This window comes from Beta vulgaris, chromosome 5 (genome assembly GCF_026745355.1).
Source record: "Beta vulgaris subsp. vulgaris cultivar EL10 chromosome 5, EL10.2, whole genome shotgun sequence".
Lineage (NCBI taxonomy): Eukaryota > Viridiplantae > Streptophyta > Magnoliopsida > Caryophyllales > Amaranthaceae > Beta > Beta vulgaris.
The window spans coordinates 13,202,306-13,274,394 of record NC_079206.1 but is presented as its reverse complement, the minus strand read 5'-3'; the positions used below and the strand labels follow the sequence as shown (position 1 = coordinate 13,274,394).

Below are 72,089 nucleotides of genomic sequence, written 5' to 3'. Positions count from 1 at the left end.
AAGAAGATATTATATGGCAGCCCCCATCAAGTCATGTGTTTTAAGTGGAATGTTGACGCCTCGTCCAACCTTTCGGCTCGCGTTCAGCTATCGGAGGGGTCCTAAGAAATCAGAAAGGAAATTTCAGTGCCTTTTTTCCTCCCCCATTCCTTACATGGAAATAAACTGCGCTGAAATCCTCGCAATTCACAAGGCCATTATGATCTCTCTGTCGAGTGATATGTTAAAGGTGCAAAATTAATACTCGAATCTGATTCTGCAAATGCAGTCCTTTGGAGTAATGATGACAAAGGTGGGCCGTGGAATATGAATTTCCACTTGAATTTCATTAGGAACGCCCGAAAGAATGGTCTAGATATTACTATTGTGCACAGGGGGCGAGGCGCAAACTATGTCGCTGACTCTTAGCGAAGCAAGGACTCCTCCGTAGAGAAGAATTCATAGCGTGGTTATAGGCTATTCAAGCTGAAGGGGCACTCAGCAAGGTGAGGTCGTAGGCTGCCTCAAGTTTTACTTCATCAGTATGCTCATTACTCCTCGAAGCTATTCTTGTATTTCAAGTCTTTGGTTCGAGATGTATGTTTTATTTTACGTTTTATGTTTTTCTCTTAGTCTCATAATTCATGTTTTCATAAGTCTTGGAAAGACTCTCATGTATGGGACTTATATGTAACTCGGTATGGAAGGGGACTCCTCCTTATAGGGTGTGTTTTAAGCACTATTAAAAGGTCGCCCACCTAGTGGGGGAATGCCCTATTTTGAGTTTAGAGGCCTCATCCATCTTTGATCATAATAATAATACGAAAGAGAATAACTTATCAAAAAAAAAAAAAACATTAATGGTCAAATGAGTGTTTCAAATTCAAAGTCACTTGAAAAAGAAGTTTGGTTACTAAAAGAGATTGAGTTAACTACATCTATTCATTAGGTAATAGGTAGAATACTCACTTCTAATTAACAACTAAAAATTATTTATTGTTATTGAGTTAGATTTGTCTAGATTTTAAATTCAATTAAAATTGGGTAATTGATCCATTTATCAGACCAAATTTTTTACTTGGAGAGTGTTTAGTTAGCAAAAAATCATTTTCCTAAATGATTTCTTATATTCTTTGTTTGGTCTATAAAAGTTGAAAAACAAATTTAAAAATAGTGAAATACATTTTCCTTCACCTTCCTTTTATCCATCTTCCCACATTCATTTACAACTTTATATTTTTCTTTTTTTCTATAATGTTTCATGCAAGAAACTAAACAAAGAAATAATAAGCTATAATGGTACTTTCCCTTGAAAACTATTTTTTCAAGATATATTAGTCTTCCAGTGAAATTTACCTGTCCAACTGGAGCCTTACCTAGAATGCATTGATTAGTAAGCCCAAACGAGGCCATAATTTCTCATGTTTACATGGAAATCATTATATGCCTAAGGGCTAAGACTTAAGAGCATCAACCTTGATAAAAAAAGATTATCAACCTAGACTCCTAGTTGAGCGTTCACGCCAAATAAGTGCAACTTACTAACTATAGATTTATTCAAACTTCCCCAATAATAAATAAAGTACTTTTCAAGACTTTAATAGTTAAATACTACTCCCTCCATTTCACAATATAAGGCACGCACAATGTTCGAGGTCGAACTTTGACCTTTAATTACTGTCAATTTATATTGATAGAAAATTTTTAAAAATAATATTATTATAGTATTTTTTAAGACGAATCCAACGGTATAATTTTTATTTATCATATTTGAAAAATACTTGTAATCAAAGCAAATTTTCGTAAAGCGTGAATGTCTTATACTCTTATATTTTGAAACAGAAGGATTATTTATTATTGGTGTATGAAATAAAAAATTAATTACAAACTGGGGTATTTTATATAGTGAAAATATGAAAATTGCAATACATCTATAAACCTACCATAAATATTACTAACTTCAAAGTAATAGAAAAGAATTATCAACTTCAATGTTGTATTATAGCTTCATTGATGGATCTACACTACTCAGATGCACGGTATTAGAGAAGACAGAAGTAATCAAGCCTTAATCTAAATACAATGAACTCTATTAAATTAATCGCTCTCGCACAGATACAAGATCTGACAATAGTACAAGCAGCAAGCTGGAAAGAATATCAAAAAGTTGTAGAGATATGAAAGCTGCCGGTTTTACAAAAAAGTTCGCACAGATAGAACTTAGAATATGGTTTTACAAAGGTTGCAACTCATCTCATGTGTGAATGCTGCCGGTTTTCTCACTTGAAAAAGCATTTGTGCACAAAATTACAGTAATACAGGAATGATAGATTTTACAACATCTCTCCTCTGAACCCATTGCTTTAAGCTAGAATATATTCTTGGCAAGGGGTAACGAAGGCTTCAAATCAAATACATATCTTACAAAAGCCAGGTTTTTGCCAATTCGGATATATTCTTGACTAAAATGGCGCAGGTTCAGAATGACCTTGGTGCAGTTAAAATCATTCACACGCTTACATGAACAGCAAAAAACCAAAATCAGAATCCTGGGAATGAACTTGGAGAAGCTTCTTCTTTGCTAGTGACTTCAGTAGGGATATGAAAGCAATCTTCGTGATTGAGCTGGTGGTGCTAATCCGGGAATATTTCGAATGTCTTTGTTATTTGGGTTTACAATCTGCAAAACAATTTAAGTATATGTGAAGTCATATAATTTGGAAGAAATGTCTGAACATCATAATTTACATAGACTGTTGATGAAAATTATAGCAGTTGGGAGTAACAAGGATGTCCATATCCCCCTTTCCCCAAACCCACACATAAGGCACGGATGGGTATTGGCTAGATGGCGGCTGAAAAGTCTCTGGGGTCATATCCTGGAACCAAAACTGTCTACATCACTGCCCTTTGTGGCTTTCTATACACCAAAAAAGCAGCCAAACTGAGCAAGAACTTAGGCCCTGTACTTTTGGGTTGAATTGAATTGAACTAAAACTATGAGAAGAAACTAGCTGAACTGAACTGAACTGAACTAAAGTGAGCTGAACTGAAACTGTGCCCAAAAAAACAGGGCCTAAAATTAGTAACTTCGGCATTGATAATGTAGCTAAAAAAGATATCTTTCTTCTATTGGTTAGTCCGTTTGGGACTTCTGAGGGGAGAGGGAAGGGGAGCTTGTTCCCAAGAAGTGCTAGTCTCTATTTGATTTATCTACATGTGGGATCTCAGGCTCTATTACAAACCCCCCCCCCCCCCACCCTCCCGGCAATACACAAACCAAAAAAAAAGTTAATTGGTACTCAAAACCCCTTCCAATAAGTACTCATGTTAGTAACATATTGTAGCTCTCATGGTACCAATTGGAATAGTTTTGACTTGAGTACCAATATGTCCCAAATAGAGGCCTATAATCCCCTCCTTGTCTGGTTGTTCCCAGCCATATGAACAAGTGTGTGATGTGCAAAACTGAATTGCCCTGTTGTACTAACCACTGCCTTTTTTTCTCTTAACTGTTACGGCTTTACCCCCACTCAACTATTTCTCTCTCTCCGCCTCAAACCCCTCCCCATCCCCTCCGCAGCACCCCCTTTCCCTCTTCCCCCACAACCCTCTCTCAACCCCTGCTTGCTATCAGAGGAGCTTGACAAATAAGAAAAATCGGAGGGCAGACATTAGGGCCACACATGTTCAGATTACACAATAGAAAGGGGTTATAGAATGAGAAGATCTGTCCTGTGAAAGAGGTCAATTTTGCTCAGATAGCTCTCACTATTTAGGTCCATAATCTGGCCACTGCTAGCTAGGGCGTGTGTGTATATCTAAAAGTAAATATCTAATTTTATCTTCTAAAAGCTGAACAACCATATGGAGGTGAGTAATGTTCCAGTTGAAATCAAGGTTTAGGCAGACAGACTTCTTGATGTTCTCATCTTTTATCCTCAGCATCCTCTGAGTTTGAACTGGGATTTGGGAAGAGTTACAATATGCTTTCTTTCAGACTCATATGGCCCATTCCCTGAGAGTTTTTCCAAGATACTTTAAAATCCTCTAAAATTTTCACCCCATTCATTCAAAAGATCACAACTTAGGAGCTAGATATTTCACAACTCCTACACATAATGATTCAAGGTATCAGTTGGAAACAAAAAGTTGTTGGCAAACTTGTCAATGGCCAAAAATGTACACTGCAAAAATGGGAATGTGATGGGAAAGACGGCTTACAGTGCATGCTTCTCTGCTATGTCTTAACAAGATCTAAAGAACTCAGTATGCTTTAAGATTTCCTTCCAAGTACATTTTTCCCTTGTTAAAACTCAAGATTTTTCCAGATGGAGACGGTTTAACTCCACCTGTGAGTGTCACTTGTGGTATTCACAACCAGTCCCATGCCCGAATAAAGGAGGAGGGTTGCAATAGGTCTGTGGCGACCAGCATTAAAACTTAGTCACATCATATGACGTAAATCGACATAAGAATTTTGGTACTAAGGTTTTGCTGTTGTATGGAAAAGGGGATGCTGTCACCTATTTTTACTAAGAAACTGAAAGAAACCCCAGAAACGAAGGAGACTAAACAGGAAGAAGAGGGATTCACCGAAGAAGATCCGAACGAAACCAAAATCAACGAAATGGATCCATAACATAAATAGACTAAACATAATAACAGCAAGAAATATGGGATATTAGTAGCCAACCTTCACAATAATGATGGCTATGACTCCAAGCACTATAAGGAAAAGCAAAGCCATGATACATTTATCTGTAGCAACCTGTAGAAAGATGAGTGATTTATTAGCAACAAGACATTCAACATTAAGAAGTCAAAGAAAGAAGATAGGTGTCAAGGAGACCTGTCGCCCGATTTCCTTGACTAGCTTCGTAGCTTTTTTTAACGAGAAATTAATAGAGTCCAATTCGTTAACAATCCTACTCATTTGTTCAGTCTGCACACTCCCACAAGTTACAGCATTAAAAATCGCAAGTTATCTAATCAAGAAGAGATCCATATGACAGATTGAGGCTCCATTTCAACCCTGACTATGAATTCCACCAATTGACTCACCTGGGCTTTGAGAGCTGCTGCAGTTTCTGTTCCAACACCAATAGTCTCTTGAACAATCTGCCTCAAGCAAATGAAAGTGTTAATGCTTTTCATAAGGTTGGTTAAAGTTGTTCAGAAAGTCGAAGAGTGTGGACTTGTGGAGTCCCATGTATGACATATATGTAACACACACATTTTTCTGCATCTCAGTCCACTAAGATTATTCATCAATGAAAACCAACTAAATAAACTGCAGATGCAGCACATAAGATACATGTCAAAAAATATATGAGAAAGTTCTAGTTTCAGGTTCCTCATCTTCAGAAAACGCCAAGGAGGTGTGTGGTCGAAAGTTTTGGAATGGAACGGAAGGATGTGATACAGCCATCATTCCCTCATGCATTGAGATCTCCATACCTCCCTCTTAGTATAGGATTCTAAGGCCCTGTTCCATTCAACTTATTTTTGCTTATTTGAACTTATCTGAACTTACTAGTCCTAATTAAAACTTATCTGAACATATCTGAACTTATTAGACCTTATTTTGTGAGAGTGTCAGACCTTCTTTTTGCTAGTCTGAGCTCATTAGTCCTTATTAGGCTTTATCTGAACTTATTTTTTCTCATAAGGACTGAAAATAAGGTGAACATAACAGGCCCTAAATCCATAATTTTAATGAACTAAACTAGAACAGTAATGAATTTCCAATTGACACCCATGGAGTTCTCGTTCTCATTCCATTCCAATTATTCGAACCAAATCCCCCCTAAAGTTCTGCCATTATTTTTGAAGGCTGACTATGAGCAAATATCCAACACTTTGAGCTACGCTTATATTCAAACTTAAAGGGGATGTAGTGGCAAATATTGACCGCTCACTACCTTCACTTAGGAACAAGATGAACTAATAGCAAGTAAAATTGATTCCCATTCTACAAGTAGTGGTCACATAACTACCCATAAAGACATCAGTTGCTTTCTAAATCTGGAACCAAAGGCCAACTAACCTTCTTTCCTCTGTCAATGGCTTGATCAGTTTCATCCATCATTCTGTTTCCACGATCCATGAGCTGTTCATTTGTCATAGCTGCAGAATTTAGAATCCATTACCACTGAATAAACTATGTATGTATGTATTTATGTATGTATTTATGTATGTATGTATGTACGTATATATGTGTGTGTATGTGTGATACTTTACTTTGTGTGAGATGGGGGACATATCTGTGCAATGTTCTTAATCAGCAAGAACAAAGTTCCTGTTACTGCTCAGTTGCCAATTAAAAAAAAAATTAAAACCTTAATTCTTCACATGCTCACAAAAGTCATGGCAATAGAAGTTTCACATGTTACTTAGAGATGTCAGATATATTTCAAAACGAGTTCCGAGAAAAGAAATCCAAAGTATGTTGCATTCATAGTTCATACAGCTCTAACTTGGAAATCTTATCAGTAGAACAGAGAAGAGAGTATTTAAAGCATCCGCATGCCAAGAACAGTAGTCGAAGATAATGGCAGTTGCTTACTGGATGCTAACAAAACATTTTGTTCTCCTATTCCTTCGCCAGGCTCTTCAAATAGGTCAACTCGTTTATTTTCAAGGTTGGTTGCATATCTGATTACAATTATGCCAGTGTAAACCCATGTCAGATATTTAGATGACACAAACATAATAATAGAGGTTTAATAGCATCTGCACAGTATAAAGTTCATTAACCACTATGAAATTGTAAGAAGTCTGCAGTAGGAACTCAAAAAGAATAGAATTGCAAAACAACAGATAAGACTTTCCATACATGTTTGCCATGAACAGGAAATGAGATTTTTATATCCCAAAAAGTTGAAATTGGGATCATTGGAAATTCAAGTAGATTATATTTGTGGGGTATATGGAAGCAGAAGAACCAAGCATGTTGCTCATTCTATCAATAAGAATCCATGTGTTTTATTCTTTGGTGAGAAGCTTGTCTCCTGTGTGATGCACACACCCACATGATAGTGCTATAATATCAACAACTCCGTTGAGACATTATTAGTAAACCCCTCTAAAGCATCATCAGTAACCTCTCCTTCATAGTTTTATCATTCCTTGGCCAACCTTTGTTTCTGTCCATTGCATGCAGCATGATTACTCATTCATCTCAAGGTCACTTCACATCCACCAACGATGTCTTCAAAGTTCATCCACCTTTTATGTAATTTTCGCCACCTTTTGTACGATTATGAAGTTGATGAAAGTCATTGAGTGGTATATATTACAGAAAGGGTTCAGGGTTTCCCCATTCTAATTTCCCGACTTAATGACTCCATCTTATATACAAAGTAAAAAGCCCACCAACTTACTGAAAGCCTCTCTTCAGGAAACAGAGACTCAAATCAAGACCCTCACAAGCTTGATCGGCCACTATCCAGCATGATCAAATATGAGGAAGTTTCATTCTGATTATAGACATGGCTATGCATTCTTGCATCTAATACCATTAATACCAAGCTTGCTTCGTGTAGTTGGTTGGGATTCAGTGACAAGTTGAATCCTCTCAACTATGGTACTTAGGGGGTAGAGATTCCCCTTACCTTTTCCTCCTACTCTCAAGTGCCTGACCCGCAAATGCTATTATTTTGAAGTTTTGAACTTTTCAATATTGCCGTATTTTATTTCGTTAGATGGCGCTTGATTTTTCAAATGGAGCATCCTCACTTAGTGATCGGTCCGCTAGGACGGCTAGGTTCTTTCGTAAATCTCCTCATCTTTCAATCATGAGAAAATATTGTGAACCTAAATTGAAAATACATTAAATTCGGACTGGACTAGATTCGGACTCAAGAAAAAAGTTTAAGGCTAGACTAAAAAAAGTTTGGATCGGATTTTGACTCAATTTCTTGAGTCCAAAAAACTTTGGACTGGATTTGGATTTGGCAAAGTCCAATCTGCTCCAACCAACTTACACCCCTTTGAGCTAACCACAGTTTTATTATTCCCTCCGTCCTATAATAGTCTGAATACTTTCCTTTTATGTTTGTCCCAAATTAGTTTGAACACTTCCATTTTTGGCATGATCCCACTATTACTACATTATTTCTTTTACTATCTTTTGGCCGACATTCTATGTTTATCAATAAAAATTACCCAGCTTTCTCTCTCCTCCAATAAAAATATCCCACCAGCTCCGATCACATGTCATTTTAAATAAAATTACATTTGATAACCACACTAAAACTTATCACCTTATACTACGTGTTCTAAGAAGTGTTCGGATCTTCTTGGGATGGAGGGAGTACTTTTTTGTTTAGCATAACAATGTTTGATTATGACTATTCGATAATATGGGAATGGGATTTCCAATGCATTTCTACTTTGTTATAAGAGACTTCCAAAAAAAGTAAGCTACGATTACTCTTGAGTATCAGCAACTAACAAACACAAGACTTTACGTAAAAAGGTAATTTGGCCAACAAACATCATCTAACAGCCAGACGATGGCCCGAAAAAGAAAGCAGAAATGCTGGACACACAATCGGGTTACCAGGATTGGTTTAGAAATAGAAGAGGACAGCACCATTCCATTGGATTTTAAAAGCTTATTCACAAACAGGAGCTATGGTCAAATTATTTGCAATTACCCACTCTCCATATACATTTATGTGCATTGCTGCTAAGTGCTAACTAATGTCAACTGAAAAAGGCATGTAATAATAGAATGTCGCAAAAGACGCAACTTACTGCTTTTTCAAAGCAACGTATGAATTCAACTCTTTAATCTGTAGATGAACATAAAAAAACATAATTAGTGTTTTGCATATGGGGCTGCCAAAAGAAATGTATAAAGATAATAATACTAGAACAGATGATGAGGAAACTATATTCCACATCAAATATGTTTAGAGTCATACATTCATCTCAACATTATACCCTCTTCCACATTCTAAACTTCAAGGATGGTTTCACTTATTAAGCATTGTAATCTAACCAAAATACAGTAGACAAACCTATTATACCTTCAATTTGACACCAGGTTAACAATAAAAAGATTATTGCTTAAAACTACATAGTTTTTAAAATATCCAAGACCAATTCACACTTAAGCTTTAATAATGAGGAAGCATAAGTAAAGAAGTCAAACCATAGACTGTTTTCTCTCACTCATCGTCTTGTTTGTGTTCGGGTCATTCCTGCCTTCCAAATGCTTCACTTCTCGATCAAATTCTTTAATAAGCCTGAGAAATTAATAATAATGATGATAAGCCAGCAATTCCATTTAAGGAGGGAGGAGTAAGAGGCTGAGAGCCCATAAGATCACTCTTTACTTCCCTAGCATATTCATGTGAAGAGATGAAAACTTAAGATACAGAAATTTTCATGTCATCCAATTCCATAGAACTAGAATATAATAAATAAAAATGACGCTCTTGAAAGAAGAAAATGAGAAAAACCAAGGGAAAAGAGGATGAGGATTACCTTAATCCCTTAATTAATGAGAATCAGTCCCTATTCTATATATGCAGGATGTAGGCATCAAAAAGTGCAATATTGCTTGGTTCCTATGAGTGTGTAAAATATACCTAATTTGAGTCCTAGAAATGCAAATTAAAATTATACACACACAAATTCACTAGCCTGAGACTGCATTCCCTTGTACCAAGATCTTCTACAACATAACATAGATGCAAATTTATATCAACGTGTGCAAGTTTTAGCAGAAAGTTGCCAAAGAGCTCATTGAACAATGATAATTCTTCTCAAAACTTTAATATTTAATCTTAATTACCAAATTTCTAGATGCTGTTTTTGTGTTGTTGTTTAGTTAGGTTTACATAATTGCAGCTTTGTGCTCGTCATGCATAGAATCCCATCTGATCAAACTACTAATGCCATCTCTTGAATCTTAATGGTAAGGTTGAAATTTCTCTAGTTAAGCCAACAACTCTAACAGGTTTGACAAAAAGATGGTGAAAACAAGGTTGCATTATCCGAAGCGTTCATGTGACATCATGCTAATATTCCTAGAAGCTACATAAGTAGACGATATATATCACAAGCATCAATAATAAAGCCTGCTTGAGTACCTTTTACACTCCCGCATCTTATCAGTGAGCTCTTCCAGCTGCCTGCTCTGTCTAGTTGAATCCTTGATCTTCTCCAACTTCTGGAACCCATTTCTATTTCAAATAAGAGAAAAAACATGAAATGATTGCTCACTGCTAATTATATCCATATATGGAGAAAGCAACCTGGTGGTTGTAGCAATTAGACAATGAACAGAAGAAACATAGCCACAGACACCGCACAAGATTTAATGGTCATTTCCCTTTGTTTTGATGCTTATTTAGATTTTAGAATTTAGACCACCACAAGCATAAGCAATTTATCAGTTAATAATATTTTAATACACCTTCATCGAGTGCATCTTATATGCAAGAACAAACCCTTATATGCAGTTGAAAGGGGCGCCTTACTTCAGAGTACTGATTCTAATTTTTAATATTCACAGGAAAGGAAGACCAAAAAGTTCATATACTTAAGTACCAGCTCATGCGCAACAAATCTTTAGGTATTTAGCTTCCCAAGCCAATATTTCTGAATTACAACAGACCAACTTGTATCAATTGACATGGTCAATACGGTCCAATTACAAAATACTATATGTGGCCCAATATGACAAATACCAGAATATGCCAACGTCAACCACAACCCTTTAAGCGAAACGGCAATTAAGTACGATTTGGTGATGCACTGCAGCACTACCGTTGCTGAACCACAATCCAGGATTCTAGCTCTAGGATGATATTTAGGAGGTGAGTATGAAATGCAACCGCCTTGATAAGAAGCTAAGCAGATCCTTGATTTTCTTATTTTTAGCTCTAAGATGATGTCTAGGAGGTTAATATGAAAAGCAACTAAAATACACAATAGAAACGCAATCCAAGAGAAAATTGTCACTGGACTCACTATCCTCACATGATTTTACCAATTGAGTTAATTGACATAATGACATCCACCATTCAACTTCAATAAATTAAGCAATTTTCCCCTAGAAGAGTTGGCAAGAAATGCCTTGGAAAATCCAATCCCCCTAAATAACAAAAAGCAACTTTATCTCCATATTTTACAGCAAAAGTTTTCATATTAAAAGAAGCTAAGTTCAAAAGGTGTAAACTATAGGAAATCTAATGAAAGGCTACATTGTTCGAATTATAAGTAATTGCAGACTTGCAACACACAAGCTACAGTGAACAGTGATTATATTACACAGCACTCCACAATATCAAGCAATTGCAACTTATAAGCACAGAAAATGTCAAATTAACCTCCAACGCTCCAATTAGCTTAATTAAACACTAATAAGAGCATGAACAATTCAAAATTAAGGTCATTTTATCAGCTTAATTAAGAATTAGGAAGAACTGAACTACGCAACACAAAAAAAAGGCGTAAATCTTACGATAATGCTCGAAATATATCACTAATTTGTCCATCAATTTCGCCGAGCTCCTCGCTGATCGCCGATAACGACATTATTGTCGAATTCTCAAAATGTCAACTCGTTGCTTCTCTTTCTCTCTCTTGTTGCGTTGTTTTTCGAATCAAACAATGAATAAATGCTCAGCAAAATGCAAATTATGCACGATTAAGAATCAGAGAAAAAAATCGTTAAACTATGAAAATCTTAGCTTCGAAAATTGAAAACAATGAGTAAAAAGATATGGAATTTGATTGTAATTCCACCAAATTTAAAAGTAATTTAGGATCTGAACAATGTAGATCAAAATGTGGTTTCGAAGATCTAATCGCCGAGTTTTTGAGAAAAAAGGACAAAAATTTTGAAATCGGAGGTGATTTTTTTCTCTCTCCTGTTTTCCTCTGGTAATATTTCTGTTTTTTCATTAATAATTTTACTTGTTCTTGGTTACATAATTGTGGATTTCTTTTTTCTGTTTGGAGCGAGGATTGGGCCGCTTAAAATTTAAACCGCTGAAAGTGCCGTAGTGTAAACTGTAAACGAAGGGTTCATCATTGAACTTCTCAACTTAAGATGTCAATTCATATTATCGGTCAGGTTTCAGGTTAAACAACGTGGGATCATGTGTGTTCAAGTCTGATCATGTTCGGGTCATACATTCTCGCATATCAAGTGCATGTTGGGTCGACTAGGTCGAGTCACGTTCAAGTTATCGTAAAAGCCAAATCATTTTTAGATGGGTCTATGGGCGTGTTCGGCAACAGTAACTGTGGTGATAGCTTTTAGCTGTGAGAGTAGTTGTTAGTTGTGCTGATAGCTGTTAGTGGTTGGTGTGTAGCTGTTAGCTGTTAGCTGTCCAGGTAGCGAGGTAATATATTGATGTTCGGTAAAAAAAGTTGTCAAAGTAGTTGTTTAAGAATAAATAGTTAAAAAAATTCAAATAAAACTTTAACATATAATTTATACACCACTAAAAGCTACCCAAAAGCTACAAATTGTAGCTTTTGACAAACACTACTAAAACACTATTTGTACCGCTAAACACTACTTACACCACTACTTTGCCAAACACTCTTATTTTTTCTAATTAGTGTTTTGACCTAGTCAAGACACTAAAAGCTACTTAAAAAGCTTGTGGCGAACACGCCCTATATCAAGTTAGGACGTCCCATGAACAGATTTTAGATTTATTTATACAAGTCATTGTTGTATGCTTTGGTTGGATATTGTTTGGATTGAATTCAGTTTAAGGCATGGGTTCTTTTATTAAAAAAAAAATATTACACTAAATTAAATTTGTTGTCTTTAATCTTTTTTTTTTTTTTTTTTTTGATTTTCTCTTGTTTCTCCTGGTGAAAAGCAAAACAGCAAAGTTGACATTGAAGTTTAATATCAGCATAAGTTGGAGAGAGTGCAAGTATATATAATGCCTTATAAAAGAAAGTTCAATCCGACTTGTGTGGATCCAGTTCACACTAAAAATAGTGTGGACCAGGCCCACGCACGTGACCCATTAAACATTATTAAACTTTTAATTACCAAAAATGCGCGATTTTCTCTCTCTTCAATACTTCCAAAATCCGCCACTTTCTCTCTCTTCAATATTTCCAAAAACCATAGATTCTATCGCTATTAAATTTCTGCAAATTATTGTTTCTCTCCATTGAAATTACCTACAAACTAAATCGATTCTTCAACAATTTCCTTTTGAATTGAACAATTGCGAAAAATTCATGGAAAATTCAGGTTTAATTGATCAAATAGATCTCAATCAGAGTATTGAACCATATAGTATAGACAATCTATATCACTCGACGACGACGAACAACATTGAAGCAATCGACGACGAAAATCATCACAATTCAATCCAAAATGAGCATCAAGATTCACTGATAATAGATCTCAATAATACACCAACTGTTGAAGGTAACAACATCCAAATCAATAGTTTCATTTCCTTAATTAAGCAAAAGAGTAACACTATAACTTTATGTAGGTAATGTGGTTCTGTTTCATGATGAGATAGAAAACCAATATCCTACTTCATTTGTTTCAAGTGATGAATCTAATTCAGCTGTCATTTCAGGTAAGTACTTACACTATATTAAAAATAGATACACTATATGATACAGAGATACACTATATCATACAGAGATACACTATATTCTATAGGAACACAATAGGAAATATAGAAGTTATTTACTTACATGCATTACAGAAACATACACTATATCATTTTGTTATACACTATATCATTTTATTATACACTATATCATTGTAACATACACTATATCATTTAAACATACACTATATCATTTTAACACACTATATCATATTAATATACAGTATGTCATTTTAACATACATTATATGATTTTATTATACACTATATCACTTTGACATACACTATATCATTTACACATACACTATATCATTTTAACATACACTATATCATATTAATATACACTATATCATTTTAACATACACTATATCATTTTAATATACACTATATCACTATAACATAAACTATATCATTGTAACATACACTATATCACTGAAACATACACTATATCATTATAACATACACTATATCATTTTAACATACACTATATCACTATAATATACACTATATCATTCTAACATACACTATATCATTGTAACATACACTATATCATTTTGTTATACACTATTATCATTTTATTATACACTATATCATTGTAACATACACTATATCATTGTAACATACACTATATCATTCTAACATACACTATATCAATAAATACACTATATAATCTATACATACACTATATCATTTAAACATACAATATATATCATTGTAACATACACTATATCATTGTAACATACACTATATCACTGAAACATAAACTATATCATATTAATATACACTATATCATTTTAACATACACTATATCACTATATCACTGAAACATACACTATATCACTATAACATACACTATATCACTGAAACATACACTATATCATTATAACATACACTATATCATTTTAACATACACTATATCACTATAACATACACTATATCATTGTAACATACACTATATTACTGAAACATAAACTATATCACTATAACATATATTATCAATATACACTATATCATTTTAACATACACTATATGATTTTAACATACACTATATCATATCAATATACACTATATTAGAACAGAAGCACATACACTATATCATTCAAAACTACACTATATCAAAAATTCCAACACTATACCAATCTAAAAAACAATATATGAAATAGAACACAATAATTCATATATACATAACAGAAAAAAACATTAACCAACTTCATATATATATTTAGCATTCATCAATTAATTACAAAACATTTGTCACTAATATGACATAACAATGTCATTATTTAGTGACAAATAATAATAGTTTAAAGATTCTTCATCTTCCAAAAAAGGAGTTGCTTACATTAATAACAGTCCCAGCTAAAAAAAACACAAAAAAACACCTGGCCCTAATCCCCTAACTAACTCTAATTAATGCTTTATTCTTCACCAAATAAAATTGGGAACCCATCACAGTAAGCCCACCACTCACCACTAATGTGAGCCCAAAAATCAACACCATCATCAAAAATTATGGACTTGAGAGCCCAGGCCTTCATGGAGGTGTCCTCCCACTCAGGCGTCCAATGAACTGAATCCCTTATTTTCCACAACTTCCTCCATGTTTTACAGATATTCATCACATCTTCAGAATACCAACATGATACTTTAGAGAACACATGAAAGGCCATAATTTGTTCCATACCCAACAGTTCGTGGGCATCTTCTAAACCATACCTTGCAATGGTCCTCCACTCTCTGCACACACTTTCCACAAACTCTCTGTCCTTTGGGTCAGAAAGTCGAGGGAAAATATGGAAACGTAGAATCTCATGCATTGAGAGGACTGGATGAAGTTGATCAAGTGAAGCCATTTAACCTTCGAAAAAATACAAAAAATCAGCATAAAACAAATATCAAACCAACACTACACTACCCCTTCTTTTACCCTCTGTTTTACACCTTCTTTTAATTTTAACTTGTTGAGTTTAACTTCATCATTTCAAAGGAAACCTAAACTATACTTGTTTACTAACAATTAATAACAATTCGCTAAAGAAATTAAAATAATTATGACAAAAACCTAAACTGTATGATAACCCAAAAAAAAATTCACATAAAATTTAACATAAACAACAAAAAAAGAGAATTATGAATGTACCTTGCTAAAGTAAGAAAATGAGTTCAAAAATCTCTTTCAAATGCCTTAAAAATCGCTTTCAAATCGCCTTGCTTAGTATGGTGGGTTTCTTAGTAGAAATAGCTGAGAAGAAATGAAAGGGTGCCATTCTTTTTAAATGAAGTGACTGCAGCTCAGGAAATCATCAGAAGATTATGCACGGTACCCAACACAAGTAATTATACCTTTTTGTTAATAAACCATAGCTTAACTACAGTTGGCTTAGTTTTATTTAACTATGGCCATACTAATAAAACGTTACGTACATAAAGTTCTAAAATACCAAATTTTAAGTCACTATATTATAAATAAAACCTTACGTACACTATATCATACATAAATAAACTATATAAAATATAAATACACTATATCACATACACTATAAGGTTCATACACTATATTAATAGATAGTTACATTATATTTAATACACTATATAATATATACATACACTATATAATATCCATATACACTATATCATTTTATTGAAATCATAGCCAAAAACACTATATAAAAATGCACATTATTGTAATATACACTATATCACATTTACATACACTATATCATTTTAATATACACTATATCATTTTTTAACATACACTATATCATTATAACATACACTATATCACTTTAACATACACTATATCATATCAATATACACTATATCGTTTTAACAATACACTATATCACTGTAACATACACTATATCATTTCAAGATACACTATATCACTTTAGCATACACTATATCACTTTAGTATAAACTATATCACTTTAACATACACTATATCACTGTAACATACACTATATCACTGTAACATACACTATATCACTGTAACATACACTATATCACTGTAACATACACTATATCACTATAACATACACTATATCATATCAATATACACTATATCATTTTAACACACACTATATCACTTAAATATACACTATATCACTGTAACATACACTATATCATTATAACATACACTATATCAGTATAACATACACTATATCACTTAAACATATACTATATCACTTTAACATACAATATATTACTGTAACATACACTATATCATTTTATTATACACTATATCATTTTAACATACACTATATCATTTCAAGATACACTATATCACTTTAGCATACACTATATCACTGTAACATACACTATATCATTTTATTATACACTATATCATTTTAACATACACTATATCAGTATAACATACACTATATCAGTATAACATACACTATTCACTTAAACATACACTATATCACTTTAACATACAATATAATAAAAGTGACAAAAATAACTTCATTCTTTTATAACAGGTTCAATTGGCCAATCACTGAATAAACATGAAATTGGAGGAGTTTTACTTGGTCAAGTAAGATCAACATTGGATGATATACATGAGCTCTATTGTCAGCATGCTGCTATAGTAGGATTCAGTGTTAGAAAATCCAAAAACAGAAAAAAAGAAGGGACATCAGTTGTGCATCAAAAGTATTATGTCTGCTCTGCTCAAGGAAAAAGAAATACCAAAATCAAAGAAAAACAGGTAGAGAATAATACAGATATAATAATACAAGACAGCAAATCAAAGAAACAAAGGACACGAAGAGTTATGATCACAAGAACTGAATGTCCTGCACTGATTAGAGCAAAGATGAACACTGAAGGACATTATGAAATTGTGCAGCATGTTATAAAACACAATCATCCACTTACTAGAGAACCATTAAATTACCTTCATAGATCTGAGCGTCAGATGAGTGATCCAAAGAAACAAACCATAGAAGCTATGCAAGAGTGTGGGCTGAGGCCGATAGATTCATTCCGATATATGAGTACAGAAGCAGGTGGTGAAGATGTATTGGGTCATTCCATGAAGGACCACTTCAACTGCTGTTATAAACTCAAAATAAAACCAATTGAGGGAAAGGATTCACAAAAAGTTGTTGATAACCTTTATGAGCAGATGCAAACAGATAGTAACTTCTTCTTTAGAGTAAGATTGAATGATGAAGGAAAGGTTTGCTGCTTGTTTTGGAGAGACTCTATGATGCTTGAGGACTATACAATCTTTGGAGATGTTATGGTTTTTGATACTACATATAGGACAAACAAGTATAATCTTATTTGTGCACCATTTGTAGGAATTAATAACCATTGGAAAAACACAATGTTTGCATGTGCATTTCTTGCCGATGAGACAATACCTTCATTTGAATGGCTTTTTGAAACATTCAAGAAGTCAATGAAAGGTAAATGTCCAATAACTATATTCAGTGACCAAGATGCAGCAATTGCAGGAGCAATAAAAAAGGTACTCATGTTTATGTGACATTTGCACAACTTCTGTTATGTACTATTGAAAGAGCAAAGACTAACTAAATAAACTCATTGACAGGCTTTCCCAACATCAAGACACATGCTATGTTTATGGCATTTGAGTCAAAATGCAAATCAACAATTTGGATTGATGAAAGCTGATAAGGAATTCAAGAACATTTTTCACAAGTGTCTCAGTGGTTGCATTACAACAACAGAATTTGAACAAACTTGGACCACAATGACAACAAAATACAAACTAGAAGATGATCGCTGGTTCAACAGATTGTATAGTTTGAAAGAAGTGTACATCATTTAGCAAAGACTTCTTCTCTGCTGGAATACTATCTTCACAGAGAAGTGAAAGCGCAAACCATGCTATTGGGTTTAAAGCAAGCAAAACCACTAGCTTAAGTGACTTCTTTTCAATATTCCAACAGACAGTAATAAGTGGAGAAGACAGGAAGAAAGGGATGATTTTGACTGTACAAAAGGAATACCAAAATCAGATCTCTGCATGAGTCCACTATTAAAACATGCTGCTTTAGTGTACACACATACTCTTTTCAGAGATTTTGAGGATGAATTCAAACATGCAATGGCAAGTTCAATTGAACTAGTTGGTACACAAGGGAACACTCTGACATACAGAGTTTTCCTCAATGGCATTGATGGTTCTTCTCAACAAGTCTCATTCAATTACCCAGAGATGACAATTGAGTGTGGATGCAGAAATTTTCAAGAATCAGGTTGGTTGTGCTTTCATGCCATAAGAGTTCTACACTTACATTCTGTCCAAAAAATTCCAGAGAAATACATATCATCAAGGTGGACAAGATTTGCAAAAAAAGAAGTTTGGAGAAATTTGATAATCAATTGAGAGAAAAAGGAGAAATAAACAGCTTCACACCATGGAGGCTGCACATGATAAGGAGGTATGTAAACACGCTATACAATATATCATTTTAATATACACTATATCATTTTATTATACACTATATCATTTTAACATACACTATATCATTCTAACATACACTATATCATTTTAACATACACTATATCATTTTAACATACACTATATCATTTAAACATACACTATATCATTTTAACATACACTATATCACTGTAACATACACTATATCACTGTAACATACACTATATCATTGCAACATACACTATATGATAACAACATACACTATAAGATATCAACATACACTATGTCACTATAACATACACTATATCATTTTAACATACACTATATTACATAGAAATACAGTATATGTTTCTCTATATACTAACACATTAATTTCATAAGGTACTATAACCTCATATTAAAGAGCCACAGAATAGAACCAGCTAGAGCAGTGATAGAGGAAAGTTTCAAGAAAACAAATTCAAGAGTTGAAGAATTAATAAAGATAGAAGAAGCAAAAGCATCAGCAGAAAAAGCTAAAGCTCATGTGAAAGCATTACAAGAAGCAGCTGCAGCATTACAAGCTAATGAGAATCAATAGAACAACGCAGAAGAATCACCACCAATACCAACAGTCTTGGATCCAGATAGAGCAGTCACAAAAGGAAGAGACAATAAGCGAATAAAGGGACACTATGATTTATACAAGAAGGCCTCAAAAAAAGGGAAAAAAAGACACAAGGAGTTTGGAAGTATAACTCCTAAAGAACATCTGTTCTAAAATACTTTACCAAGAGAACTATAAAATGTTTTCAATCATTTGATATATTTATGAATTATACTGTAACATACACTATATCATTTTAACAAACACTATATGATTATAACACACACTATATCACTTTAACATAGACCATATCACTGTAACATACACTATATCACTGTAACATACACTATATCACTGTAACATACACTATATCATTTTAACATACACTATATCACTGTAACATACACTATATCATTTTAATATACACTATATCATTTTAATATACAATATATCATTTTAACATACACTATATGACTTTAACATACACTATATCGTTATAAGATACACTATATCATTTTAACACACTGTATCACTTTAACATACACTATATCATTTTAACATACACTATATCACTGTAACATACACTATATCATATCATTATACACTATATCATTGTAACATACACTATATCACTATAACATACACTATATCATATCAATATACACTATATCATATTAATATACACTATATCACTGAAACATTCACTATATCACTATATCACTGTAACATACACTATATCATTTTGACATACACTATATCATTTTAACATACACTATCATTCTAAGATACACTATATCATTGTAACATACACTATATCATTCTAACATACACTATATCATTTTAACATACACTATATCATTTTCACCTACAGTATCATATAGAATGATATGTATAAAATAACACTGTATATAAAAATATACACTATATCATGTAGAATAACATTATATCATTGAAAACCATACTATATCACTACAAACTACTGTTAGATTACTAACACTATTTCTAAAATCATTCAAGACTACATAATTACATTGTTTGTAAACCTATTATGTCAACACCAACCTAGTACTAGTTAGTAACATTGTTTGTAAAATTAGTGAAATACATCAATATAGTTTTACTTTCCTAATTTGACAGTTATCTTTTTCTTTGATGCCTTCTTCTTCTTTGCATCCTCAACTTGTTTCTTCTTCTTCTCCTCTTGCATTGCATTTCTCAACTCCTGTTCTATCCTCTCACTCTCTTCAGCTTTCTTCTTTCTATTGTTTTCAATTAAAGCAACAGTCTCTGATCTCTTGATCTGAATGATATCACGTTTTCCACAAGCTGACTTCTATTCTTATTCAGATCAGAAAAAATCATGCAACCACACAAAGAGACTCTTGTTGCTTTCCTAATATTCTCCTGAAAATAAATTAAATAAGTAAGAAACAATATATAAGAAAAAGATTAGATAACTCACTAAAAAATAATTATATTAAACTTACATCATTCAAATATGGGCATTCAAACTCTTCAGAGCCTTCAAAAAGTAGCATAAGGACAAGTATGTACACACCACAATCCAAATCATATGCACCTTTTTTCCAGCTTCCTTTCAATTCTGTCATACTCCATAAACCCATATCATCACCTTGAGATTGTGGGATTTTATAACATTGGAAAAGACTTGAAACTCCATCAGCAATGATTGAACTGAGAGTCTCCATCATTTTCTTATATTTTTCATCATCATCCCAAATAGGGGTGAAAGTTCGGTATGCGGTTTGGATTAGGGCCTAATCCAATCCGATCCGAATAAAATTTGGATTTCAAATTTTCAATCCGAATCCAAACCAATTAGGGTTTGAATCCGATCCAATCCAATCCGAAATTTCATACTCTAGATTGGATCCGATCCGAAAATCCAATTTTTTTAAAACTTTAATTTTTCGATGAAATAGATTAAGCACAACAACAGCCTAGTAGATTTAGGAAATGAGGAATTAAGTGCAGTTAGTGCTTTAGGGGAAGGATTGAAGCTCTATGTGTATTGGACAATGGAGTAGGTTTTTTTATAATAAAAAATCAGTTAAGCACTTAAGCCCAATCTAGATACATAATACAAGGCATATTATTATTTGGTTGTATTGGATTTTTGGATCCAATTACCCTCAATCCAATCCAATCCGAAAATCCAATTTTTCAAAAATTCTCAATCCGAATCCAATCCGAACACAGTTCGAATCCGATCCGAATTACTAATTTGGATTGGATTGGATTGGATTTTGGATTTTATCCGAATAACTTTCACCCCTAATCCCAAATCTTATTATCAACATAGAAAACAGTCCTTTTCTTTGTGTCCAGCACAAACAGGACAAAATGATTACCTCCTTTCACCAAAACAGGGAAAAAAACCTACAAAATTAAAACAAGTATAAACTACACTATATCATATACAAACATACACTATATCTTTTTAATATACACTATATCATATCAATATACACTATATCATTTAAACATACACTATATCATATCAATATACACTATATCATTTTAACATACACTATATCATATCAATGTACACTATATCATTTTAACATACACTATATCATATCAACATACACTATATCATTTTGACATACACTATATCACTGTAACATACACTATATCATTGTAACATACACTATATCATAATTTCAAAAACAGAATTTGTCTCACCAATTCAACAGTAGCATCCAATTTTTTTATGTTATTCAACTCTTGAATTTGAAACTTCCAGCATGAGATCAAATCATCAATGCGTTTAGCATCATTTTCATCTTCAAACACATTGAATAATGCAGCCTGCAACATAAGAAGTCATATTATGATGAATAATGCATGCAAAGATAAACAAATAAACAACATAAAAATATATTACAATAAAGTTCTTATACTCTGAGAAGAAGTAAAGTAAAACTTTTTTCGAGGACAGGGTTCATTAATATTCAACATTCTTGACCAATTGTCTAAAACTGATTCGAACATCTCAGTCTCAGTACCAATCGTCCAAATCTCACTCCTAGGTATAGAGAAGAAGACTTCATCCAGCTTAAAGATCTCTTCACTGCAACAAGCAACACAAATTGTAAGAATATTTTCAATAAAAACAATACATTAAACAAATTTCAGTTAATAATTTACCTCCCATCTAAAGGATGTTGATTTTTAGAACAGTAATCAACAACCTCCCTTAAAAATATTGGAAGATCTTGCATCACATGTTCAAAATCTTTCATCATCTTAGAAAGATGAGTGAATGGACCCCCAACTGCATATTCATCCAGCCTTAGAGTTGACTTGGCTGGACCCCTAGACAAAGCATTCTGGAAAGCAGTCCATGTATTTTCCTCAATAATTATATTTTCAGCTGCCTCATTAAAAACGCTATTCACAACATTGTTGATCACATCATTAGTTCTCTGAGTCACCTGAGTGACTACAAAGCTAGGGAATGCAGTAGTAGAAGGATTAGACACTTCTTCCCAACCAGTTGGCAAATCCTTCATAACTTCTGCAATTGATACAATCTCATCAAAGTACTTCTGATAAATTGAACTTGACAATATTTTGTCCAAATCATCTTGGGAAGGATTTTCAGAAGGAGGATCGCCAACCATATGAGAGGCCTTCCAACTCTTCAACGCATCTATATGGCAATGAGAGACAACATCCAAATCCCTCTTCCACAGCAACCACATAGCATGAAGCTTTCGTCAAAATCATAGCCAAAAACAATATATCAAAACGCACATTATTGTAACATACACTATATTATTGTAACATACACTATATCATTTTAATATACACTATATCATTTCACCATACACTATATCATTTTAACATATATACACTATATCATTTTAACATATATACACTATATCATTTTAACATACACTATATTACTTTAACATACACTATATCATTTTAACATACACTATATCATTTCAATATACACTATATCATTTCTATATACACTATATCACTTAAACATACACTATATCATTCTAACATACACTATATCATTATAACATACACTATATCACTTAGAGATACACTATATCATTGTAAAATACACTATATCACTGTAACATACACTATATCATATCAATATACACTATATCATTTTAACATACACTATATCACTTTAACATACACTATATCACTGTAACATACACTATATCACTCTAACATACACTATATCATTTGAACATACACTATATCATTGTAACATATACTATATCATTGTAACATACACTATGCCATTTTAACATACACTATATCTTTTTAACATACACTATATCATTTTAACACACACTATATCATTTTAACATATACTATATCATATCAATATACACTATATCATTTTAACATACACTATATGATATTAACATACACTATATCATACCAATATACACTATATCACATATAACCAGGCTATATCAGTCAAAACTCTACTATATCAGAAAATTGAACTTACATCTCTAGCTTGAGCAGTTATTTCTTCATCAGTCTAACTTCCTGGCGGAAGCTCAAACTGAATATAATGCTTGCCCTTCACCTTCCTCTTGGGCGCAGCCTTGTTTGTTGCATCACCACCACTACTTCCACCACTTCCTGTATCATCACTCAATACAGGACGTGGTACATACTGAACTTCAATTTTCCTTTGAACCGGCTTCATCCGGTTGAAATCAATTTGTCCATCTTCAGTGAAGTAAAACTTTGCACTGATTGGATAAGTTTCATCGAGTAAACCACTCCCAAACTTATCACAAAGTACTTCACGACGAACTCTCTTTGAAATTGACTCATTATCCCAAAGAGCCAACAGAGGGAGTTGAGTTGGAGGCACCCCATCACCTATTTGTAGGTGATGGAAGTAAATCAACTACAACAATATTATACAACCACTATAATGCGCACGGCCAGCTTTAGACCACATCGAGTTCTTGAACAGAACATTTGCATACATCAATCTACCCAAAATACACTAGTACAGAAAAGGTGATTTGCGTCGGATGTGAGGCGCCTATTTGCGTCGGACATGGGTCCGACGCCAAAGGCCTCGACGCAGATAGCCCAGACATGATCTGCGTCGTACGTTAAACGACGCAGATATAGTAGCTATTTGCGTCGCACTGTGTATACGGTGCGACGCAAATTCCATTGTGTGAAAAATAAAAAAACGCAGTACTAAATGCTTTAGTACTGCGTAGGAGAAAAAAGAAACGAGCCAAAAATTAAACAAATCGCCAAATATCATTTCTGATTTAGAAGTTACCAGATCTAACATACAACAAAGATGATAATTAAACGCCAAAAATTAAACGAAAAAATCGCCAAAGGAACATTGCAAATATTATCGGATCTAACATATATACAACAAAACAAATCGCCAAATATCATTTCTGATTTAGAATTTACCTAAACAAATCGCCAAAAACTAGACAAATATCAAAAATTAAAAAATCGGATCCAACATACAACAAAACACGAAATTAAAAAACTAAACCTACAATATATACAAAACAAATTACATTGTAAAAAATTTAAAACTGAATCTAAAAAGGAACATTGCAACGGTTCGATGTATTCGAGGGAGACGACTTCGAGAAGAACCACTCCCAGATCTGAAAATTATAGAGTAAATTCTAAATCAGAAAATAAACTCTAAAAATGCCAAAAAGTAAACAAACAAAATCGATATAAAAAACAAAAATAAAAACGAAAGAATAGAGTTTTTAATTTTCATTTGCATGAACTAAATTTTTAGTTTTTCAGATCTGAATATGAAAAACGAATTTTCAGATTTGAAAACGAACAAGAAAATCAGATCTAAAAATGAAAAAACATATCAGATTTAAACATTGAAACAACTTCGAACCTGTCAAAGCTGAAATCGTTCGCTGAAATTGTCCAATATAATGAGAATTTGAGAAGGAATGTCGCCAATATGATGTGATGCAAATGGGATGAAATAATCCGTTCAAGTCCGAATTTGAGAAGGAATGTGAGAGTTTGAAGCGGCGGAGTCTTTGAGGAGAGAGAGAGTTTCTGAGAATGAGAATTGAAGAGAGAGAGAGTTACTGAGAATGAGAATTGAAGAGAGAGAGTTTCTGAGAATGAGAATTGAAGAGAGAGAGTGTGAGGCGCGGCTGAGAATGAGAGAGAATGTGAGGCGCGGCTGAGAATGAGAATTGAAGAGAGAGAGTGTGAGGCGCTAGGGTTTATGGAATAAAAAGGGTAGGTAGTGGCCTCGTGGCTTATGTGCGTCGCACATTAAATAGGTGCGATGCAAATTAGGTATTTTGCAACGCACTTATAAGACGTGCGACGCAAATGGGCCATGTTGTGCGTCGCACTCCTCCCACGTGCGACGCAAATTCCAACTGTGCGTCGCTTCCGTGTCTAAGCGACGCAAATTAGGGGACGCAAATCGTCTATTTTGTACTAGTGATATATTTACACCAATTGTAATAAGGAATTTTCTGAACCTCATGTACAGCTAGAACAAGTCGCAAATCAAGCGTGTTATTTGCAACTGGAGCTAAAAAAGAGGAAAAGGCAAATAAAACATAAAGCTTTTTAAACACCTCCCCACCATCCACTAACTTCTTTAGCTCAGAATATACAGCACTCAAACCAATCTGACCTTTCTCCCGATCAACTTTAAAATACTCCCTCCAACTTGCTTTTAAATCAAAATGCGGATTATCCGCATTAGGTCCCCTAGAGACATCCAGCACATCCTGTCCTTCGACCATAGGGAACTGAAAGACATCATAAACATCATATTGATTCACTTTGAACTCTTTCCCATAACCCACCTTAAACATCCCCGAACCACCATCGAACCTATCCACCAACCATGCACTCAAAGCATTGTTAGTCCTCGTAATCTTCAAATGCAACAAAGAACCAAAACCTATTTCAGTAACAGCTTTTTTCTGCTCAGAAGTAAAAGCTTCATTCAACTCACAAAGCCTTTTACCACAACAATTAGTTCTGAATGGGTTTAATGTATTTTCTTGAGCAACACTGGATATTTTCTTCTTCTTCATAGATAGCAAGGTTTGATTCAGACTTGAATCTCTTACCCTCTTCATGACTTTTGGTACTTCTCTTATTACTATCATTTTACCAACATTAGTTCCTTCACTAACACCAGGATCACTTCTTCTATCCTGCTCTCCAATGTGCTCTGCAATAAATAATTGTAACATACACTATATCATTATAACATACACTATATCATTTTAACATACACTATATCATTATGACATACACTATAGCATTTTAACATACACTATATCATTATACCATACACTATATCACTTTAACAAACACTATATCACTGAAACATACACTATATCACTGAAACATAAACTATATCACTATAACATACACTATATCATATCAAAATACACTATATCACTTAAACATACACTATATCATTGTAACATACACTATATCACTTAAACATACACTATATCACTATAACATAGACTATATCACTGAAACATACACTATATCACTATAACATACACTATATCACTGAAACATACACTATATCATTTAAGCATACACTATATCATTTTAACATACACTATATCATTCTAACATACACTATATCATTATGACATACACTATAGCATTTTAACATACACTATATCATTATACCATACACTATATCATTTTAACAAACACTATATCACTGGAACATACACTATATCACTGAAACATAAACTATATCACTATAACATACACTATATCATATCAAAATACACTATATCACTTAAACATACACTATATCATTGTAACATACACTATATCACTTAAACATACACTATATCACTATAACATAGACTATATCACTGAAACATACACTATATCACTATAACATACAATATATCACTGAAACATACACTATATCATTTAAGCATACACTATATCATTTTAACATACACTATATCATTCTAACATCACTATATCAGAGATAACATACAATATATCACTGAAACATACACTATATCATTGTAACATACACTATATCACTATAACATACACTATATCATATCAATATACACTATATCATTTTAACATATATACACTATATCACTCAAACATACACTATATCACTGAAACATACACTATATCACTGAAACATACACTATATCGTTGTAACGTACACTATATCACTTAAACATACACTATATCATTGTAGCATACACTACATCACTTTAACATACACTATATCATTTTGACATACAATATATCACTTTAACATACACTATATAATATCAAAAACACATAATCTGATGTCAATATACACTGTCAAAGAACTATCACAACAACACTATCATTTCAAAATACACTATAAAATATTAATTTAAAAATAAACCTAAAAAAAAGCATAACTCCAAAATTGAACAAAAATCAACAGAAATTTATCATCCAAACAATTAAAATCGCACAAAAAATCAACGATGAGTAATTGAACTACAAAACATCAAAACTACAAAAATTATAAGAAATTATAGTAAAAACTAAAATCAACAACATAATTACCATCAGTGTGAGAAGTTCCAGTAACCTCCGGAACTTTTGCACCAGTAACCTCCGAAACTTTTGCACCATCGCCAAGACCAAGCGATGAACGCAAACCTCTACGTTTTGCAGCATTTCGGTTACCAAGAGTCTTCTTTCCCATCGCTAAATTCAAATTTTACCAGAACTCAAAATGAAAAAATTATGGCAGAGAGAGATTACACAAAACTGAACTTTAAGAGAGAGAAACTGAAGAACTTAGGGCAGAAGTTAGTGGGAGGAGGTTATGACAAGAGAAAAGATGAAACAAGACAGTTTCTGAACAAATCTGAGGAGAGAGAAAATATTAGAAGATATACGCGCCAAAAACTGAAAAGGCAATAAACTCACGTGATATGGATCAGGTGCACAGTAAGTTAGTGTGCACCGGGTTCATATTAGTTTTTTTAAAGAAAGTTTTCACATGAGAACTTCTTACAGCTGCAATCATATATGTCGGACATCAACCATTTGGACTAATAAATGTCTAGGCTAATGAAATAGGAGTATGATTTTTTTTTTTTTGCACCATTTGGACATGCACGTGATAATATCAAGCCAAGAGTTTAGGATTTAAAATTTTAAAAATTATTATTTGAGCCTAATCTTGTTAGCACTGTGCACACATGTAGAGACATGAAGCCAATGTCTATCTTGACATACTTTCTCCTTTTCGTAAAATTTTAAAATTATTAATGTAATACCCGACCCATCTGAAATTAAGTATATCGTCACAATGCGCATCCAGTGCTAACAATTGTCATCAATAACCAACACAAGTTCTTCCGACGCATTTTATCCTCACTTATGCGCACCCCAAGAAACTTCACATGAGGTCACCCATCCCTGAACTACTCCTAACCAAGCACGCTTAAATGTGGAGTAACTAAGGAAATGAGCTTCCTAAAAGAAAGATGCATCTTGATGGAATGAGTAGCTTGTTAAATCCCTTTAAAACAATCATGCGTGGTATTACTATTACAATTACCATCATTGAAAATTTGAGTCAGGTCGAAACAAGTCGTCTGGAATCAATTTGCTATCGGGTCTGGATGATTTTTGGGTGTTCGTGTCAAGTTTGGGTCTTAGATGCCATGTTAGATCGGTCACAGGTTTGAATTCGATCCTGGTATCCATAGTTGGGACAATATATGATCTTGTCGGGTACTAATCAAGTCTACTTGATCTCATGTCGGGTCTCGATCAGGTATGGGAAATGAGGACTTACTCTCTTGGGTCGAACCAGGTTCAAGTCAAGCCGGTATCATGTTGGGTTGCAAGTCGGGCCGTTTTTGACACCTTTATCCCAACCCCCAAGTATCCTGCGCAATCAAAATATCTTAGTCCTTGTTCTGTGGGGAATAGTTTCAGTTCAGTTTAGCTCAGCACGGTTCACTTTAGTTAGTTTCATCTTACAATTTCAGTTCAGTTCAATTCATCTCAATTCAAATCAACTTTTTTATTTTTTTGAGGGGTACGATTCAAATTAGTTCATTTCAATTCAACCCAAAAGAATATGGTTTTAAAGTTAAATTGTCAATCTGATTGTTTTTTTATGCTAATTGTGCTTAAAAGTTAACATTCCTTTAGAGTTGGAGAAAGAGAAAGGAAAGTACATGTATAAACCCTTAAAGTGTCTCTAAGTGAGTTAGATATTATAACATTGAGGTAAAATACTAACATGTAACTTAGTGTTAAGTCCAATAATATGTTCATATTATCCCCTTTGTCCTAAATTATTTGCCATATCTTTTGTTTTGGGTTGTCTTTAATTATTTGCCACATATGTTTTTTGATAATATTTTCTCTAATTATTTTTCTCTATAGTTAAACCCTACATCTATTCACCCACTAAATTAGATCTAATTATTTTTTTGGCAACCTTTGTTGTATACGCCTTGCGTCTCATTTTGATTGACAAAATTTCCTTTCTAGGAAGTCCTGAAACAGTTGTCAAGTTTTCATTATTAAACAACAAAACCATTTATAGTGCCACTAAACTCAATTTTTATTGGTCAAAAGTATTATATAAAATGGAAAACATAACACTAAATGATATTCCCTTATTCTTTTTATATTCTCAAAGTATGACAAACTAAAATTGGACGGAAATAGTATATTTATTTTTTTAGAAATTTGTGCCATAATTGTTTGTGGAAAACGGCAAATGATTTAGAGCTCATGGGGTACGTAACTCTATATATCTCCCATTCTCTCCTACTACTAATACACCAAGTAAACATACTACTAAGGCCCCTATTCATCATTATTCTAATACAATTGACCCTATTCTTTTACTCGTAAGTGAGAATACAGTCCCGGATCAACAAACCTCTCTGAATCCATATTCTGATCACAGTCTTATAAATGACCTAATATCACTTTCTTGTCTTCTAGGTAAATCTTTTGGAGACCTTATTCCCTCATCTGTTGTCATAGCTAAACTCCGTTTCGAGTGGAGTGGACTCAAGGGTCACATTACCTTTGTTGACATGGGTAATGGGTGGCTTATGTTTAAATTTTCAAATAATGAAGACAAAAGTTTTATTTGGGATCATAGACCATGGTATGTTCAAGGTCTTGTTATTGCTCTTTTTGGTTGGAAAACTACTTTTCATCCGTTTACCTTTCAAATTCACTCTTTGGCTATTTAGGTACGCCTTAATCTGCTCCAAATGGAGTTCTGGTCTTCACCTTATTTGATTATTTTGCTTGCTCCTATAGGTCCCCTTATCCAAATAGATGATCAAAAGGGATAAAAACTATGCTTTGGCTGGGAGGCACCTTTCCCGCCGCGGCAACCATTGTCGTCTTGTCTTCTTTGGATATTTTCCGTATTCTAGGGAAGATACTGAGCTACACTAGCTCAACAAGGTTCAATGTGAGAAGAAGACTGGCTCCTCGGGTCAGGGTAGTATAAATTCGAGACGCAAGAAATTAGAAAAAGGCTTCTCACACTCAAGCTCGTTATGGCCAAGTATGTGTCAATGTCCAAGTTATGAAAACGATACCAGCCTACCAGGGTCTGTAGTTATTAATATCCAAGGTTAAAATCATGAAATCTTCCTCACCTATGAAGGCATGTTAGAAGTTTGTTCTCTTTGTGGCTCGAAAAATCACACTCTAGATAGTAGCCCTCAAAAGACTGACCACACCTTCCACCTTCTAGTGGATAGACTCAAAGCTAGCTCCATTAACTTCCACCAGTCTACTCCAATGCCACCTAAGGAAGCAGAGTCTAGCAGAAGATGGATAAAAGTCATCCCAAAACGTAAGGGTCGTGCCTCAGCCACCTTTGAATAAACAAAGATGAAAGACCCAAGTTCTAAGACCTCTCAACCAAAACCTAAACAACCTGACCATCTCCTCTGACCCCTACCACAACATATAAGAATGATTCTACCTCTAAGCCAAAGCTATATGCTCCAAAATCTCTTGAGCTTATGACCAACATTCCATATGTTCATGCTACCACCACTCTTGAGTCTTGATCCCCTGTAAACTACTGAAACAATCGAAAAAGTTGATCCTGAGTTTGTAGAAGCACTACAAACATCCTGCCATTCAGGCTCCTACATTCCCTCATGTAATTAATGAATATGGATCTAATATGGGTCAAATCAACCCTTCCTCATTGGAAGCTGCCCTTGCGCATGATTAATCTAATGTAGACAAGCTATTTATTAATGCATTGGGTCATGGGAAGGAAATATCAATATCCTTGAAGTCTTCAAAATGACGCCGCACTGAAGATAAGGTTGATTTTGGCATGTCCGAAGCAGATAAAAAAGTGAACACCAATTATGCCTGTTTAACTTTTGCTTATCTTCTCTGGCATTATACTACTACTACTAACATATAAAATAATGTATCTCAATACTACTATCCTGCTATTAAAATATGCAGTCCTACTATAGTAGCTAATGTATGTGTATCACATGTTGCAAACTTAATGAGAATGCTACATTTTGGTTACTACTTCATGGAAAAGTTTGGACTTCTAAATTCTAATGACCTCTTTTTGGACATGATAAGTCCTCTATTTCTACTAGTTAATTGGCCTACTTAGCTCAAATTTTATTATATTGTACTGCCATTATCTATTGTTAACCACCTCTGGACTAATCATTTCTACTGTAGGTCTGATAGCACATGTACGGAACTCATGTATGCTCTACTCCTTTATGCCAAGGTGGATAACATCAGTGGTAGCAAGTCTATTTACATTAAGATAAATCAAACATTAAAAAAGGATTGTATTAGTTCTACAATGACAACTAATGGCATAATATATTATATGGTAAAATTTCAAAAAATTGTTACATATTTTACTATGAATAAATTATGTGAATTGCCTTTTGAGTTTAGGGACTAGTACCCAGAGGTTTCCATATCATGTAATTAATTTATGCATTCTATTCTGATTCTCGGGACCCGCTGATAGTCTTGCCCAACATCATATGATGCTGGCCCGGACATTTAATGTCTTAGCCTGCTTAAAGTACTTTATTTACATTATGAAAATCATTAGTTGGAATATCCAAGGTGCTAAAAACATAATGCCTATAGTGAGTTACTTTATCTCGCTCGGAAATTCAAACCTGATATTTTCTTTATTTTTGAAATAACTAGTCCTAAAATTAATCGAAATATTATTTCAAAAATATTAGGTTTTGATGAAATTATTATTATTGATCCAAATGGTCATTATGACGGTATGTGGATTTTGTGGAACTATAATACTTTCTCGATCACTCCTCAATGTACTTTTCGCTTGCAAATTTTGTGGTACAAGACAAGAATAACTTAGCATCTTTTTGGTTAATAGGTTTGTATGCCCCAAAACAAAATAATGAGAATTAAAGGTTATTTTTGGAATGATCTTGCCTCATTTTTTAGCACCTTGCAAATGCCTTGGTGCTTTATTGGTGATTTTGATGAACTGTTGCATATATCAGACAAGAACGGAGGCAACCTGGGTTCCACTAATCGCTGTTAGATTTATCCGGATTTGTCTTTGCATGTAATGTGCAGGATATTGTAAGTCCCCCTAGCTCCTTTTCTTGGAAAAAGGATATAATAATCAATAATTATGAAAAGCTTCATCGTTATCCTACTCATGGGCAACTCTTCATCTTAATGCTACTCTTCAATATGATACATTTACATGCTCAAATCATGCTCCTATTATTTTGTTATCAACTCAGGTCACACAACATAAGCCCCGTAGATTTTGGTTTCAAAAATGCTTGGGCCAATGATCTGTATACCAGAAAACTTGTACAACGAAAATGGAAACAACAACACTCTCGCTCGCATTTTTACAATATTTTTCAAAACCTTCAATATGTGAAACGAGATTTGAAAACTTGGTCCAAGAATAAATTTGGTCATATGCAACTAAAATTAGACCAAAATCATAGCCAATTAGTAAATGTCCAGAATCAACTGATATTATTGTATCCTAATAATCCTCATATTGAACAACATTTAGCTCGCCTTATAAGACAACGAGAAAGATTGTTGTCCTTTAACCAAAGATATTGGGGAAAGTTTTCTCGCAAATAATGGATGACAAAAGGCGATCGTAATACATCCTTTTCTCACTAAAAGATCATCTCCAAATTAAAACGTCAACAAATTCTAAATATAAGGAATTCTATGAAGCAATGGCACAGTTGATTCCCCATCTGAAATTAGCATGGCATTCCAAGCTGAATTTCAAGAACGTTTTAGCTCTACATTTTAGTCTAATTGAACCATTATAACCCCATGCATATCTTCGGTTATGACAGATGAAGATAATACACAACTAACTACTCCAATTTTTGATGAGGAGATTTGTAAAGCTCTTTTTAGTATTGACCCTTCAAACACTAGTGGAAAAAACCTTATATGTCACTTAATATCTGGTGCAATTTTTGTCAAACCTCATCCGAAAATCAACAAAAAAAATGAGAGGGAAATTTGGCAAATAGAATATGTGCGGTCCTTAAAAAACCGCATCAGATTTTAAATCTAATGCGGTTTTTGGAAATCTGATGCGATTCCTAGGACAGCATCAGATTTTTTTTATTTTTTCTAAAATAAAAAATGAAACTCCAGCCCAATTCACATGGCCCATCGCTCATTTTCCTTATCACCCAAGCCCAGTCCATTTACTTAACCCCAAACCCTAAAAACGCCTCTCCACTCACAAACCCTAACACCTCTCTCTCTCCCTCCCTCCCATGCTCAGCGTCTCTCTCTAAACCTAACAACCCTCTCTCTCTCCCCTCCCCCTCCCATGCTCAGCGCCTCTCTCTCTCATCACGGCGCCTACCCCCCTCTCCTTTCCCCCTCTCATCAACTCCCTCATAAAAAATTCGTCAACTTCTTTGAATCAAACATTGAATGAAAACGATTTTTTTTAGATATCAAAATCGAAATCGACTGTCGTTTTTATCATCAAATCCCATCAAAAATCCGTTAATTCGATCTCCATCGCTCATCTCCGTCGCTCCTCCCTCGTCTGTACTTCGCTCGTCAAAAAATCGTCACCACCGTCGCTCGTCAACACCGTCGTTTTCATCAGCAACAACATCAAAAATTCGACATCAACAATTTCCAGACCTGGGTTTATTTTTCCGTTTTTAATTTTCGTTTTTGTAATTAGCTTAGTTTAAAGTTTATAATTTCAATTCTGAATTTTTATTTTCATTGTTATTTTCAGTTTTAGTTTTATTTTATAATTTTCAGTTTTAGTTTTATTTTCGATTGTTTTAGTTTTATTTTATTATTTCATTTTTTTTTGTATTTTATTACTGGATTTTGTTTTTTTTGTTGATAGTTTATTTGGTAAATAACTTGTATAATGTATTTGTTTATATTATTGTATAATAAATTTCTGGGTTGGATAATGTTTTGGTTACTTGCTGGATTTTGTGTTGTAAATACTTACAATGACCTGATGCTGCATACAAAGCACTATTTGCTTTGTATGCAGTATTTTTTTTAATAGCCAAAGGTGACTTTCTGATGCGGTCATGTTAAGAACCACATCAGATTCTTACATTCTGATGCGGTTTTTAACCGCATCAGATTTTTTTGTTGGCCTCTGCGGGTCCATCAGATGCGGACCAAAACCGCATCTGTAAGCCCGATTTTGACCGCATCAGATGAACTTTTTTCCACTAGTGAAAATCCCGGGGTTCATATTGATTTGGAGCTAAATTTTTCCAACAATATTTGGATATCGTAGGCTCATATATTTGCAAAGTGATGCACGATTTCTTTACAAATGGTAGGTGTCTAAGAAGTATTAATCATACTTTGATCACATTAAAACCCGAAGTCGATAACCCTCAAAAGCCCGATCAATCTCGACCAATAAGTTCATGTAATACAATGTACAAAATCGTTTCTAAAATCCTAATCGCAAGACTTCTATCAATCCTTAACAGAATTATTAGCCCATTTGAAAATGCATTTACCCTAGGTAGATTAATCCAAGACGATGTGCTCATTGTACAAGAAGTCCTTAATCTTTTCAATCAATCAAAAAGGTTGGATGGTTTGCACTCAAATTGGACATGAAAATAGCATATGACCGGTTATGATGGGATTTTATAAACCATGTGCTGAAAAGCTATGGCTTTCATCCTAAATGGATCTCGTGGATTATGCAATGTATCTCTTCAGTATCCTACTCCATTGTATTTAACCAAGACGCTACCCCTGTTCTTCGTCCTTCTAGGGGAATCAGACAAGTAGACTCATTATCATCATACATTTTTATTATTTGTAAGGACGTCCTTTCTAGACAATTACATTATTCAACACGGACCAGACCCCAAGGTCAGGAATTGGCATCAAGATAGCACCTTGATCCCAATCCATTCATGGGCTATTTTTTGCGAATAATGGGCTGTTTGTTTGTAAGTCCACCTCAGAATCTGCTCACCGGACCCCAAAGCTCTAGTAAACTCATTCATTTTCATAAATTTTGCAATTGCTTTCTCAAAGCATGTTCCGAATCAACGGTAGTGCGGTATTGCTAGCATCTTTAACATGACCCCTAAAACCTTTTTAGGTCGTTATCTATGAGTTATTTTTTCCAACTATAAGCCACTTCCCAATATTAACCCTTCCTTAATACACAAAGTTGATAGTAAAATTAATTCTTAGCATAACCATTTTTTGTATAAGGCAGGGAAATCAGTATTTATTCAAAGCCATCTTGAATCTACACCTTTCTATCATATGGCTTTTACTAAAGTTCCGGTGAAAATATGCTCAACAATTGATGCTATTAATCGTAATTTTTTTTAGAAGTCATCTTCTAACTCTTCTGGCTTCCCTCTGGTGGCTTGGTAAAAACTTTGTCGTCCTAGAAAATATGGGGGCTTGAACTTCTGAAAAATGGCTTATGTGAATAATGCTTATTGGGCAAAAATTGGCTGGCGAATATTGACTGATCGAGAAAATCTTTGGCCCACTCTAATGCGCAAAGATATCTACAGAACACTTCATTATTCTTTGCTTATAGATCGAAACCTTGTTGAACCTTAGTTTTGATGATGACAAAGGAACAAAGATATAAACTAAGTAATGAACTAACAAGTTGTTAAGTGAATGGATTTTACAAGGTATCAATGAAAAGAGCAAAGAGAATACTAAGTCAGAATATATAAGAAATCAAGTTTGGATTTTGAAGACTAAGTGAAGATGCTCATGGATTTGATATTGGAGAAGCGTTGGAGCAAGAAGACCAAAGCAAGACTTTTTGTTTCTAGTTCCAAAGTAAAGGAACGAGTAAAAATTGGTAAGGAATTGTGACAATTTAAAATGAAAATAAGTGTTTGTCCCTCTGTAAGGAAAAGACAAAGTGACAATGTTATATTGAGTTAGAGGAGCTAACTGTTTTAAAAAGGAACTAGACATATGTTGAAGTAGTAAAACAGTTAATTAATTACCTTTGAGTGATTAAAGCCTTAATTATAGGAAACCATTTTTTATTTAGTAAAAATCTGATTTTTAGGAAAATCTTTTAATGAAAAAGATTTTATTGTTATTAGAAAATAAAAATCCTTTTGGGCTTGAAGGAAAATATTTTTAAAGATGATATTTTGATAAAAGTATTTGATTATGGTTTTATTAATTAAAACACTTTATAATTAAATTAGATTTTTGGTTTACTGCATAAGTGGTAGCTGAATTTAGAAAACAGTAAAATTTACATAATACACATTTAACTTAGATCGTGGAGATCATGGGTGTTAAAAGGAACGTGTTTCTCTAGTTTAGGAACATCACGGGAAAATATTTTTACCACTAACACATGTTTTGATCCCACGTTTCAAGTAATCACTACTTTAAATACTTGTGTCTAATTAAGTTCCAATTTGTGTCTGACCAAGTGATTTAGTGAGTTTAACTAACTAAAGAGTCAGTGCCTTCATTCTCTCATAAAAGTCATTTGTTCTTTGCCTTCTTACTCTAATTTCACTAAGTTTATTGATCATTGTATTTTGGTTTTTGGGGTAAGGGGATTTTGAGTGAAGTCATGTAAGAGAAAAAGCTTTGAGTGAAACGAGTTAAAGTGAGAAAACTTCAAGTGAAATTGAGAGCAACAATTGTTGAGGGAACAATTTTTCAAGAACTTGAGTTTAAGAACTCAAGGTGTGGCCCGTGAGTAGAATTAGGTTGTAACAAAGTTGTTTGGCCTAACTAGTGGAAGTGTTGTGTTTAAAATCCCTAGTGTTCGAAGTTGTTTCTTCTTGTTGGGCCCAAGAAGTTTTTCCTCGTAAAAATCCTTTGTGCTCCTTTAGCTTGTTTCTTTGATTAAGTTATATATTCCACAAAAAATTACGTCTATTTCTACACATACAGTTCACCCCCCTCTTGTATTGTTCCTAGTAAAATAACAATTGGTATCAGAGGTAACTCACGAAAAATAGGAAACCCTATTGAGAAAATGATCCAAGGAACAATGAAGACCACCGAGGAACTTCAAGAAAGATACTCTACGCAAAGGGATCCTATGTTCAATGGGAAATTCTGTTCCTACTACAAGAACATAATGGAGATTTTCATCAAGGCCGAAAACTATCATGTATAGGAGAGTCATTGAAGTTGGTGATTTTGAGGTCACAACTACTAATGACAAAAATGAGGAAATTCCTAAACCCTTCTCTGAATATGACAAAGCTAACTTTGAAAAATGGAAGTGAATGTTATGGTTGTTAAAATTTTGCATTGTGGACTTGGACCCCATGCACACAATAAATACATGAGATGTAAATCTGCAAAGCAAATAGGAGATTTACTTGAAGTAACCCATGAACAAACTAATGAAGTCAAAAGATCTAAATTTGATTTAGTAATGAATCAATATGAATTGTTCTCCATGAAGGCTAAGGAAAGCATATAAAAGATGTTTACTCATTTTACTAAAACATATCATTACAAGAGGATATGTTGATGCTGACTATGTTGGAGATCTTGTAAATTGGAAAAACACCTCAGGTATGGTTCAATTTCTTAGTCATAGTTTAGTTTCTTGGAATACCAAGAAACAAAACTTAGCTACTTTATCCATTGTTGAAGTAGAATATGGAGTTGTTGCTGCATGTTTCTCTCAAATTTCTTAGTCATAGTTTAGTTTCTTGGAATACCAAGAAACAAAACTTAGTTGCTTTATCCATTGTTGAAGTAGAATATGGAGTTGTTGCTGCATGTTTCTCTCAAATGCTTTGGAAAAAAAAAACTCTGTGACTATATATGGAATAAACTTTAATCGTGTTCCTGTTTATTGTGATAATACAAGTGCCATTAGTATTTCAAAGATCCAATGCATCATTCAAGAGTTAAGCATATATATACCAGACATCACTTCTAAAAGAAAATGTGGGAAAAGGTTTGATTAAACTTGAGTTTTGTCAAACTGAAATTAGATTGCTGATATTCTAACCAAGCCTCTACAAATAAATAGATACGAAAAACTAAGGCTTGAGTTAAGTTTAATAAAACTTAAGTAATTATTCCTGTTGCAATCCTCAGTGTCTGAATTGATTTGTCTTACTCTATGTGATATTAAGTTACTGTGATGAATTGCCTAAGACCATTGCAAATTAAAATGTTCTAATTAAACATAAACATGGGTTCAAAGGAATAAAGCAACTCACAAATGTCACATACTACTCCCCTTATTGTTCCTAAGTGATAGAAACATGTATAATTTGAAAAATGTTGATAATTAGCATAATTTGTTCCTATAGCACAAGGAATAAAGCAAACCATATTTTTCTTTTTCTTTCCAAAAATTAAAAAGTCCATAAAGATCAAAAATTTCGAAAATCCCTAAAATATAGGAATCAAATTTAACAAATCTTGATTCAATTTTTATCTTTTCTTTATTTTATTTTATCTCTTTAATTTTCCACATGTAATCTTTCATATACTGTTACATGCATCTTGTTTCTTTTTTCTACTTTCCTTCCAAAATCATCCTTTAATCACATCATCTTCACCATTGTTCATCTTCATCTCACCTCTTCGCATCAGATAAAACCTCGAACTTTTTCCATTAAATGGCAAAAAGCTCTCTTAATTCACCTTTTCCAAAAGCAAAAACTCCAAAACCTATCAATGGTAAACCCCTCTTCTCTATCCAAAACCCTAGAAATTACAAATCCTCAAGAAACACAAATGTATGTGGAAGAGCAAAAATTGGCGGCACCAAGGAGAAGTGTAATAAGAAGAAAACTGGTTAGGGAAGATGATGAAGAAGAAACCCCTCAATTAGTTGAGGGAGACGAAGAACGAAGCAACGTTTGTTCCTTCCAAAGGAACTGCCACTTCTTCCTTAAAGAAACGGGTGCAACGAAGTGATAATAGGTATATACTCGATTTTTGTGTAGATTTAGAATGGGCCAACAGAGTTCAATTCACTTAATTTATCGAAATCCTAAAGGAACAAGGTATGAAATACCTTTTTGAAACCGCATTTAACAATGCCTTAGTTCCTTTAGCAATGGATGAATTTCATGCAAATTTCAGTAACACTGATGGAGTACGCACTACTGAAGTCAGGGGGAAGAAAATAAAATTTTCCCATGAAACTTTAGGAAAAATATGGGAAGTTCCTTGCACAGGAACTGAACTATATTTCAAGAGGAAAGGAACAGTCACCTTTCCTTACTTCTCCCAGGATGACATAGTTCAATCCTTTGGGGAATTCGCTGGTGAAACTAAAATCAATCACAATCTCCTCTCCTCAATACATAAAATTTTGTTTAATCTTGTTTGGAGGGCACTCATTCTTTGAACTGAAAAGAGGAATGAAGTGGGTCTCCTAGATATGTGCTACATGTTCTGTCTTGACCACCACATCTAAATCAACTCCCCTTCCCTTTTTATCCAACATCTTACACAATGTATTAAAAACCATTGTGTTGTTGGTTATGGAGCACTCATTACCTCTCTTCTCTCCCACTTTAAAGTTAAAACTATTGGTTGACCTATCTTGGGAATTAGGTAAGGTCATATTTTAATTGAAAAAACTTTATATGAATCGGACCTTTCTGTCCAAGATGAGGTTCTGACTTAAGGGAGGATAGTCTCTAGTTTCTCGCAAAAGATAAAATTGCCTAAGGCAGTAGAGGAGGAATAAGTTCCTAAACCTAATGAACCAAAGGAAAAGCCCCCAAGGAACAAAAAACAGTTGCCAAAAAGCCTACCGAACCTGCTCCTAAACAAGTTAGGAAAAGTTCTAGGTTGAGAATTGAAAAAATTATCCATGTTTCGTTCTAATAAGGACTCTCCATTAGTCCTATATGATTCACAAGAACCACATAAAAACTCACCTAAGGAACCCGCTCCTCCTTCTTCACCAAAAATATTGATTACTCTTAATACAATCTCTCCCATCTCTTCCACATCCTTCTTTGTTCCTTCCACTTATGAACAGATGAAGGTTGCCATAAACGAGCCTAACCTTTTTTCCTCTACATCTACTACTCTACCGCCAAACCTCCATTTCTTCCTCCACTATACTCCACCACTTCACCTTCTGTTCCTCTCACATGAACAACGGGACCATCCCAAGAACACACTCCAATTCCTCCACCAAAACTACCTATGACTTTGGCTCAAAGGGAAAGGAACAAGTTCCTTTGCATGATTATGGATGGGTATATAAAGTCTATCTCCCTGTTCAGCATATGATCAAATTCTATAATCACCTTCACTAGACTATGGATGATGAAACTGATAAGATGATGGGTATAATGAAAGTCCTTAGTGATACGCTGATAGAGCAACAAAAGAGCACAGAGATGATGTCCCAAGCAATTATTTCTCTGAAGAAGCAACTGAATGGGCATCATGAGGAGGTTATGAAGAAATTAGAGGAAGTGGTGGAAGAAGAAGTCCTAAAAGAACACAATTTCCCTTCCATTCCTAATGTATAGTTCCTGTTTCTCTTAAAGGAACAGGAACTCCTCGCTTTTGTTTCTTTTCTTCCTTTTATCTTTTGTATCTTTGTGTAATAAGTGATATAAATACAATGACTTGTGCTAAAAATGTCTTCGTTTGTGATTTAATTGCATAATTTCTTACTTGGAATGGCTAATATTATGTGATTGATGTTTGACCAATTCTAACCTTTGTAAATCCTAACTTAACCATTTTATGACGCTTGTTAATGGTCTAAAGGTCTTGAAAATACCAGTCTTCCCAAAATCACAAGAGTTTGATATTTTGGAGGATGACAAAGGGGGAAAAGATACTAGGAACAAACTAAGTTGTAAAATTAAAAAAAGTTAAAATCCTTGATCTGCCTTAATAAATTATAAAGTTTATTACTATTTTGTTGCTTTCTTTCATTCTCTTAAGTTATTTATTTGTTGTTTTATTTTCCTTAGTTTGTAACTTTGTTGTCATCATCAAAAAGGAGAAAATTGTTGAATTCTAGTTTTGATGATGGCAAAGGAACAAAGATACAAATTAACTAAGTGATGAACTAACAAGTTGTTAAGTAAATGGATTTTACAAAGGTATCAATGAAAAGAGAAAAGAGAATACTAAGTCAGAATAAGAAATCAAGTTTGAATTTTGAAGACTAAGTTAAGATTCTCATGGATTTGATACTGTAGAAGCGTTGGAGCAAGAAGACCAAAGCAATGCTTTTGTTTCTAGTTCCAAGGTAAAGGAACGAGTAAGAATTGGTAAGGAATAATTGTGGCAATTTAAAATGAGAATGAGTGTTTGTTCCTTTGTAAGGAACACACAAAGTGGCATTGTTATATTGAGTTAAAGGAACTAACTGTTTTAAAAGGAACTAAACATAGGTTGAAGCAGTACAACAGTTAATTAATTACCTTTGAGTGATTAAAACCTTAATTATAGGACACCATTTTTATTTAGTAAAAATCTCATTTTTAGGATAATATTTTTAAGAAAAAGAATTTATTTTTATTAGAAAATAAAATTCCTTTTTGGATTTAAGGAAAATGTTTTTAAAGATCACATTTTGAGTAAATAATTTAATTTTGGTTTTATTAATTAAAATAGTTTTTAATTAAATCAGATTTTTGATTTACTGCATAAGTGGTTGCTGAATTTAGGAAGCAGTAAAATTTACATAATACACGTTTAACTTAGATCGTGGAGATCATGGGTGTTAAAAGGAATGTGTTCCTCTAGTTGAGGAACATCATGGGAAAATGTTTTCACCACTAACACATGTTGTAATCCCACGTTCTAAGAAATCACTACTGTAAATACTTGTGTCTAATTAAGTTCCAATTTGTGTCTGAGCAAGTGATTTAGTGAGTTTAACTAAGTAAAGTGTTAGTGCTTTATTCTCTCATAAAAGCCATTTGTTCTTTTTCTTCGTACTCTAATTCCACTAAGTTTATTGATCATTGTATTTTGGTTTTTGGGGTAAGAGGGTTTTCAGTGAAGTCATGTAAGAGAAAAAGCTTTAAGTGAAGCAAGTTAAAGTGAGAAAACTTCAAGTGAAATTGAGAGCATTAGGAACTCAAGGTGTGTCCCGTGAGTAAATTTAGGTTGTAACAAAGTTGTTTGGCCTAATTAGTGAAAATGTGGTGTTTAAAATCCCTAGTGGTCGAGGTTATTTCTTCTTGTTGGGACCAAGAAGTTTTTCCTCGTAAAAATCTCTTGTGCTTCTTTAGCTTGTTTCTTTGTTTATGTTTTATAGCGTAAAAAGTTACATTTATTTCTGCACATACAATTCACCCCCCTCTTGTATTGTTCCTAGTGGAATCACAAACCTTCTTACTCATATTTGGAAATCTATTCTATAATCGCGAACTTTTTAGAAAAGGAATATGTTGGAAAAATTGGAATAGGAGAATATGTTTATTTTTGGATTGACAATTGGTGTCTTGAACAAAATCTCATTAAAACTCTCGATATAGATATTACAAATATTGAAAACCTTGCTTTAATTGTGAGTCTTGTTCTCTTACCTTCATGAGAATTGAATATCTCAATGTTCAAACAATTAGTGCCATCTCATATTGTTCAAAGGATTTCAAGTATATTCCCACGCAAGAGATTCCTAATGCACCTTGGTGGGGTCTTACAAGTTCAAGAGAATATTCCGTCCATTTAGCGACCTGGCTTGCTCGTGGGATTCATTCTACTTCTCACACCCCTTGGCAATTTTATTGGATTTGGAAGCTTGATATTGCCCCTAAAGTACAAATTTTCTTGTGGCAAATTCTACATAATGGCCTTCCTTTAATGTCAAATTTATAAAAAAAAGGCAAATAACTGACAATGCCAGTGTCTTGTGCTTCATACAGACATTGAAACCATAAATCATATTTCTTTTCTTGCCTTTTATTCGCCATTATTGGACATCCAATCATATAAGAAAAAAAATTTCTACTAATATTCCTACTAATATTGAGCGATGTTTTAATTATTTTCGTCACCATCCTAAGGCTATTAACTTGGTTAGTTATAGTCTTTGGAGTATTTGGAAAGAACGTAATTCTATTGTGTCTGAAAATAGCACTATTAATGTTGAACGCATATACTATAGGGCATGGCATCTACAACAAGAATGGAATGCTCGTACAATGATAAATATCTCTTGCACTATTTCTTCCATTCCTTCTTGTAGGACTCCTACAGGGTACAAGTTCGGCGGCATCCTCCACAGTAAGGATGTTATAAACTCAATTTTGACGGGTCCCTTATTGGGTCGTCCCCTTCGCCTGGTATAGTCATATGTAATTCTGTTGGACAAGTATTAGCAGCCGAAGTATATCAATTCGGTTACACGCCATCGATTGTTACTGAAGCCCGGGGATTGCAAATGGACTCATATTGGCGCATACACTCAATATTAAGAACATATATGTTGAAGGAGACAATAAGGTTGTGATTCGAATTCTCCAAGGGCTCTATTTCTGTCCATGGAATATACACACACTCATCAATGACATCCGATGGTTACTAAATCAGTTGAAATATTTACTCAATAGATCACATTTTCCGTGAAGTCAACAATGCAGCAGATTATCTCTCCAAAAAAGGTCACTCTATTTCTGCTACCAAGGTTGACATTGTCACTAGAACAGATCCTACCTTTGATCATTTTGTTCTTCTAGATTTGTTAGGTTACTCCCTTGAGAAAAGGGTATCCTAAGTTTTTCTCATCTACCAAAAAAAAATTGTATTTCAAAGAATAGATTTATTTTGCCAAATTTTAGTTGTTTCAAGGAATGTATTTCCACAGTATCATATCTGGTTTTAATTAATGGCCATGCAACAACACCGTTCACTCCTACTTGTGGATTACGTCAAGGTGATCCTCTTTCGCCTTATCTATTCTTGTTTTGCATGGATATCCTTTCTCGTATGACAAGCGTGGCAACGGAGATACGGTTGTTTCAAGGAATCCGTGTTCGCAATCAGGGTCCAACGATATCACATCTCTTTTTTGCGGACGATTCTATGTTTTTCTTCAGACAGGATTCTCGTCGGGAAGTCATTATAGCGATCAACCAGTTCTGTGCTATATCGGGACAACTCCTAAATCTACAAAAGTCTTTTGTTGAATTCAGTCCTAATACTCCGCCAGAAAGCCAAAGGGATTATAAATCCATTTGTTGTATGGATTCAAAAACATCACTTGACACTTACCTCGGCATCACCATTGATTTTCAGACAACCAAGGTTCAACACTTCACTCCTCTGTTGGATAAGATTTCGAAGCGTATTACTAGTTGGAACCATCTTCATCTATCACAATCTGCAAAGGTGATTATTATAAACTCCATCCTATAAGTAAAATTGATTTGAATAAATAAATTTAATAAGTGTTTAAAGAAAGGTTGATTTGATTTATGGTAACAAGTTAGTATTTTTCAAAAATTGTTGCAGGAAGAATGATGACGTTAGTGGGTGCTACAAAGTTCTGTAGCCTCTCGAAACAAAGGTGGTTATTTAATGTTAAATTCAATTTATTCTGTTTATTTAATAAAATAAAACAAAAAATGATTAAAACTGTGAATTTGCACAATTTGAAAACAAAACGGGTTAAACGGACTATGAATTGTAACGTTTTAGTAACATGTGACATTGTTACTAAAAAAATTGCAAACTTATAGTCGTTTAAAACTATTTTGTTATTAATATCATTAATTATATTTAAAAAATAATATGTTATACTTAAATTTTTTTTTATCATATAATGAACTAGGAAGCTTGCTATCTGATTCTAAACCAGAAAAATATTTCCTTGTATCTCTTTGATTTTGTAAAGACATGGAGGGGTGATAGATTACCGATATTGTATGGACATACCATTGAGTACTTCCTCTTTGTTTTTCTCACTTGAATTTCAGTACTTCTTATTTATGTGATGCATTATTTATGATTTAAATGTATTGGGAAAAACTACTCATGTAAAAAGATTAGATTTGTCTCAATAGATACTCTCAAAATATAGATTGATAATTATTATTTTTTTTGCAAAGGGGGAAACAACAATAAAACTAAGACATTTATAAGGTGAATTGCAAACAAGTTCTAGCACACATCTACGCTTTATCATGCGCTCGCTGAACTTGTTGACAATTCATCTTTAAAAGAAAACACCAAGAAAAAGATGCAGCTGCAAGCTTAATGTTAGGCCTGGCAAAAGTCGACCCAACCTGACAACCCGACCCGAACCCGACCCGAAATTAGCGGGTTTGGGTTGAGATTTTCAACCCGATTAGTTAAATGGGTCGACCTGAACCCGACCTGAAAGTTAAATGGGTTAGGTTCAGGTCGAATTTTCTGACCTGAAAATGACCCGCTTGACCTGATTTGTAAGTGGGTCAAAATCAGGTCGGGTCAACCTGTATAACCTAACCCGAATAATTGAACTAAAATAAATTTGTGCAGCCCAAAGATTTTGGGCCCAAAAAGAAAAGAAGTGATATCAGCCCAAAAGAAAAAGAAAAGAACGCTAAGTTGCTAACCCTAAAATATTTCTAGTTTTCCACCCCCTCATCCAGTCACTCTCTCACACACAAGGTCTCAGTCCTAACCCTAAATTTCTCTCACTCTCTCTCTCTCTCTCACTCTCTCTCTCTCTTTCTTCTTTGCTGCCGGCGGCGGCGCACGCTGGAGTTCTGCTCCGTCTTCTTCGTTGATCTTTTTCATCTTCTTCGTGGGTCTTCTTTATTTCTTCAACATTCAGGTAATTTTTTTGTCAATTTTTTTTCTGCTGTTTTTCTGCTATTTTTTATGCTATTTTTTTCGTTTTTTTTTTTCCGGCTATTTCATTTCATTTTTTTTATGCTATTTTATTTTTTTTCTGCCATTTTATTTTATTTCATTTTGTTTTTTCTGGTATTATTTCATTTCGTTTTTTATGCAATTTTATTTCGTTTTTTTTCTTCTATTTCATTTCTTTTTTATGCTATTTTATTTCATTTTTTTATGCTATTTTATTTCATTTTCCTTTCTGCCTTTTCATTTGATTTTTTATGCTATTTTTTTTCTTTTTTTTTCCTGCTATTTGATTTCGTTTTTTTATGCTATTTTATTTTATTTTTTTCTGCCATTTTATTTTATTTCGTTTTGTTTTTTCTGATATTTCATTTCGTTTTTTTATGCAATTTTTTTCGTTTTTTTTTTTTCTATTTCATTTCGTTTTTTTGCTATTTTACTGCCATTTTATTTCGTTTTTTCTTCTATGTTAAATGTTCTGTTTTTTTTATGCTTCTGTTTTCTTATTTGTTAAACGTTCTGTTTTTTTTATTCTTCTGTTTTCCTATCTTTTCTTACCCTTTATTTATTTGTTTACTTTGGTTTACAGCTTCAAGGAGCAAATTGAGTTCTCATCAGAGGCAGAGGAGAAGATTTTATTTGTGAACTTGTGGTTGTCTTAGTCTAAAACATTAAGGATTTGATTTGTAATATTTTTAAGTATGAATTTGGTACTTAGTATTTAGTATTATATATGTGTTATTGCCAAGTATGAACTTGGTTAGCTAAGTTTGTTGAAATTTCATTGAACTATGCAATTGTTTTGAAGGTAAAAAAAATCAGGTAATATGGGTTGGGTCAACCTGAAAAAATCGGGTCAAATAGGTTCAGGTTGACCCACTTACAACCCGTTTTAAAACAATTCAGGTCAAACAGATCAGGTCAGGTTGACCCGATAATTTTCAGATCAGGTTAGGGTTGGTAAAGTTGACCCGAAAATATAAAACAGATCAGGTTCAGGTTAGGGGTTCTTAACCCGATTTTACTTGACCCGAACACGAACCCGACCCAACCCGACCTGATTGACAGGCCTACTTAATGTCTCATATCGTCCAATAGACCGATGAGGGAACATTCATGGGATATTTTAAAGACATTATAAGATTAGTGCAGTCGGTAAAAAAGGATATACATCGCCATCCCTGCGAATGAGCCCAAGTGAGAGCATGAAGGAAAGCTTGACTTTCAGCATGAAGAGCTGATGTAGCCAGCCCATATGTACCACCGCCATTCTCCAATTGTGTTGGGGAAGAAATTTCATGAACTACCCATGCACACCCCACTACTCTTGTCTCGTTTTCCCATGCTGCATAAAAAAGGATTATATGTTGAGGAGCACCCAAATTAGTTGATCCTAGATGAAGCCCAAAAAACCCCGGCGATGAATCCATGGCCTGTTCCGGTGGATGAAAGAAGCGAAGATTATTAAAACACAGAAAGGTTGCAAGCTGGTTATCCATTTCTACACAGTCTCGAAAAAGTTGGGAAATCCGAGAAACATATGGATTTACTTGGCAAAAGAGACGTTCATTACGATGCAACCATATGCTCCAGAGATTCCAAATAAAATACTTTATTTTTGAACCTCTTAAACATGGTATGAAGTTTCTATCTCATGTTGACATATATCACAAAAAGATGTAACAGGCACCTTTCATTTAAACAATTGTTCTTTAGTTGGCAGACAATTCAGAAGTAGCCTCCAAATAAAGTATTTCCATTTGGGAAGAATGGGTAGATGCCATAAAACCTTGAACACTTTTTGTTGCACTTTCCGGGTCAAAAGATTTATATGCAACTGTTGCATAATCAAGTGTGCATAAGCAGTTTTAGTAGTGAAATGGTCAGTTAAGTGATGAGACCAAACCATAAAATTGTTTGCATTTTGAGAAGGCAGTTCCATGGAGAGAATCCCCTTCGAATCTTTATAGGAAAAGAAAGATCGAACCAAATTTGCTTTCCAGACATGGTTTCCACGTCTATAAAGTCGCTTACTTTAGACTTCTGAATTTGCCTTAAAGGCTAATTAATCCTGGCAACTGGAGTTCTCCCATGCAGCCATGATGTTGAGAAAGATTTAAGAGAATTTCCATTACCAATCTTCCAGTGACAACCCTGGAGAAGAGCACACTCAGCCATTTGAAGACCCCGAAAGCCCAAAGCTCTATGAGCCCCAACTTTGTGGACATAATTCCCAGATCGATAATTTTTACTATAATATAATTAAAGATATTAATGTACAAAGTTGTGAATTGACATACGTACAACTCTATATATATCTATTTTATATGTGAACTCCTAACCCTTTAGTGTCCTCCCTTAATTACCTAAATATCCCCAACTCACCAAATATTACAAAAACAATTTAAATATCTATTATATATGGCAATACTTGGGGAATACCAAAAAATAAAATATAGAAAAAAAAGAAGGCTAACTTCCTACTTTAATTAAAAAAATAAATTAAGATCACCATATCTCTATCTTTGTTATATATGAAGAATTTTATATGATTTCGCCACGCATCGCGTGCATATAAGACTAGATGCAATAATTATAAGGAGAAGATGTAATAGTTAGGCGCTATTACTTTGGACTTATTTCCAGTTTAGTTCAGTTATTTTCAAATTAGTTCAATTCAGTTAATTTCAGTTTTTCTCTGCTATTCAGTTTCTCTTAGTTCAATTCAGTTTCTCTCAATCCAAAAGAACGGGACCTTAGTTCCTTTTAGTGCATTTATATATAATGTACTATTATAAGTTGCACGGACATGACACATGGACACAGTGACGGGGAAACGCAAATTGTAAAAGTAGGGAAATGCGAGGAAAACTCTATGAAACACAATATTTTAAAATTTTGAAAGCAGATTAGGATATATTTTGATATTTAAAGACATTGAATATAAAAGGCGGACTTTTTAGGGAAAAAAATGTTTTTTTTTTATAATAAAAAAATATTGATCTCGTTTCAATCCACTATATATTTTAAAAAGAAAATTCAAATTAGTTTCTGGAAGTTTTGGAATGTGCTGGAAACGATAAACGTTGACCTAATAAGAGTTTCCGTGCATCATGTAAAGGTGCTCTATAGGAGAACTACCATTTTTCATATACTGTTATAACATGAAGTGTTCCACATACTATTGCATAAAAAGTTCCATTTTGTTTCATAATGTACTTCTATTGTCAATAGTGATTAGTATTAGCTTAGCTTTAACAATATCTGATGAAAATTTAATGATTTAGGCTATGTTTAGTTTACCTTATTTTTGCTTATTTCAAATCAGATCATATCAGATCTGATCAGATCAAATCAGATCGTATAAGTTCAGATTAGATCATGCTTATATTTAAAAACTCATTATTACTATTAATACTATTATTTACTAGTACATTTGTTCGAAAGGATTATTTTGTTGTTGTACTGTTGTACTTATATATTAATTATTAATATTGGTAATTATTATTAATATCGTTGTTATCATTAATAAATGTCATTGTTATCATTATTCTAAGTAATTTGTTGTTATTAAATAATAGAAAATTAAAAGCACGTGTTAAGAACATAAGATTGACGCAAAAATAAGAAATATATAAAATATGAGAGCTCAAATTCATGACAACGAAACTACTAAGTTCGGATCACATTTCAAAATAAGTTAAGTGCGAGATACAATTTATAAATCTAGATCTGGTATACCTCTTCCTTTGTTTGCACTCTGATTTCGAATGGAGCTCAAGAGGATTGAGGAAGGGATGAGATCAATTTTCCATAAGCTAGTTGGCTTTTATACCAATTTTGATGCAAAGGAAAATTCTAGCAATACCAAATTTGACAGTAGAATTTATGTTTGTCCTCCAACCAACAAACAAGTCAATACATGGAAAACCACCATCCATTGATATAATACAAAAAGATAAGCCAATTTATTGAAATATTAAAAAGTTTGTCAAGAACAACACTCTGCTCAAGGGATAATAACAAAAATAATTCTATAATAAGTTTGGATTATTTTGAGAACATACTCCCAATAGTTTGGATTATTTTGAGAACATACTCCCAATAGTTTGGATAATAAAAAAATTGACAAGAATAATCCAAACTATCATCGTTTTGTTCAAAATAATCCCAACTATGGGTTATTCTAGAATAATCCAAACTATTGGGAGTATGTTCTCAAAATAATCCAAACTTTTAAATATCCTATATATAATAGACCCAAAAGGGATCATTGAAGGCAAGAAAAATAAAAGTTTGGATTATTTTGAGAAGGTACCCCGAATAGTTTTGATTATTCTAGAATAACCCAAAGTTCGGATTATTTTGAGCGGGCCGGTCAAAGTTGAGATTATTTCTGTCAATTTTTTATGATAGAAATAAAATAATAATAATAGTAATATTATAAGGGGGCGTATGGTTGGGGGTTACAAGAAAGGGAAAGGGAATCAAGTAAGCTAATTTCCTTACTTGTTGTTTGTTTTGTCCATTTAATCATTCCATTTACCCTTGGTTACCCCCAAAGTCCTCTACATTGATTCCTCATCTCCCCCAAGGGTTTTCACTTACCCTTTCTCTCCTCTAACTCCATGGTCATGTTGACCCATTATTGACCACCAATCAAACCACCACAACAACCAATCATGCCACCACAACCACCACACTATTTCACAAAATTACCACCCAGCTAACCCACCACGACTACCAGCGAACAAGCATCCCACCACATTCCACCACCACAGCAGCGAATCTTACCCCACCGGCCACCACCAAGAAATTATCATCGACCCCCACCCCACCACAGTCATGCAACCACCAAAGCACTACGAAATACACAAATACACACAACACAAAAAAAAACCATCACAACAACACGAAACCACTGCCACCCCACCACGACGAAACCACCCCAGTCCACAAAACCACCACGTCGACATGAAACAACCACACAAACAAGCAAACTCCCATCTTAGCCACCGAAACACCACCCTATACCGGAAAAAAAACCCACCTCAAAAATAAAAGAAAAGCAATAATAACAACGAATTACCTTTACTTATCTTTGATTATGGTTTTAAATGGTCAAATGCAGCCATGAAAACTTCATATATGAAGTTTTTATGGTCGAATTTGACATTTAAAACCTCAAATATGAGCTTATGTGGTGGTGGACAAGGAAAAGATAGAAGAGAGGAGGCGCAAGGGCAGCGTCAGCAACAATTGGAGGGGCGGCAGCAACTGTGAGAGGCGGCAGCAAGGTGGTGGTGGAGGTTATTAGGTGAGGGCGGGAGAACATTTATGGTGGAGCATTTGTGAGAGTAAGAAAAGATGTATTGTAACCAAACAACCTTGTTAATCAAAGGGTTTGGCTTTTGATTCTCCTTGTTTCTCTTTCTTAAACCCTTTCCCTTTCCCCTTCATTTACCAAACGCCCCCTGAATAAGATCTTATAATGTATTGCATAATAATGAATTACAAAGTAATAATATATTAGTAATAATATATTTTATAAACGATAAGATCTTGTAAATCAGATCACATCAGATCAGATTAGAAAAAATAAGTTCAGATCAGATCTGATCAGAAAAAAATAAGTTCAGATCAGATCAAATCAGAAAAATTAAGTTTAGATCGAATAACACTAGTGGAAAAAAGCAGTAGGGCTGCGCTGAAAATGGCATGTAGGGCTGCGCTTTTTGAGGGCAGCCCTTTCCGTCGCAGCCCTTCAGTATTCAAGTAGGGCTGCGCTAGAGAAGCGCAGCCCTTCACAACGAAGGGCTGCGCTTTTTTGTAAAAAGCGCAGCCCTTTTCTGATGGAAGGGCTGCGCTTTTTTGAAAAAAGCGCAACCCTTCGTTGCTAGAAGGGCTGCGCCTCCTTCACAAGCGCAGCCCTTCTTGCTTTAGAAGGGCAACCCTTCAAGCAAGAAGGGTTGCGCTAGTGAAGGACAAGCGCAACCCTTCTTATTAGAAGGGCTGCGCTATTTTAAACTAGCGCAGCCCTTCACTTTATAGTTTTTTTTTTTTGGCTTGCACACAGCCTGCACATACCAGCAGCACAGCCTGCACCCACACACCAGCCCCACCCCCACCCATAACCTCCCTTGGCCAAGAAAAAAAATGCAAATTGTAATACGATAATATATGACAAGTGGAGAAAGGTAATAATTAACTTCAAATATATTAAAATAATGTAAAAAGTGTACATAGGATGATAGAAACTAGCTAGTAGTACATTGTTGGAGCGAAAATCTCATCCTATGCAATCATCGGTAATGTGGGACACCAACTTATCCCGAACTTCGTCAATTTCTTCTTTGGTGAAGTTCCTCAAACGTGGTATGGAACTAGCATAAACCTTGCAAAACAACCAAGGAATAAACATATAAAAAAGTCAATCATTTTACCGTAGTTAGTACTTCTAAAAATGACATATATCTTCCCGAAATGGAATCAAAATCAAATGCAAGCCTAAAAGTCTATACACTAGTTATAGTATATCTCATATAATCATGTTCAAAGAGAATTTGAGGTTAAATCACTTCATAACTACATTTTGGGAGCGAAAAGGCCAAAATAGGCCGGAAATGGCCTTTTCGTTCCCGAAATGCAATCAAGAACAAATTAAAGCCTAAGAATCTACATACTAGTTATAATATGCCTCATATAATCATATTCAAAGAGAATTTGGGGTTAAATCACTTCATAAGTACATTTTGGGAGCGAAAAGGCCAAAAAGCCAAAATAGGCCGGAAATGGCCTTTTCGTTCCCGAAATGCAACCAACAAAAATTAAAGCCTAAGAATCTACATACTAGTTATAATATGCCTCATATAATCATGTTCAAAGAGAATTTGAGGTTAAATCACTTCATAAGTACATTTTGGGAGCGAAAAGGCCAAAATAGCCCAAAATAGGCCGGAAATGGCCTTTTCGTTCCCAAAATGCAACCAACAAACAAATTAAAGCCTAAGAATCTACATACTAGTTATAATATGCCTCATATAATCATGTTCAAAGAGAATTTGAGGTTAAATCACATCATAACTACATTTTGGGAGCGAAAAGGCTAAAATAGGCCGGAAATACAACAAACAACAATTGGAAACCTAAAAGTTACATACCTTTCGAAGATCAACAACATCTTTGCAATAGTTGACGATATCGAGCATGAACCTCATGACGTAATACCCACACGCAAGTCCACCTTCTTGTACCGGACACTAAAATTCACCAAAGATGCAATAAATGACATGTTATATGTGTATTATGTGTTTGTATAAAAGGATGCAAAAAATATTACATGTTACCTCGACTAAATACCAAACAGGAGCTTTTCCTTGTCGAAGTCCAGATGAAGTAATCTTCTTCATCACACTACATCAATACACATTATTATAAGATTAGATGTACATTTAATATTTAATAAGCTAAGTGTGCATATATAGTTTCGATTAGGCTACCTATTTAACAATGATTTGACTAGTAAGGACCGTATTGTTCCTTTACGCAAAGAATCAAAGTGGTAGACTTCGTTACTTGACACACATATTGCAATGAGTGTCCAATGGTTCCTACAACAATAAAAATAATGTTATTGTTATCGTAGAACAACTAATAGGTCAATTTAATTAATTAAAAAGTCAGTTTAAGAAGCATACGATTCAATGTAAGGAAGAAGAACGATCTTATATCCAAGACGAGAACATGCGTTCAAAGAATCCTTGAGATATACTTTCACCTCTTTTTCGTTTTGTACGCAACTGTCATCTCGTACAAAGCTTGGACATAACCAACCAAAGATTGGCTGACTAGATCGCCTCACATCATTGTATAATAGCCTGAGAATTCATATTGATAAAATAAAAAACTTACTTATTATGGAAGTTATTATTAGTTGGATTGAATACTACTTAATTAATAAAGTATTACCTCATGAATGTTTGTATCATGGAAACATTCAACTCTTCCCCAAGTAAGAATTCTTTAATATCATCCTTAGAAATGAAGGTCGATGTTTCCTCATCAATGTAGTGGAATTGGTGGTGCGACAACTTAATCTCAATCATTGCTTCATGGCTGCATCGCTAATGCACTCATGTAGCCAGAAGCACGGTTTAGTAAGGCGTTGCACCACCTCCATATCCGTAATGAGTGGATACTTTGCCGAAGAATTCGTTCCCACTTGGGCACGTCGGCCTCCCTGAGGTGAAGCTCCTTCTTTCCCTTCCTGTCGGCCTTCCCCGAACCCTAGTAATTAGTTAAATTAAAAGATATTACTGACAATCATATATAGGAACTATAAAAGAAAAACTATGTATATAACTTATGTTAGAGATTGTACCTGATATGCTAACCGCACCAATGCACGCGGCCATAGAATATAACTGCCAATGGAATCAGACAATAACTGTAGACCAACTCTGCATTCGGCAGCGGAAGAGGAAATGCTTCGAAACCGGCACAATGTCTTCAACGCTGACCACATAGTGAATATCAGCTACTGGCTGGTTGTGCAATAGTGGCCGGTCCCTAGGGGGCTGTACAGATCCATAAGCCACGATAATGAATCTACCATGACCATCTCCTTGATTACATAGCTCACATGGTGTCTCTTCCTTTAAAAAAAAACTCTATTCAAGGTTAGTCTATGAAACAACATATTTAAGAACAATAGTTGTGATATTAAACAATTACCGTTAACTCCGGTTGTGGACGAGGCTGCGTAGGAACAGGCTGCGTAGGAACAGGCTGCATAGGAACATTGCCCTGCGTGAAAGCACCAAAAGTCGGTAAGCCCATCTGCGCCAAAATGGCGTTGAAATTCTGAGTCATCTCCGCTCTGAGCTCCTCCCGAAGTTCGGCTTTCATAGCCTCCACATCTATGGAAGGTGATGAATTGACACTGGAGGTAGTGGATCTGGACGTAGAGGTGTATTGATCACCATACACCTTTCTCACCCCGAGGCGGACACCTCCTACGCCCCTCACACGTCCATACTGGTCCCGTCCTAGAGTCTCGTGTAAGGCATCAACTTGTCCTCTAGGAGTGAACTCACCAGCTGCCTCCTTTTCCTTCAAGCCAATCTGCATAAATGATAAAGAGAAAATACTCGTGAGCGCAGAAGTTATATTATTATGTAAACCTTATCAATAACTTATAATATGTACTTACAATGGCATTAGCTATCTGTTTTGTTCCGGGATCAGGTATGACTCTCTGTCCCTTTGCATCAACCCCATGCATGGAACACCACCAATCGAGCACTCTATCTGGTTGCCGCTGTGCAGCTGTCGTCGTAGAGCTAGTGCCCGATTGTCGTGTGGTCGACGCAATCGTGGGGTAATGGTCATACATCCACGATTCTCTCGCCTGACCATACGAATGAGCACCCAGATGGTGTAGTGCTTCCTAGATTTTGCATTCGCGCTATTTTTCTCACGAATTGCCTGAAACACACAAATATAAACAAAGGTTAGATATGGTGTTATATAATATTGGATCTGAAGTATTAAATCTTAGCTAGTAAAAAATTCTTACAACAACTTCTGGGGTAGTTGTTTTTTGTGCAACAAATGCATGCCACTGCTCAGCTGTGATATGCCTCCATATCTGATATGGAAGCTTGGAGGGATCCTCGAATGATGTGTCATGTGAAGCCTCAGAAGAAGGTGTTGCTTCCCCGTCGTAGATTTTCTTCTTCTTTGTTCCCCCGACTTTTCTCCGCTTCGTGATCCACCCCGACACTAGCTTGGCCTTGAAGTCTCGGAACCTTTGGGCAACTGCGGATAGAAACAAATTCTTCTTCGCTTCATCGTTTGGAATATGGAATTGATTCTACAAAGAACGCATTTCACAAATTAGTCAATATTACATAGTATATTTAACCAAAGTGTTAAAATTCTAAATAATTATACGCGAATCTTACCATAGTATCTTCCCAAATCATCTTTTTCAAAGACTCGGGGACCTCTTTCCATGAATGGAGAATGGAGAGCTTATGCATGCAAATCCCAATTTGCATGGCATACTTTTGACGCCATTTTCCACAAGGTTGCCCCAATTGATCGTACTCCAAAGTCATTAGGGTGGGTTTCCCTAGTGACTTTGTAGGTCCCCTTCCTTTCCTCTTTTTCGTCTGCAAGTTCTTACTTGCAATTGACGCTTGTATACCTTTTTCTTCACGTCGAGCCATAACCATTTGTCGTTGTTCCTTTTTGTGATCGAAAGACTCATCCTCGGTAGTGTGTTCCGCACTCGTATCCGTATGCACATCCTCCATGTCCCTGAAATGGTAAAAAAAATACGAATTAATTAAAATAAAATTGGCAAATTAAAAATGTAACTAGTATGGTGGGGGTAAGGTGGGCAGTGGGGGGGGGGGGGAAGAGGGTGCAGGGGGCAGCAGGTGGGGAAGGGGGGGGCAGCAGGTGGGGGAAGGGGGGCAGCAGGTGGGGGAAGGGGGGAAGGGGTGGGGGGTTGTGCAGGTTCTGCAGGGGGGAAGGGGGTGCAGGGGGGAAGGGGGGGCAGCAGGTGGGGAAGGGGGGCAGCAGGGGGGCAGCAGGTGGGGGAAGGGGGAAGGGGTGGGTTGGTGCAGGTTCTGTAGGGGGGGGAAGGGGGGTGCAGGGAGGGGGGGCAGGGCAGCTGGGGAAGGGGGGGGGCAGCAGGTGGGGGGAGGGGGGGTGTGTGCAGGGTCTGCAGGGGGGGAGGAGGGTTGGCAGCAAGGGGGAGGGGGGTGGCGGGGGGAGGGGTGTGCACGGTGAGCGAAAAGGCCAAAATAGGTCGGAATTGGCCTTTTCGTTCCCGAAATGCAACCAAAAAGAAATTAAAGCCTAAAAATCAACATACTAGTTACATTATACATCATATAATCATGTTCAAAAAGAATTTGAGGTTAAATCACTTCATAAGTACATTTTGGGAGCGAAAAGGCCAAAATAGGCCAAAATAGGCCGGAAATGGCCTTTTCGTTCCCAAAATGCAACCAACAAAGAAATTAAAGCTTAAAAATCTACATACTAGTTACATTATACATCATATAATCATGTTCAAAAAAATTTGAGGTTAAATCACTTCATAAGTACATTTTGGGAGCGAAAAGGCCAAAAAGCCAAAATAGGCCGGAAATGGCCTTTTCGTTCCCAAAATGCAACCAACAAAAATTAAAGCTTAAAATCTACATACTAGTTAATTATACATCATATAATCATGTTCAAAAAAGAATTTGAGGTTAAATCACTTCATAAGTACATTTTGGGAGCGAAAAGGCCAAAATAGCCAAAATGGCCGGAAATGGCCTTTTCGTTCCCAAATGCAACCAACAAAAATTAAAGCTAAAATCTACACACTAGTTAATATACTCATATAATCATGTTCAAAGAGAATTTGGGGTTAAATCACTTCATAATACATTTGGGAGCGAAAAGGCCAAAATAGGCCAAAATAGGCCGGAAATGGCCTTTTCGTTCCCAAATGCAACCAACAAAAATTAAAGCCTAAAAATCTACATACTAGTTACATTATACATCATATAATCATGTTCAAAAAAATTTGGGTTAAATCACTTCATAAGTACATTTTGGGAGCGAAAAGGCCAAAATAGGCCAAAATAGGCCGGAAATGGCCTTTTCGTTCCCAAATGCAACCAACAAAAATTAAAGCCTAAAATCTAACATACTAGTTACATTATACATCATATAATCATGTTCAAAAAGAATTTGGGTTAAATCACTTCATAAGTACATTTTGGGAGCGAAAAGGCCAAAAAAGCCAAAAAGGCCGAAATGGCCTTTTCGTTCCCAAATGCAACCAACAAAAATTAAAGCCTAAAATCTACATACTAGTTAATTATACATCATATAATCATGTTAAAAAGAATTTGGGTTAAATCACTTCATAAGTACATTTGGGAGCGAAAAGGCCAAATACCAAATAGGCCGGAAATGGCCTTTTCGTTCCCAAATGCAACCAACAAAAATTAAAGCCTAAAATCTACAACTAGTATAATATATCTCATATAATCATGTTCAAAGAGAATTTGGGGTTAAATCACTTCATAAGTACATTTGGAAAAGGCCAAAATAGGCCGGAAATGGCCTTTTCGTTCCCAAATGCAACCAACAAAAATTAAAGCCTAAAATCTACATACTAGTTACATTATACATCATATAATCATGTTCAAAAAGAATTTGGGTTAAATCACTTCATAAGTACATTTTGGGAGCGAAAAGGCCAAAATAGCCAAATAGGCCGGAAATGGCCTTTTCGTTCCCAAATGCAACCAACAAAAATTAAAGCTAAAAATCTACATACTAGTTACATTATACATCATATAATCATGTTCAAAAAGAATTTGGGGTTAAATCACTTCATAAGTACATTTTGGGAGCGAAAAGGCCAAAATAGCCAAAATAGGCCGGAAATGGCCTTTTCGTTCCCAAAATGCAACCAACAAAAATTAAAGCCTAAAATCTACACACTAGTTATATATATCTCATATAATCATGTTCAAAGAAGAATTTGGGGTTAAATCACTTCATAATACATTTGGGAGCGAAAAGGCCAAAATAGGCCAAAATAGGCCGGAAATGGCTTTTCTTCCCAAATGCAACCAACAAAAATTAACGCCCAAAATCTACATGCTAGTTACATTATACATCATATAATCATGTTAAAAAAAATTTGAGGTTAAATCACTTCATAAGTACATTTGGGAGCGAAAAGGCCAAAATAGGCCAAATAGGCCGGAAATGGCCTTTTCGTTCCCGAAATGCAACCAACAAGAAATTAAAGCCTAAAAATCTACATACTAGTTACATTATACATCATATAATCATGTTCAAAAAGAATTTGGGTTAAATCACTTCATAAGTACATTTTGGGAGCGAAAAGGCCAAAATAAATCACACCTGAGTTTATGTCTCATGATTATTGAGCTTCCGCCTTTCTTAGGATCCTCATGTACATGTATCCCTTCCGTGTGATCTACACGCATATAATTCTCCGACATATTTACATCATCTTCCACACGAATTTCAGGATAGGTAAAGGGTGGGAGGTCCTCAAATGCATCATATTCTTCCTCATTATCAACATCACCAATACCGAGGATACTCCTTTTACCAGGTACAACAATTCACCACTTATGATCAGCAGGATCAGTTACAAAAAATACTTGCTTCACTTGTGATGCAATTACAAATGGCTCCTCAATTTCACGTAAACGACTAAGGTCAACAAGGGTGAAACCGCAAGGATCATCGTTTCTTACACAACGCGATTATTGTCAACCCACGTGCAACACAAGAGGCAAATATTAAAAGTACAGTAGTCCAGCTCCCAGATTTCTTGTATTCGCCCATATAGTTGCTTTCAGCATGTACAGGCGACTTATCTTTCGAGCTTGCATATTGTGTAGACGACGCCACAAGTGAAACACCACTATTTTGTTGCGATCTTGACTTGAGATCTTGACGTTCAGTCCAAAAGTATACCCATTAATATCATAACCCTCATAAGAGCGTACAGCTTCACGAGGACCAAATGCTAACCACTTGACTGTTTCAGGAACACTTTCATCCAAATCATTGAGTACTCGTTTATGAAACCAATCAATGAAAGTCTTGTTATGCATTTGCGTCAATGCCCTCACTCCTTTTCCAGGATTGCTAACACGTAATTCCTCCATATGTTCACTTAAATAAGGATGGACATCTGGTACGTGATGCAATACACGTAATTCCTCCCTATGTTCACTTAAAAAAGCGCAGCCCTTCACCTACAGAAGGGCTGCGCTTTTAAATGCGCAGCCCTACTTGCGCAGCCCTTTTGATTTTTTCCCCTAGTGTAAGTTCAGATCATAAAATTTCAGGTGAACTAAAAATAGCCTTAGTGACATAAACTATCTCATTTTTCACAATAATTAAGGAAAATGGAAGGAATTTTAGGATTTCACATAAACATATATTTAAGTAAATGTTTATTGGGTATTTTTGTCTTGGAACTAGTTTTTTTTCTTTTTTTCTTTAAAATAAAATGAAAGAGCATAAAAGTTCCTTGGAATGGTGTAAAACAATAAATAGGGACACATATTTTAAAAGAAAGGTAGGGGTATTTTGGAAAATTTTATGTAGAAATAAAGGATAATTTAGTCCAAACATATTGAAAAAAAAATAGGCACAATATTTTGAAACACCCAAAAAGAATACAAGTACCATATTATGGGACGGAGGGAGAAAAAAGTTTATGTCACTAAATTAGAGATGTCATTAATTCACTGATATAAAAGCCACAAACTCGTGTTCTGGGGATCCTAACGCGGGTGAGCAAGCCCCTTACTTACTCAGAGAATGGCTTTCAGAAGGTCGGCTCGTTACGTATCGCTTGCGCGGCTTTCGAAAGGCAAGCCCCTTACTTACCGAGAACCGGCTTTCAAGAAGGCAACTTGGGCAACCTAGTACCGTCAACGGACAAGCCCCCTACTGACTCGCCAAGGCTTTCGAGAACAAGCCTCCCTACCGACCGCTTGCGCGGCTTTCGAGGAAGCATGCCCCTTACCGACCAAGACTCGATGTTTGGGGGTCAATTTGGGCAACCTAGCATCATCGACCGTTTTTTCACAACATGCTTCCCATGCCTCTTTCCAATAAGGGCACCATCCTCCTCTCCGAGGTGCCAGCCACCCCACAAGGAATGGCGGCTCCGGTAGCAACACAGGTCGTCGAAGTGGTGTCTTGTTCCTTCCCCAAAAAATCCTTTTCATCTTGTTCCTTCCCAAAAAAATCCATGTCATCTTGTTCCTTCCCAAAAAATCCTTGTCATCTTGTAGAAGTGAAAAAAAAAACCGTTGTGTAAATGAGATTTTCAATTTCTGCAGCACAAGACTGACACTGTAATCATACAAACAGATTGCGTATGAAGCCCTTCAATATTCGTAGGTGTACTTCTTTTTATTGGTTCAATCTTCATAATGTTATAATGATGCTATAAATGAGTGACTGCTGGATATGAGGCTTGCGTATGAAGCCCTTCAATATTCGTAGGTGTACTTCTTTTTATTGGTTCAATCTTCATAATGTTATAAAATGATGCTATAAATGAGTCACTGCTGGATATGAGGCTTATCAATAAGTTCCTCATATACTTGTTAAAAAGAAAAAAAAAACTTTCTTATACTGATATCATATGTTTCACTACAAAAACTCATGATCTGTGTCACAACTTACAATAATCATAAAAATAAAGATAAGCAAATATCCACGGTGGGTTCCCAAGAGAAAGCCTTGGTAATCAACTGTTTGAGTCCAAAAAAGACTCAAACACTCAAAAAGTTACACAATGGTACCATTATAACCTGGTATTGATATCAAATTCTTATCAGGATTGGTACCAAGCAACCTTACTTTGGTATCAAAATTTTCGGACAATGGTACCAATCTAACCTAGCATTGGTACCAAACAACACGCGCGTAAAATTTTTAAGGCTTAAAACGACCAAATTGCCCCCGTTTGAGTCCCCTAAGAGACTCAAACGGTTGGTTGCCTAGACAAACTCGGGTTCCCAACTACTAAAAATCAAAGCTATAGTCGTTGTCCCGTGTAGGAATGGCAATGAGACGGGTCTAGATCGGGTTCACCAGGACCCAGACCTGTTTATTTTTTATAGACCCAGACCCGTCTTAAATCCGTTAGGTCGAGATTTTTCAGACATAGACTCATACCTGTTGGGTCTAGAGGGTTCACGGGTCCTTGCTGGGCCCACATGTCCTAATTGGGTCCTAAATAAGTCCTTAGTTTTAGGCCTTGTTTGGTTGTATATAAGAAGTCATACTTCGTAGGAAGTTATTTTTTTCCATGTATTTGAAATTCCTAAGAAGTGTAAAATTGTGTTTGGTTGATAATGGGAAGTAGAACTTCATATTACCTAGGGGGACCTAGGTAAGTAACTTCCTCCATTTTGGAGGAAGTAGAACTTCCTAGGAAGTGCAAATTCTCATGGTTTTGCCAACCAAACAACTTCATATACTTCTACTTTCTAAGAATTTGCACTTCCCATGATTTGTTTTGTCAACCAAACAAGGCCTTAAGTTTTCACCACATTTTTGAATATATATAGGTCTTGTATCCATGGTTAAAATATTATCTAAACAAAGTTTTAAAAATTAACTCATAAAATCTTAAAATGTTACAATTTACAAAATTACAAGTCTTAGATGTAGTTACAACACTAACGAGTTCACAAAATCACAACTCATAAACCTTAGAGTTTAGGTAAAACAAAAATTACTAATATGTAAATGGGTTTGCAGGTCGTGTTTAGGTCTAGCATATGTGTACCCGGATCCAGACCCGACACATGCTTTTCGGGACCCGGATCCAGACCCAACCCATTGGGTCCAAAATTTCTGGACCCATACCCTTATAAATGGGTCGAATCCTAGCGGGTCTGGGTCTGGGTCTGGGTCGGATCTATGACTGATTACCATCTCTAGTGCCGTGGATATGTGCTTAAGTGAATGTATACTTGCAGGTTGATACATCAGATAGTAGCTTATCCTATTTTACCATCAAGTAGAGGTAATCATGGGCCGGGTCGCGGCCAAAAAAATTTACCCATTGGTCGGGCCGAGCCGGGCGGACCCAAAATTCGGGCCGAATTTTTGTGTCCAAATCCCGCTATTTCGGGCCTAAACTAGCGGGCTTTTGCGGGCCAAAACAGGCCGGGCCAAAAAATAGACTAAAAAGTCGTTTTTGACTTGCCCAAAGCCAAAAAAAATACGAGCGGGCCGGGCCAAAAAATTCTGCCCAAAACCCGGCCCAAAAACAGGTCGGGCCGGGCCGGGCCAAAATGATCACCTCTACCATCAAGATATACTTTCTTCCTTTATTTTTTCGAGTAATTTTATTTATTCTTGTAATGTAGACTTTTATCATAGTGTGCGATACATTTTAGGAAAAATTCACATTAATAACCCCAATTATGAGCACTCTTCCATAATTAATCCCAACTAAGAATTATTCTAATATATTTCAAACTATATGAGTTAGCTTTCCAAATTGTACCATTACCTGTTATAACCTATTTAGCAGGTTAACTTGTATTTTTTTTCTTTTATTTTCTTCCTCTCTCTTTCTTTTACACCTACCACTTACCAGCCACCATTTCTCTAAAACAGCTACACGACCACCACCACTCACGCTCTCTCTCTGTCCTCTGGTTCTTCTTCCCCTTTTTTGTCCATCACCAGCACGCCACCATCTCTTCCCCTTTCTCACTATCCAACAAACTCCTTTCTAATAAGTTTATGATCATTTCTCAGCAGCACTCTGGCGTTGTTTTGTGATAAGCCTATAACGGCCATTTTACTTCGACAATTGAAATCTAATACTTCCTCCGTTTCTTTTTACTCGCTACACTTTCCATTATGGGAAGTTTCACATTACTTGCTGCACTTCTTTTTTGGGCAATAAACTCTCTCTATCTCTCGGTCCCTTTTCTTTTTACTCTCTACCTCTCTTTTCTCCAAAAATTACCTAGGAGTCCATAAAATAAGAAGTGTAGCGAGTAAAAAGAAACGGAGGAAGTACAACTAAAAGCATAAGTCCGATTCACTAACTATCAATCAAAAAAAGTTCCAATCTCAACCCCTCAACTTACGTATTTCCTCAATGCACAACCTTCGAAACTAAGCTTCAAATTGTTACAAATCACAAACAGAATCAAATAACACATCATATATCGACATACATTATAAAACAAAGCAACACTCAATTTGTCATTTCGGAACATTTCTCCTTAAACTACAATCACATAAATTGACAATTAAACCAATAATTTGCAATTAAGTGGACAAAATCAACATGAATTTCATCCTAGAAGAGAGAAAGATCCATCACAAGACGTATATGAGATGGCAGCATAAGCGACATGTTTAGTCATAGCGGAACCTCTGAAGAACTTCTCGTCGACTTTCGGAGGATCCGTCACTAGTATTAGATTGTTCTTCTCTTGATTCGAACCCATTTCCATCTCAATCTTAAAATCTCTCGTCTTTCCTGTTTTCTGGAAATTCCCGACTTTTATTTATAATGATGTGCTGAGAAATGCTCCTAACAAGGTGGTGTTGTAATTGAGATCAAGCTTAGAGTTGGAAATGACAGAGTTGAAGATGGCGTGCTATGGCGGAGGATCATTTACAGCTTCTTTGCTCTATTTGTGTGAATTATCAAAGTAGTTTTCGCGTATGGTTGTGTTTTGCTGGAAATGTTAATCACAAAAATTCAATGTTGAGGAAATTGTTCTCGGGCTAGGTGGTTTCGGGCCGAAGGTGTCATGGTGGTTAGGTGAAGGAGGTTGTATTTTTTTGCATGGAGAGAGGAAGAGGAAGAAAGTATGTGATGATTTTATTTTTAAAAAGAAAACAAGAAAAATTAGAATGTTAACCTGTTTAGTAAGTTTTTTTTTTTTACAGGAAGAAAAATAATTTCATTGATAAGGGATAACCAAACGGCATTTATAATCAATTCTTAAAAAATCGAAAATTTCAACATAGGTATATAACACCTTAGAATAGATACATCGCAGATTTGATAAAAAATAGTCTTAATAAAAAAACTTCATCTGAAGTAATATAATCTATGAGTTCGCCCTGATTCGGCTTAATTTCCGCTGATGCATAGTCGTTTGGGTGAAAATACTTCCATGGTCTTCTAGATTCTTATAGAGAGTAGTGATTGTTAGATCTTCCTTCTTCATTAGACGAATAAAAAAAGAAATGAGACATCTTAAAATAAATACCATCTTAATGATGGGATATACTTATTGGAAGCAATTAAAAAGGTTTTTGGGGCTTACCACCGGTACGAACACCAGTGGAAGCCCCTATAAAGATTCACAATTGAGACCAAGAAGAAAAGTGATGAAAAAAACAAAGAGAAAGAAGAAATAATGAAGGAAAAACCTTCAAAAAAGAAGAAAAACCTAGCGACGGAGACTAGGATAAAACCCTCCCGAGGAGAAACCCTAGAGAGAAAAAACACTCCCAAGGAGAAATCCTAGAGGGAACGCAACCTGTTTAGTAAGTCGCTAGTTAGCTGAGATCGTTTTAGTAAGATGCGACCCGTAGTTTGGATTATACTAGATTAATTCTTAGTTTGAATTTAATTCTGGAAGAGTGCTCATAGTTGGGATTATTGATGTGAATTTTTCCTAAGGGTTTTCACCCGTTGTATCTTGTGGCCCTGCATCCAACTACTACGCATCTCCAAATTCTTCTTCATTTTTCTTCAAGAAGGAACTCATCATTACTTTCATCACAAGGCACTATGATTCTCTTTCCCCTATTTTTCCTTGTAACCATCTTCCATTGATGCACAATAGAATGAATAAGGGTATTGACAACACTAGAATCAGTAGATTTAGGCATCTCCTCTTCTTTTGGCTTTGTTATAGCTATTTGTTCAGTATTAACCTGAGCAAGAATTGTTACAACTTCAGTTGCTGGTTGTGTTACTTTTGGAACCCACTTTTGTATCATCTTAGGCTTGTGTGCCTGATGTTGTTGTGTTCTGTTACCACAATCACACCCAACTTTTGACAACTTTTACAGAATGGTGGCCACCAATTATCATACTTCACCATTTGTTTAATAGATATACCATTAGAGTTTTCAAATGTGATATGATGTTCTATCTCTTTAGTCACATCAATCTCAATGAGAATTCTAGCAAATGAGAATCTCAGTTGTTCAGAAGTGCATTCATCAGCATATAGGAAAATACCCAACAAATTACCAATCTTGCTTGATTTACAAAAAGCTTCAGGATCCATGTTTACTAGATTTCCAAAGGAGGGGGTCTTCTTCTTCCTTGCCATGGAGATTGCGATTGGTAGAAACTCTAACCAACTTTAATCACCATTTATAGAGAGAAAAAAGCTCCAGACTTTTATAATTTATTTTATCCGAGAAAGTCAATTGATTGCCCTAACATTTTTTATCTTTTACTTATTAATAAATTATAAAAAGTTAAAATGATATATCGACAAATATGAATATATGATTAAGCAAATGAGTCAACCAATAAAAACTAGAAAAAGTATTAGTTAGAGGAAGAAAGAGGGACTTATAGATAATTTGTTGGCACTGAGTTTTCGAGGTGGAATTATTTACAAAGAGCTAGGTGCTACTTTCTTCCTCCCTTGTTAGTTGTTATTTGCATGTTGCATCCCAAAAAAATTAATGTTAAACTGATGGGGAATGAAAGTAGTGTAATTTTAAGGCATGGTAAGTTTGATTGTATTTAGAGGGAAACAAAGTTTTTGTAAATTATATTTCTAGGTTTTTTATTTTTAAGTTCTACGGTACTTAAAATGCTAAAATTATACTTATTTTTGTTTATCTGAATTTATTAATTTTTATTAGTCTTTATTTAATCTTATTTGAACTTATTTGAGCTTATTAGTCCTTATTATGCCTTATCATAACTGATTATGTCTTGTTTTGTGAGAGTATCATACGTTATTTTTGCTAAACTGAACTTATTATTCCTTATTTGAATTTCTTTCATCTGATGAGGGCTAAAAATAAGGTGGTTTGAACATGTTTAATATTATTTAACTTACGTCATATTTTATGCATGGTGCCCCATCATTAATTAGGCATCAATTCATTATGTTTATCATTTGCAATCTGGTGGAATTAATCTAACATACTATTGTTGGAAGAAAGATATCATGCGGATATCATCCCATATACGTCACTGTGTCGCGCTTAGACGTTCTCTAACACCAAAAAAAGAAAAGACCTAATAAGTTGAAATATATCCATTACTCCCTCTATCTCATAATAAGTTTTTATTTCTTATTTTGCACGGGAATTAAGGCAAGTGAGACATAAAATGATAAACAATTAATGTAATGGAAAAACAACTAAATTTAGGAGAGAGAATGTAGCATTGTCCAGAAGAGTATTAAGTAACCACTCAACTTTGGGTTGAATAGACAAAGAAAAACTAGTTCCAAGGCGCTATTTAGTGGTTGTGTTACGAATTTTTTAGGCAAATCAAGAATAAATGTAGAATCAAAAAAGAAATAAGGAGAACATTTTCGAACACCAAAAATGAAATACGGGAACTATATTTTGGGACAGTGGTAGTAGATTACAAACAATAAGCAGAATTCAAATCTAATTAATACTAGGGCACTGTGTATTGAAAAAAAAACTAGTTTGAAGTTCAAAAAACTCAAATGAAATAAAAAGAGAAGGTTAGGAAGATTATGTCTCATAATAATAGATCATATTTAAATTTTAAATTATTCGAAACATAAAGCTATTTTCTAAATTTAGTAAGCAAAAATTTTAACTTTTCTTTAATACATGGTGCCCTTATAAGAACCTTTTTATAAAATTGCTTGGTTTGGTGGATATTAGATATATTTCAACATCAAATGTCAATTACTTCCATAATTTTAGTTAAACTATTTTTTTTAATAATGTCAATGCAACGTGGTATGTGGTCAATAGAAAAAGATTATCCATTTCCTAAATCATTGAGTGAGAATGCATGAAGGGGAAATAAGGGAAGTTTTTGGAAACTCTAAGAATGTAATCATTTTAAGATAGAAAGTGGATGAAAAAGAAGAAGAAGATTCCACCTGCCATCTCTTGAGTTTTAAAAGCAGATACTTTAGTTATTACTTAAGTTCTGAAAGTTAATAAAAACATTCAAAAAAGTGACATTTTTCTAATATAACTAAAATAAAATAATATCAAGGTATAAATCCATTCTTGAAAATCGCGAGAAAAGAATTAGGTAAAAAAGAGAAGTAGTTGCTTGGTTGATTTTTTTTTTTTTAATAATTTGGTCTCGTTTATTTCATTCCATTAGACAACTTAGCCTTAAATGGCCCAAACCCATCTGGTGTTACATTACAATAATGAAGTCATTATCCCACAACTAGAAGGGAACATTAAACATCCAGACTATGGAAAGAAAAAACTCACAGCCAAGCAAGGAATTCATCTGCACGGGTTAATCCTTGTTTGGCAAGGGAATTTGCAACTACATTAAAACTCCTTCCTTTATGAATAATTTTAAGAGTTAGCCACGACCTTCGCGCATTGCGTATGAGATTTAATTGAAAGCTTAAGTTCCAAGGCCCCCCTTGTCTTCATTACACCATCTCACAGCATTCACCGAATCCGATTCGATTATCAAGTTGCAGTTTTTGAAGAAATCCATGGCTAAGGCAATCTGAGTGGCTCTGAAAATTGCTAGGACCTCGGCCGAATTGATTTCAATAAACGGGACAGGCTTGGAGAATACACACTTGAAGACACCATTACTATCCCTTAGAACACCACCTATGGAAGACCGAGATAGTGAGGATACCAGTGATGCGTCCACGTTCCATTTAAGAGACCCAACTAGCGAGGGTGACCAGTCACAACTTTGATTTGGATTCAAGGTACTGCAGGGGACCCGAGACTCCACTGGAGCCCATAGCAAACATCGGGGGTTTATGAGAATGTCTTCCGAGGAGTATGGAATTTAATCCACCAGCTTAAACGAAGTAAAATCAGATCTTGAATCTCCGCGACCGAGCATTGCTTATTGCAAAAGATTCGCGCATTCCGTTCCTTCCAAATAGACCACATTATGATAGAGAAGATTGCCACCCAAGCCTTCTTGAAAAAAGAATTTTTCCCATAAATGATCCATTGCTCAAAGGCCTCCATTAAAGTGAGTGGGAAAACCCATTTTATTTCCCATAAAGATAACCACCAACTCCATATCATTTGGGAGAAGTCACAATGAAGAAGGAGATGGTTCGAGAATTCCTGATGGGAGAGGCAGATCAGAGAATACATATATTATCCTCTTGGGGAATAATGTTCAAAGCCGCCAACTTTGATCTCATGTTTAGTTTCCCATTTAGAGCAAGCCATGAAAACACCTCAATCCGGGGAGGGATCAAGCCTTTCCAAACCTTTTTCCAGTTGTATGAGGTTGGGGAGGAGTGAGAGGAGATTTCTAGCCAATTCAAGTGACAAGGATTTAATCGTAAAGTTACCTGTTTTGGTAAGAGACCAAGCATAAGAATCTTCGCTTCTTGTAGACAATATTGCCCAACTCAATGCTAAGCTTCAGCCATTCACATCTGTCCTGGGGCCTGAATTCACTAGCCCAATGAAAATCCCAATGCCAATTAGGCCAAACCCAATGGCCTAAGGCTGCTATTGAAGAATTGGGTTGCCTGGATATGGAAAAAGGAGGGGGAAGCGGGATTTTAGTGGGGCCTCACCCAACCCAATTTCGTGCCAGAAATATGTGTTGGCCCCATTACCCACTATTCTTTTTATATGGGATTTCATCATTTCACGAGTGGCAGGAAAGATAATTCCGACACAAATAGAATGCCAAGGCCCACCACGAGGCGTGGCAGTTAGCATGTGAGGAATTAGGGATGGAACATATCCATACTTAGCCTGAATTACATTTCGCCATAAAGCATCGGGTTCATTGAGGAACCTCCGGATCCATTTAAAGAGTAAGGAGATGTTCCTATGGAGCAAATTTCCACAGTTTAAGCCACCAAGTTGTTTTGGTAGAGCCACCTTGTCCCATGCCACGAGAGCCCTATAAGATTTCCCTGTTTCCCCGCTCCAAAGAAACTGCCATTGTAGTTTATTGATTTTCTCAATTGCTCCTTTGGGAGCTTTGAATAAGGACAAGAAATATAAGGGCAAGCTAGCAATAGAAGCCTTAATGAGAGTGATTCTCCCGGCTATTGATAGAAGCTTCCCTTCCAAGTTGTTAATTTTCGCTCAATACGCTTGATTATAGGCTCCCATAGCGCCATTTTCGAAGACTTGCCACCATTGGGTAGGCCAAGGTACATAATCGGAAAGTCACCCACCTTACATGATAGGCTCCTTGCCGTCGAATGAAGCCAACCATCATTCACATGAATGCCATGAAGAGAGCTCTTGTGAAAATTCACTTGAAGGTCGGAAGCAAGTTGAAATAATATGAGGATCTTATTAATATTAAGAAGGTATTCAATCTTTGGAGGGCAAAAGATTATTGTGTCGTCGGCATGTTGAAGGTGAGTGAATTTTGGACCACCGCGAGAAGCTTCCACTCCCTCCCAAAGGCCAAGGCTCGTTGCTTTTTCTATCACATTGCTTAGGGTACCCACAATCAAGTCAAAAAGAAAAGGTGATAGGGGATCTCCTTGGCTCAAGCCACGATGGAGCTTGAAAGGAACAGTTGGGGAACCATTGATCAGAATAGAAGCAACCCCGCTAGATACACAAGACATAATCCAAGATCTCCAATGCTCCAGAAAGCCCATTTGTGTTAAGGTCCACTCTAGAAAGGACCAAGCCACACTATCGAAGGCCTTATGGAAGTCAAGTTTTACTATAGTGGTCGGACACTTCAAACGCGGACATGACTCAATAAGTTCCCCAGCGATCATGGCTCCATCTAAGATTTGCCTCCCGGCAATGAAAGAGGATTGATTCGGCCCAACTAGAGAGCTCATTACCCCTTGAAGTCTCCTTGCAAGCAATTTGGCAATTATTTTGTATACGCAGCCAACCATACTAATTGGCCTGAAGTCTTTGAAACCCACTGGATTATCACACTTTGCAATTAAAGCAATGAAAGCCACATTAGAGCCTTTAGGTAGTCGGCCCGTCAATCGGAACTCATCAATAATATTGTATACATCCATCTTGATGACATCCCATGCTGCTTTAATGAAGCGAAAATTAAACCCATCCGGCCCAGGGGATTTTTGGGAGTTACAAGAGTCCACTGCCTCATCAATTTCAGCCCAATTGAAAGGGGCAATAAGAGCCGAGGCCTGATCAGGAGATAAGGTCCTGAATTTTAGCCCTTCGAAAACCGGTCTAGAAGAGAAATCTTCATGAAAGATTTCTTTGAAAAAATTGACAGCTTCCTTTTGGATACTTGCAGGATCATCAATAATAATTCCGTTAGTAGACAAGGATGTTATACAGTTTTTTCTCTTTCGGATGGAGGCCAAGGCATGGAAGAATTTTGTATTTTTATCCCCTTCTTTCAGCCA

General features: G+C 35.1%; 2 protein-coding genes across 2 annotated transcripts; both read right to left on the bottom strand.

The window, feature by feature from the left end:
- Positions 1-2,053: 2,053 nt before the first annotated feature.
- LOC104908083 (novel plant SNARE 11) lies at positions 2,054-12,006 on the bottom strand. Its single transcript, XM_010697153.4, has 10 exons — positions 11,462-12,006; positions 10,086-10,178; positions 9,143-9,236; positions 8,743-8,780; positions 6,548-6,636; positions 6,029-6,108; positions 5,044-5,100; positions 4,832-4,924; positions 4,676-4,750; positions 2,054-2,659 (listed from the first exon to the last, which is right to left on the bottom strand). The coding sequence occupies exons 1-10, from the start codon at positions 11,533-11,535 to the stop codon at positions 2,570-2,572; spliced, it is 783 nt and encodes a 260-aa protein (XP_010695455.1). The 5' UTR covers positions 11,536-12,006; the 3' UTR covers positions 2,054-2,569.
- Positions 12,007-31,634: 19,628 nt separating this feature from the next.
- Positions 31,635-56,270, bottom strand: LOC130591342 (uncharacterized). The gene is made up of 4 exons (XM_057394621.1): positions 56,168-56,270; positions 55,690-56,079; positions 55,452-55,610; positions 31,635-31,790 (listed from the first exon to the last, which is right to left on the bottom strand). The coding sequence occupies exons 1-4, from the start codon at positions 56,237-56,239 to the stop codon at positions 31,635-31,637; spliced, it is 777 nt and encodes a 258-aa protein (XP_057250604.1). The 5' UTR covers positions 56,240-56,270.
- Positions 56,271-72,089: the final 15,819 nt, after the last annotated feature.

Coding starts and splice junctions, on each gene's coding strand:
- LOC104908083 (XM_010697153.4), bottom strand. CDS start 11,535: ATGTCGTTATCGGCGATCAGCGAGGAGCTCGGCGAAATTGATGGACAA. Junction 10,179..11,461: donor GATATATTTCGAGCATTATC/GTAAGATTTACG, acceptor TATTTGAAATAG/AAATGGGTTCCAGAAGTTGG. Junction 8,781..9,142: donor GTGAGAGAAAACAGTCTATG/GTTTGACTTCTT, acceptor GTTCATCTACAG/ATTAAAGAGTTGAATTCATA.
- LOC130591342 (XM_057394621.1), bottom strand. CDS start 56,239: ATGCATGGGGTTGATGCAAAGGGACAGAGAGTCATACCTGATCCCGGA. Junction 56,080..56,167: donor AACAGATAGCTAATGCCATT/GTAAGTACATAT, acceptor TCATTTATGCAG/ATTGGCTTGAAGGAAAAGGA. Junction 55,611..55,689: donor GTCCACAACCGGAGTTAACG/GTAATTGTTTAA, acceptor TTTTTTTTAAAG/GAAGAGACACCATGTGAGCT.